A 72,089-nucleotide genomic window follows, 5' to 3' on the forward strand; every position below is an offset into this window, starting at 1 on the left:
TGGTGCAAGTGATCACTGCTGTTTAAGATTCTGCACAGATTATTACAGCAATTGTGAAGCTCTCCACAGACCTGCGACGACCTACGCATGCTATCTACGCATGCTATCTACGCATGCTATCTACGCATGCTATCTACGCATGCTATCTACGCATGCTATCTACGCATGCTATCTACGCTTGCTATCTACGCATGCTATCTACGCATGCTATCTACGCATGCTATCTACGCATGCTATCTACGCATGCTATCTACGCATGCTATCTACGCATGCTATCTTGAACATGCTATCTACGCATGCTATCTACGCATGCTATCTACGCATGCTATCTTGAACATGCTATCTACGCATGCTATCTTGAACATGCTATCTACGCATGCTATCTATGCATGCTATCTACGCATGCTATCTACGCATGCTATCTACGCATGCTATCTTGAACATGCTATCTACGCATGCTATCTACGCATGCTATCTTGAACATGCTATCTACGCATGCTATCTTGAACATGCTATCTACGCATGCTATCTACGCATGCTATCTTGAACATGCTATCTACGCATGCTATCTTGAACATGCTATCTACGCATGCTATCTACGCATGCTATCTTGAACATGCTATCTACGCATGCTATCTTGAACATGCTATCTACGCATGCTATCTACGCATGCTATCTTGAACATGCTATCTACGCATGCTATCTACGCATGCTATCTTGAACATGCTATCTACGCATGCTATCTTGAACATGCTATCTACGCATGCTATCTTGAACATGCTATCTACGCATGCTATCTACGCATGCTATCTTGAACATGCTATCTACGCATGCTATCTACGCATGCTATCTACGCATGCTATCTTGAACATGCTATCTACGCATGCTATCTTGAACATGCTATCTACGCATGCTATCTACGCATGCTATCTTGAACATGCTATCTACGCATGCTATCTTGAACATGCTATCTACGCATGCTATCTTGAACATGCTATCTACGCATGCTATCTACGCATGCTATCTTGAACATGCTATCTACGCATGCTATCTTGAACATGCACGCTTTCTATGATTACATAAGAAGAAATGTATGGTTACAGTAACAACAAAATGTGGTCATGGGTGTGTTAGGGTTAGGGCTAACCTTAACCCTAACCCTTTTTAATTTGTTTGTAAGAGCCTTCATTTTAGGCTATTTACTGTATTACAAAATTAATATTGAATAGTTTGGTTAACAACGCAACCAAATATCAACATTTAAGTAGATTTATGTTCTGCTTGGACACTTCCATCTGTGCCACTGACTTAGTCTGGCTTTAATTTCAGTTTGTCTCCAAATGTTTGATCCATATGTTGGATTCACATCTCCATCTCAACCAATAACCAAAATCAAAGAATCCAACTTTAAATGCACTTTAACTAAAGTTTGATTTAATTTACTCCTATTCTTTAACTTTCCCTGATTGATGATACCGTATGAGTGATCGAGTATGGTTACATTTAGTTTGCTATGTTAAACATACCCTTAGGAATGACTTTGATAGACACAGTGAATCTATGTATATTTCTCAACAATCCTTCTCACGATAGCACGTTGGTAAACGTCAGTGACAAATATCCTAGCAAGCTAAGCAGGTTTGGGCTTGATTAATACCCTGGATGTGAGACCAAAGAGCTGTTATAGATAGATTCATTTATCAGTAGGAGTTGCTGCCCAGTCTATGGTTTTCTGACACTGTATATAACTTTGAAGATATGACCGTTTTAAAGGTACAAATGCAACATATTTTACAAGGTTTGTCTGTTGAAATTTGGTTCCCGTGATGGCATAGTCCTGTTGAAATTTCACCCTAAAAACAGTTTGACTTATTTCAAATTCAGTGAATTTTACACATAGATTCCACGTCACAATACATTGACAAATTCCATTTAAACAACGTTGATTCGACCAGTTCGTGCCCAGTCTGCCCTCAATGTGTCCCATTCAGATGATCGCTCACATGCACACTCACATGCACAGAAGAGTCCCACCTCAGGCAAACAGGGTATTATAAATCAATCCGTTCTTCAGGGAAAAGGAATCTAGAGAGAGATAAGAGGATCACCTTGAGAGGATCCCCAGAGCACAGCACTGCATTCACACAATGGAACAAACACACACACCCATTACACCCTTGCACCCCCTATCCACACACACAGCGATCCAAGCTTCTGAGAGCTTTCAAAAAAGTGTCTAAAAATACATTTTTCCCACATGCACTGTGCCATATAAAATATTTATAGTGACTCCCAGTCCTTTAGCTCTGGTATTAATGCAGCAAGACTTGGAGAGGTGTGTGTGTGTGTGTGTGTGGTTGGCTCTTCTTCTTCTAGTAAAACTTGGAAATTCTCCATTTCCCACATCCCCACGAGGATAAAACAACAACATTTTAAGCTCAGGGGTGAGGTTAAGGGTTACAATTAAGTCCCTATTATGTGTATTGCATTGTGTACATGTAGAATGTGTATTATTAATGGAATATATATTTAGTATATAGAGGAAGAAGCATGATTTATTGAACAGGTCTGTGAACATGTAGAGCGCTGTGGTGTTATAGATTATGGATGGGGCCTTGGGCCACCTCGGCTATCCTGGACCAGTCTTAACAACACATCCTATCTCTCTTCAATGGTTTAGTAGTCCTATCGTACTCACATGAATGTACTGTACATTCCATTCATTTTTAACGGCCTACGCCAATTTCTCGCTCACAAAAGAACACAGGCACATTTTGTTATGTGTAGTGGGTGCAGAAAGTCACCACTCCCTTTCAAAATGTTCACCTTTTGTTGCCTTACATCCTGAAATGAAAACACATCAAATCAGACTATTTCCAGATGTATTTACACACAATATCCAAGTGAACATAAAATTCTAAAAAACTCAAATGTATTAAAATGAAACCGTAAAATACCCTATTTGGATAAGTGAACCCCCCAACCACAAGTCTCTTTGAATACGTCTCTACTGACTTTGCCCACCTAGACTGTGCAATAGTGGCCCATTTCTTCCTTGCAGAATTGCTCAAGCTCAGTCAAATTGCATGGTGATCGCTCATGGACTGCAGTCTTCAAGTCATTCCACATGTTCTCGTGGGATTTAGGTTGGGGCTCTTACTAGGCCTCTCAAGGACATTCACCTTCTTGTCCTTCAGCCACTGTACGGTTGCTTTGGCGGTGTGCTTTGGATTATTGTTATGTTGAAACGTGAACCATCTTCCCATTTTCAACTTCCTGGCAGAGGGCTGGTGTTCTTTACTGTAGGCATGGTGTTCTTTACAGTAGACATGGTAGACATGGTGTTCAGTAGACATGGTGTTCTTTACTGTAGACATAGTGTGCTTTACTGTAGGCATGGTGTTCTTTACTGTAGTCATGGCGTTCTTTACTGTAGACATGGTGTTCTTTACTGTAGGCATGGTGTTCTTTACTGTAGGCATAGTGTGCTTTACTGTAGGTATGGTGTTCTTTACAGTAGGCATGGCGTTCTTTACTGTAGACATAGTGTGCTTTACTGTAGGCATGGTGTTCTTTACTGTAGTCATGGCGTTCTTTACTGTAGACATGGTGTTCTTTACTGTAGGCATGGTGTTCTTTACTGTAGGCATAGTGTGCTTTACTGTAGGTATGGTGTTCTTTACAGTAGGCATGGTGTGCTTTACTGTAGGCATGGTGTTCTTTAATGAAGGCATGGTGTTCTTTACTGTAGGCATGGTGTTCTTTACTGTAAGCATGGTGTTCTTTACTGTAGGCATGGTGTTCTTTACTGTAGGCATGGTGTTCTTTACTGTAGGCATGGCGTGCTTTACTGTAGACATGGTGTTCTTTACTGTAGGTGTGGTGTGCTGTACTGTAGGCATGGTGTTCTTTAATGAAGGCATGGTGTTCTTTACTGTAGGCATGGTGTTCTTTACAGTAGACATGGTGTTCTTTACTGTAGGCATGGTGTTCTTTACTGTAGGCATGGTGTTCTTTACTGTAGGCGTGGTGTTCTTTACTGTAAGCATGGTGTTCTTTACTGTAGGCATGGCGTGCTTTACTGTAGGCATGGTGTTCTTTACAGTAGACATGGTGTTCTTTACTGTAGACATGGTGTTCTTTTCTGTAGGCATGGTGTTCTTTACAGTAGACATGGTGTTCTTTACTGTAGGCATGGTGTTCTTTACAGTAGACATGGTGTTCTTTACTGTAGACATGGTGTTCTTTACTGTAGGCATGGTGTTCTTTACTGTAGACATGGTGTTCTTTACTGTAGGCATGGTGTTCTTTACAGTAGACATGGTGTTCTTTACTGTAGACATGGTGTTCTTTACTGTAGACATGGTGTTCTTTACTGTAGGCATGGTGTTCTTTACAGTAGACATGGTGTTCTTTACTGTAGACACGGTGTTCTTTACTGTAGGCATGGTGTTCTTTACAGTAGACATGGTGTTCTTTACTGTAGACATGGTGTTCTTTACTGTAGGCATGGTGTTCTTTACTGTAGGCATGGTGTTCTTTACTGTAAGCATGGTGTTCTTTACTGTAGGCATGGCGTGCTTTACTGTAGGCATGGTGTTCTTTACTGTAGACATGGTGTTCTTTACTGTAGGCATGGTGTTCTTTACTGTAGGCATGGTGTTCTTTACTGTAAGTATGGTGTTCTTTACTGTAGGCATGGCGTGCTTTACTGTAGGCATGGTGTTCTTTACAGTAGACATGGTGTTCTTTACAGTAGACATGGTGTTCTTTACAGTAGACATGGTGTTCTTTACTGTAGGCATGGTGTTCTTTTCTGTAGGCATGGTGTTCTTTACTTTAGGCATGGTGTTCTTTACTGTAGGCATGGTGTTCTTTACTGTAGGCATGGTGTTCTTTACAGTAGACATGGTGTTCTTTACAGTAGACATGGTGTTCTTTACTGTAGGCATGGTGTTCTTTACAGTAGACATGGTGTTCTTTACAGTAGACATGGTGTTCTTTACAGTAGACATGGTGTTATTTACTGTAGGCATGGTGTTCTTTACTGTAGGCATGGTGTTCTTTACTGTAAGCATGGTGTTCTTTACTGTAGACATGGTGTTCTTTACTGTAGGCATGGTGTTCTTTACTGTAGGCATGGTGTTCTTTACTGTAGGCATGGTGTTCTTTACTGTAAGCATGGTGTTCTTTACTGTAGGCATGGTGTTCTTTACTGTAAGCATGGTGTTCTTTACAGTAGACATGGTGTTCTTTACTGTAGGCATGGTGTTCTTTACTGTAGGCATGGTGTTCTTTACAGTAGACATGGTGTTCTTTACAGTAGACATGGTGTTCTTTACTGTAGGCATGGTGTTCTTTACAGTAGACATGGTGTTCTTTACAGTAGACATGGTGTTCTTTACTGTAGACATGGTGTTCTTTACTGTAGACATTGTGTTATTTTCTGTAGGCATGGTGTTCTTTACTGTAGACATGGTGTTCTTTACAGTAGACATGGTGTTCTTTACTGTAGGCATGGTGTTCTTTACAGTAGACATGGTGTTCTTTACTGTAGACATGGTGTTCTTTACTGTAGACATTGTGTTCTTTTCTGTAGGCATGGTGTTCTTTACAGTATACATGGTGTTCTTTACTGTAGGCATGGTGTTCTTTACAGTAGACATGGTGTTCTTTACTGTAGACATGGTGTTCTTTACTGTAGACATGGTGTTCTTTACTGTAGGCATGGTGTTCTTTACAGTAGACATGGTGTTCTTTACTGTAGACATGGTGTTCTTTACTGTAGACATTGTGTTCTTTTCTGTAGGCATGGTGTTCTTCACTGTAGTCATGGTGTTCTTTACTGTAGGCATGGTGTTCTTTACTGTAGTCATGGTGTTCTTTACTGTAGGCATGGTGTTCTTTTCTGTAGGCATGGTGTTCTTTACTGTAGGCATGGTGTTCTTTACTGTAGGCATGGTGTTCTTTACTGTAGGCATGGCGTGCTTTACTGTAGTCATGGTGTTCTTTACAGTAGACATGGTGTTCTTTTCTGTAGGCATGGTGTTCTTTACTGTAGGCATGGTGTTCTTTACTGTAGTCATGGTGTTCTTTACTGTAGGCATGGTGTTCTTTACTGTAGGCATGGTGTTCTTTACTGTAGTCATGGTGTTCTTTACTGTAGGCATGGTGTTCTTTACTGTAGGCATGGTGTTCTTTACAGTAGACATGGTGTTCTTTTCTGTAGGCATGGTGTTCTTTACTGTAGTCATGGTGTTCTTTACTGTAGACATGGTGTTCTTTACTGTAGACATCTTGTTCTTTTCTGTAGGCATGGTGTTCTTTACTGTAGGCATGGTGTTCTTTTCTGTAGACATTGTGTTCTTTTCTGTAGGCATGGTGTTCTTTACAGTAGACATGGTGTTCTTTTGGTGGAAAGATGTATTGGGTTTTTGACATATCGTTTTGCAATCAGGCCAAAATGTTAAATTTTGGTCTTATCTGACCACAGCACCTTTTGCCACTTGGCCTTGGAATCTACAATGTGCTTTTTGGCAAAGCTCAAATGAGACTTGAATTGGCTTCTTTTGAGGAGTGTTTTTTTTCTTACCACCCTCCCATAGAGAGCAGATTTGTGGAGCACTTGTGATATTGTAGTCACATGCACACATTGACCAGTCTTTGCCATTAAGGCAAACCTTCAAACTCGCCGTTGGCTTGTTGGTAGCCTCTCTGATCAGTTTCCTCCTTGCCTGGTCATCCAGTTTGGAGGGACAGTCTGATCTGTACAGGGTCTGGGTGGTGCCATACGCTTCCACTTCTTAATAATGGTCTTAACTGTGCTCCGAGGGACAAAGCATTTGAAATGTTTTTATTTCCATCCCCCGACTTGTGCCTTTCCACAACTTTATCTCGTAGATCTTGTGAAAGTACCTTTCCGCCCATAGTGGATTCTTTGCTTTCAATTGCACTACTAAGCAGTGGAGTCTTCTATCAACAACTGCTTTTATTCTGAACTAGTCAAAGTCACTACAATTGATCACAGTTTGAAGCCAATTAGCTTGATTTGTGATCTGGAAGGTGGTTGGTTATACCTTAGCAAGCTTGCAATTGCAATTCTACTGTTACTGTTTTACTTTTAATGAATTGTCAGAATTCTTTCGATTTTTTTCCCACTTCAGTATTGTGGGTTACTGTGTGTAAATAAATTCGGAAAAAGTCTACATTTGTGTTTTCATTTCAGGCTGTAAGGCAACAAAAGATTCATGTTTTGAAAGGGGGGGTGACTTTCTATACCCACTGTAAGTGGTTGATCTAAACAATCATTTACTGGTATCCATGTATCTTTTTATCATGTTTCATGTCATTCATCCATTGTATTAATTTATAATTCATGAAATGTGTACAGTAATTCCAGAATGAATTGAATTCTCTGTGTATTTTAGCTATAGTCATATAGTGTGAAGTCTACATGAGATGTACTGAGAGCGAGAGAGAGATGTTCTTCACAAAGGAACCGATGCAATTCCAGAGCACTGAAATATTCTATTCAAAGGACATGTAATAGGTGACTTGCCCAAGTGGCTTGACTTTATGACTTTATGTTATTAAATTAATCAATATATAAATACAATCAATCGACTACCTCCCCTCAGCTGAGCCAATCCAACCCGGCACAGCTGGCTGTAAAGGACTCATCAGCAGTCTCCAGGAAACAGCAAAGTCACTCAGCTACTCACATCTAATACACACAGATAATGCTATTCTGATGGAGTACGGGATGCCTTTCCCTCTCTCTGGCTCTGTGTGTCTCTATCTCGCACTAATTTTCTCTCAATCGTTGTTTCTCTCTTTCTCTCTCTCTCTCTGTTTGTATAGTTGCTTTCTATGTGTTTCTTGTGGGGCTTGTTCCTTGTCAATGACATTTGAGTGCCTCGGTGTGCGTCATGGTGTGTGTGTGTATTTTCTCCTATTGTGAGAGAGCCACAGCCCAAAAAGAGAGTGAGAGCATGGCAGACAGTAGGGTAGAATAATATAATAATATCACAATCATTAAAGTCTTGCTTTGTTTGCATTGTTGTGTCCTCTTTAGTGAGCACAGTATGTTGTCATACAGAGAGATAAGTCATATAAGATATATATATATATATATGTATATATATATATAGTACCAGTCAAAAGTTTGGACACACATTCTCATTCAAGGTTTTTTCTTTATATTTGCCATTTTCTACATTGTAGAATAATAGTGAAGACATCACAACTATGAAATAACACATATGGAATCATGTAGTCACCAAAGAAGTCTTTAAACAAATCAAAATATATTTGAGATTCTTCAAAGTAGCAGCCACCTTTTGCCTTGATGAGAGCTTTGCACATGCTTGGCATTCTCTCAACCAGCTTCATGAGGTAGTCACCAGGAATGCATTTCAATGAACAGGTGTGCCTTGTTTAAAAGTTAATTTGTGGAATTTCTTTCCTTCTTAATGAGTTTGAGCCTATCAGTTGGGTTGTGACAAGGTAGGGTGGTATACAGAAGATAGCCCTATTTGGTAGAAGACCAAGTCCATATTATGTAAAGAAAAGCTCAAATAAGCAAAGACGACAGTCCATCATTACTTTAACACATACAGAAAATGTCAATACAGAAAATGTCAAAAACTCTCAAAGTTTCTTCAAGTGCAGTCGCAAAAACCATCAAGCGCTATGATGAAACTGGCTCTCGTGAGGACCGCCACAGGAAAGGAAGAACCAGTGTTACCTCTGCTGCAGAGGATAAGTTCATTAGAGTTACCAGCCTCAGAAATTGTAGCCTAAATAAACGCTTCATAGAGTTCAAGTAACAGACACATCTCAACATCAACTGTTCAGAGGAGACTGTGTGAATCAGGCCTTCATGGTCGAATTGCTGCAAAGAAACCACCAGTAAACAACACCAACAAGAAGAAGAGACTTGCTTGAAAAAACACAAGCAATGAACATTAGACCTGTGGAAATCTGTCCTTCAGTCTGATGAGTCCAAATTGAGATGTTTGGTTCCAACCGCCAAGTCTTTGTGAGACACAGAGTAGGCGAACCATGGAGGAGGACGTGTGATGGTGTGGGGGTGCTCTGCTGGTGACACTGTCTGGGGTTTCTTTGGAATTCAAGGCACACTTAACCAGCATGGCTACCACAGCATTCTGCAGCGATTTGACATCCCTTCTGGTTTGGGCTTAGTGGGACTATAATTTGATTTTCAACAGGACAATGACCCAACACACCTCCAGGCTGTGTAAGGGCTATTTGACCAAGAAGGAGAGTGATGGAGTGCTGCATCAGATGACCTTGCCTCCACAATCCCCTGACCTCAACCCAATTGAGATGGTTTGGGATGAGTTGGACCGCAGAGTGTAGGAAAAGCAGCCAACAAGTGCTCAGCATACTGTAAGTGGGAACTCTTTCAAGACTGTTGGAAAATCATTCCAGGTGAAGCTGGTTGAGAGAATGCCTAGAGTGCGCAAAACTGTCATCAAGGCAAAGGGTGGCTACTTTGAAGAATCTCAAATATAAAATACATTTGAATTTGGTTAAAACTTTTTGGGTTACTATATGATTCCATATGTGTTATTTCATAGTTTTGATGTCTTCACTATTATTCTACAATGTAGAAAATAGTAAAAATAAAGAAACCCCCTTAAGTAGTTGTGTCCAAACTATTGACTGGTACTGTATATAATTAAGTGGTGATAGAAAGACAAAAACAAGTGTGCTCAGGGATCAATTAACACTATATCAGTTAGACCTTGACGTGCTGAACTCTGCGTAACCCACAAATGAGTCTCACACACACATAAAGGCAGTCCAACACCAGCAGTACTTAAGATATAGTCATCCATTCCAGATAGTCATCCATAAAAATGATGTATTAGTGCAGTACGAAGCTATTACTCATCCACTCTGTCCAAACTATCTCCCTGTGCTGCACCTCGTTCTCCTCTCCCTCCTGTTCTCAACCTCCCTAACTCAACACCCTCTCAGTCCACTGGGTCAGCTATAGACCTGAGCCACTTCACTGGTTGTGTATGTATTCTGAAGTTTACCTTACAAGGCATGCCCAAGGGCCATAGATAGAGAACCATTGAAAAACTGCAATATTTCCTTGATAGCCTTTTGTCTTTTTACTAAATGTTTTACCCCAAATTAGTGGTTCCTTCTTGTCTTTTCTGGGTCCAGGTAATTGACAGTACTTCTATGTGTTGTGTTGTAGAGGGTGGTGAATCGGTGGGGATATAAACACCACTCTGTCACATCTATTTCCCCCTCAATAGTGAGATGATGAAGTGGTATTAATGGCTACAGTGTTTGAGTGACTGTAGAGACATAGCATGCGCATGCACACACACACTCGTATGCGTACACACACTCGCACGCATACACACACACACACACACACACACACACACACACACACACACACACACACACACACACACACACACACACACACACACACACACAGAGGATGAAAGCAAGGGCAGACAGTAACGTGAACAGAATAATGTGCCCACTCAAGTAGAGGACAAGTAGAGATCATAAAGAACGTTCTGTTCTCTTCTGATATCACTTGAACCAGACCTGATAACACTTCAGACTGGAGCTAGCTAATGGAATCTGAGACAATGGAGAAAGATACTGTGTTTTCATATGAAACTGGAGCACAACAGAAGCCAAGAGATAACACAGAAAATGTATGTAGCACTAAGTAACAGTTGACTTCTTAAGGAAGAACCTTTCACTCTGAAAAACAGGTGAAAACATTTCAAAATAGTAAGTCAATGCTTAATAAATGCGTAGTATTGCTCGGTAAAGAGACCCTAACATTGGAAACAGTTTGCTGTGCCTCAGTTAACCACTATTAATTCAATGTACTCAAACTACTCCAGAATACCTCTAACTCTGTGGTTAGGGGAAGAAAAAACTAAGATCTTGGACATTGAACAGATAGATGTCTCACAACTCTAGTTTGGTCATGATGACATGAAAAACAGCAAAGATCTTGGATAGAGAAGAGATAAATAGATAAATGTTTGTGTATCATGTGAGGGAATGCAAACAAAACCAGGTCCATTCGTCAGTTTCAATAAGCCGTAACTTTTATTGCACATTCCTGTTTGGTCTTGCAACGACCTTTCACCTTTTTAACCATTGACCTCGGTCTGGACTAGACACTTCAGTCGGGAGTCGGGTGAAGTTGCTCATAGAAACTGATCTAGGAACATATTTGCACATTCCACTCTAATGGTTAGGGTTTAGGCAGGGTAAGCTGATCCTAGATCTGTGCCTAAGGCCAACTTCTACCCAAGCAGTAACGCAGTCCGGAACCAGAGAAAGAAGGATGGACATTGGTGATATCACAGAGGAGAGTAGGAAATACATGTGAGAGCCAAGAGTTGACTGATCCTTCAGTTCCATTGAGCTCCATAGAATTCTGCTCCTTGTGACAGATTACTTCCTGGAGAATGTTGGGGCTTTATGACATCATTATCTAGTCCTTCTTAATCTGGTTCCTTGAAAGTCTCCCACAAAATATACACCTGAACACCCTTCTGACACAGATACACATCATCATTCTTAGTTCGGATTTATTTTTCTCTTTTTCTGTGACAATACCTGCGACATGCTTCAAAATCTTCATTTTGGCAAACCACAAATAAATTAAAACACAAACATTCAGAGAACACAACGTGACAGTATTTTTTAGGGTAGTCGGAAAGAAAAATATACATACAGAAAACAGAAATCAAGAGAACAAGAGAAGAGAAGCATTTTACTGTTCGTTTTTTACCCCGACTTCGTTTTTTTCGTTGCTTTTCTTGAAAAAAAGATAGCTAGCTACCAATCACTTACCACATGCAGATATAATACAGAATCGATTCACTCAGTTAGTGTCTGCAAACTACCGATCTAAACTATATCACAAAATGATACTTTTTAAACCAGCAAACACCCAATTTGGAGATATTTCATCTTCTATTAATTGTTCACTTTACAGTAGATTTCTCCTCTCATCGTAACGCCCAGTGAAACACCCACAGCCAACCCTGACTTCACTGCCCACAAAAGAAGAGAGAAGACCATCATCAGCATTGACTTATGCCTCATCCCAAATGGCACCCTATTCCCTACATAGGGCTCTAGTCAAAAGTAGTGCACTAGATGGGTATTACAGTATGGAACCATTTTGAAACCTACCCTTTCCCATGATTAGATACCAGATGGTGATTTCTTTAACTTTCTCCAAGGGAGCATCACAGACACAGCAACCCCTCTCACACACATGTCATCCCCGCTGATGAGGAACATACTGTATAAGAACATGCTGTATGAACATTGCCTTACACACAATGTAAAGCAAAAAATTAGATGTGCGGAGCTCTGGGAAGTGAGAGTGACAGAATGTCAGAGCAGAGTTGGATGTGTGTGTGTGTGTGTGTGTGTGTGTGTGTGTGTGTGTGTGTGTGTGTGTGTGTGAGTGAGTGAGTGAGCAGAGCAGGACATATGATGGCATCACTCTCACTAGTTATTCATCTGACAACTCTGTCTCTCTGTTCAAATTTCACCGCAATAAGCAGCTATCTCTCTGTAGTGCTCATTCACAGCCACACATATAATGCACGGCATAGGAGGGACTTGGAGTCTAGAGAGAGAGAGTGTGTGTGTGTGTGTGTGTGTAATTGTTATGAAACTCACACACACACACACACGCTTCTCTTCAGCCATTTTGGATTCCAGCTGACATTTTGAGAAGCCGTCGGGAGACATCAAAGCTTGCCACGCACCCTTCTCTCTTCCTCTTCCTCCCGTGTTCCCTCTCTTCCTCCCTCTAATCCAGACATCAATCAGGAGCTCACTGAGACACGCTCATCTCTCAGAGGACACTTGTTTATTATTCCACCACTCCATCCTCACCAGGGCTCTGCTTTGTCCATCCTCATTTAGGGGTATCGTGTGTGTGTGTGTATGAATATCAGCGCTAAATGTTAAGGAGTGTGTATGTGATGTGCCAATGCAAAATAGCCACTCTGAAGTGTGTGGTGTACAATCCCATGGGGAACTAGTAGAGATGATAATTTCCTCTGGTCAGGACATCATCATCATTACCCCTGTAACAACATCTCCATACAGTAATAATGTACTAATACCATTACTGGCATACTGACGGTAAAGAGATCAGCACAGTACAGTTACCATCACATAGGAACACAATGAAAAGCCATGTTGAGACACACACATGCATGAAAGCACACACACCCTTCATGTGCCTGGTTATTAGCTAGACCATCTGGTATCTAAATCATGGGAATTATAGCTGCTGGTCTTCTCCTACACATGATAATATGACGAGAGAGAGAGAGTGAGAGGTGAGAGAGATTAAGAGAGAGCTAGAAAGAGTAGAGAGAGGGGAGAGAGAGAGAGCGCTGTAGTTGACTGCCATTCTCTTCATCGTACAGAGTCTATGGGTATAAAACAAGTGATGTTTTTTCTCCATTAGAAATCAATAACCATGTATGCAACACAGTGAGGTCTAAATTTAGCCACAAAGAGGGAGAGAATGAGAGAGAGGAGAACAAACGATAGAGAGATAGAGAGCACAGCTCTACATACATTACAATCTTCATGTTGCATTGAACTGTGAAAAACAGCACAGTCAAAAGGAAAAGAAAGGAACAGAGAGAAAAAGAAGAGAAAAGGAAGGGGTGAATGCGTGAGCTGCCGTCCTGCACTGCCAGTCTATTAAACATCAACAGGCTGGTTTGTAGGTAAAGGATCAAGCAGGCAGAGGGGATGGAACGTTTGACTTCAGTTCAGTGCAGTGTGGTGCCAGCTTGGAGAGAAGGATGAGAGGAGAAGAGGAGAGGAGGGAAGGTGAGCAGGGAAGGTGGGGTAAAGGTTGGAGAGGAGAATACATCGCCCTCTTCGCAGTAGTCTTTCACAGTCTTTACCCGTAGATCCACACACAGTCTGTCTGAATGTCCCTCAGTGTGTGTGGGTGTGTGTGTGTCGGAAACCCAATCCATGGCCCGCTGTGACACACACTCCACTGACACACCCTCCACTGACAGACACACCTCACTCTGAACCCTCTATTCAGCCGAAGGGAGAGAAAGAGAAAGTGAAGGAGGGAGGGAACCAGGGACAGAGGAGTGCAGCGCTGGAGGGATGTGGAGAAATGACGACTTGATGATGGCAATGATCGGCAAAGTGAAGAAGTAGACCTCGATGACGAGCGTTCGTTTGTTCATTTTTCTGAAGAGTTTCAGTGAGGTGATTGAAACAACAAAAACTAAAAACAAAACAACTGGAGCGGTGGAGCTGTAGTGTCAAGAAGGAGGAGGAGTTGAATTAGCGTGGTGCGTCGTGGTTAGCATGGCTAGCTAGCGTCATGGCCAACCTCTTTCCTCAGCCGTCAGACACAGGGGGGGAGACCCAGCCGTACTTCTCGTGGGTCTTCACCAGACTCTTAAAGGTGGCCTCTGCCTCTTTGCGGCTAAAAGCCTTCTTGGACTTCCCTGCTTTCCTGCAGATACGCCCCTACGGAGAGAGGGAGAGACATGATTAGTACAGTATTTACATAATTCATTGCCTCAACCAATCACTGATACTATAGAGAAAGAGAGATAGATAATAAGTATATTACATCTGCATTCAACACCTCAAGTATTTTCACCCAACCACCATCTTCCATCTGGGTAATAAAAGAGCAACAACTGTATTTTCCTCGCACACAAAGGCTAATAATATATGTGGGAGAGAAGAAAAAGAAAAGAGAGAGTGTAGGCGGTGCATGTGACACTAAAGCTCATCGATCTCTTAGCAACAGTGGCTCAGTCTTCTCTAAAGAGCATTGTGTGGGTGGGAGTAAAAAATAACACAACATAAAGTCCCTGACTTTATCTTAAAAATTTGAATATTTAGCCTCAGTGGCACAATAAGGGGCATACTAAAGCTAATATAAGATGCACGGCTGATTCTGCCTTTGGAGGCATCGTGTATTGTTTTAAATTACATCATCTAATTTATGATTCACCTCTGGAGCATAACTTGTCGGAGAGTCAACTCACACACCCACGTACACACACGCATGGAGAAAAAGAGAGAGAGAGAGAGAAGTGCTGAGAAAACACAGGCCAGAATGGCTCCTTGCCACCACAATGGTAAATCAGTTTCCATTGGTCACACTTAAACCACATTAAAAAGTAATGTATTAAACGAGCGGCTCCTGTGTCTAGACGTCATTTTGCGTCATAGGAATCAAGAAATCTCCTTATGGCTCTGGTGAAAAGTAGTGCACGATGCTGACTCTGTCTGCATCTGAAATGGCACCCTATTCCTTATATTGTTCATTACCTAAGGATGTCATTTCTGGTCAGAAGTGTTGCACTTCATGTAGAACTTGAGATTGTTTCAGATACAGACATTTTTGTGTCAAATGAAGGGCTTGTGTGTCTGGTCGGCCATTTTGTGTCTTGCGGATGCTGGGGGTGAGTAGGATGAGATCATAATGCTGAGTGGTCAGGTGATTAGCAACACAGTTTCCATGTCTGACTGAGCTGGTTAATGAGACTAAGTGACTCAGACAGATTAGAACAGGAACATAATAAGAACAGGAGGATCATCAGCTCAGTACTAAGGCTGTGTCTCAAAAGTTAGAGTGGTAGGCCCACTATAGGGAGTATCTCAATTGCATGCGTCTTCTCTCTCCTCTCTCTTCGCCTCTTTCTCAAAACCCATTGAAGGAGAAGGTCAGAGGGGAGGGACCTCTGACTTTCTCATCCAATGTTTTTTTTTGAGAGGAGAGAGGACGCAATGAGTATGCAATTGAGAGTCTCCCATAGACTATTGATATGCTCACTCAAGACACTGTGTCAGAAGTAATGGCCACCCTTTTCTCTCAGAACAACTAGAATGACTGGAAAAGTGAAAGAAATGTTTGGTATTTTACCAGGCAGAGGAATCCAGAAAAGACTTCAGTCGTCGAGACAGACACAACCTTCTTATGAATAAATCATCAAGTTCCTGAAACCTAGGACCCCTTCCTGAGAGGTGAAAGGTCAACTGCTTGCCTACCCATTCGTTAACTTGGTATAATCCTGTCCATGTCTGAATAATATTATATTATGTGCCAGTTGCCGCTGTTACAACCACGGATTTCTATATACATAGATGACTGACAGGGAGACTGGCCAGTGGATTAACACACACCCATTATTAGACCAATTACAATACACACACACATACACGCACGTATGCACAGCAGAAACTCTAAAATCTAATAAATGATGACCAATTAACCAATTAAATTTTAACCAATTTCCTGAATTGTCTTGCACTGATTGAATTAAACTGGATATCACAGCCATTTAAGAGCTAGGACTTATTTCCCCTAATCCACCTTGCCTGGAAGAGAGCAATGTAGAGACTGACTACCATGTGGTTTACATTGCATCAATCAACAATATCACTCCATCGGTCAGCACACTCCATTAACGGGCAACGATTATTTCCGTCCCTCTAGCCACCACAGCGGTTATTTCCTTCCCCTTAGCTGTGTGACGATTATTTCCGTCCCCTGTCTGACCTGTGCACTGGGTATTAACTTCCCCCTTGCCAGGGTGCCTATGTTTGCCAGGGGACAGGCTGCAGTGGTGGTGTGTGGGGACAGACTAGGGACTGAAATAACTCATTCCTGCCTTAGGGCATGTCCAGGCAGACGCTTAACGAGACAGAAATAACAGCGAGAGAGATAGAGAGAGAGGGGAGCAGGAAAGAGATGGAGAGAGAGAGAGAGAGAGAGAGAGAGACGAGAGAGAGACAGAGAGGTCAAAAGAGAGCACTCATGAGCTCAGTGAGGTAAATGGGCAGCCTTTCTAAAAGCTCTTTGATTTGAGAATTAAAAAGAGGAAATTGAGCTTTAATTAACTCTCTAATGTTAGGAGGGAGGGAGTCAGAGAGAGGACAGGTGTGTGTGTGTGTGTGTTTGTGTGTGTGCGTACGTGCGTGCGGATGTCTTGGTGAAGTTGTATTTGCATCCAGAGTGTGTTGAAGCTGTACACTGCAGTAGTCTGTCATTGTTTATCTAGTTCACTTAAGCCTTCCCTCCCTCGCTTGCTCACGTCCAGTGGGACACACACTTGTTCGTTGTGTGAAGTGAAGTGGTTGATGGGTAATCTTGTGAACGGAGATCAGTCAATGGGCCAGGCGGCGCTCCGCTCAGTGCCCCAGTGCATCTTGGGAAGAGGATTTGAACCTGGGATGATTGCATAACACCTGGCTACATGTGCCAGAGAACAGGATCAAGATGAATAAACATGCTATGGGACTGGAGAGGTGTACATATTATCAACACAACAACATATCACTGAAGACTTGTTGTTGACTGTGGAGATGAATGTGCAATATGCAAACAGATATACTGGAATTGCAATATGACGTGATGTGATGTCAACACATGTGTGTGTAGCTTGTGCAACATGCAAATATACAGTACCAGTGAAAAGTTTGCACACCTACTCATTCAAGGGTCTTTCTTTATTTTTACTATTTTCTACATTGTAGAATAATAGTGAAGACATCACAACTATGAAATAACACATATGGAATCATGTAGTAACCAAGAAAGTGTTAAATAAATCAAAATGTATTTTTTATTTGCGATTTCTCAATGTAGTCACCCTTTGCCTTGACGACAGCTTTGCAGTCTTGGCATTCTCTCAACCAGCTTCATGAGGTAGTCACCAGGAATGCATTTCAATTAACAATTGTTAAAAGTTCATTTGTAGAATTTTTTTCCTTCTTAACGCGTTTGAGCCAATCAGTTGTGTTTTGACAAATTAGGGGTGGAATACAGAAGATAGCCCTATTTGGTAAAAGACTAAGTTCATATTATGGCAAGAACAGCTCAAATAAGCAAAGAGAAACGACAGTCCATCGTTACTTTAAGACAAGAAGGTGTCACACCCTGACCATAGTTTGCTTTACATGTTCTATGTTTTGTTTGGTCAGGGTGTGATCTGAGTGGGCATTCTATGTTGGATGTCTTGTTTGTCTGTTTCTGTGTTTGGGCCTGATATGGTTCTCAATCAGAGGCAGGTGTTAGTCATTCTCTCTGATTGGGAGCCATATTTAGGTAGCCTGTTTTGTGTTGGGTTTTGTGGGTGATTGTTCCTGTCTTTGTGTTTGTTACACCAGATAGGGCTGTTTTCATTTTTTCACGGTTCTTGTTTTTGTATATTGTTCTATTGTCATCTTTATTAAAGATGTATCAAAATAACCACGCAGCGTTTTGGTCCGCCTCTCCTTCAACAGAAGAAAGCCGTGACAGAAGGTCAGTCAATGTGGAACATTTCAAGAACTTTTAAAGTTTCTTCAAGTGCAGTCGCAAAAACCATCAAGCGCAATGATGAAAATGGCTCTCATGAGGACCGACACATGAAAGGAAGACCCAGAGTTTATTAGAGTTACCTTCCTCAGAAATTGAGGCCCAAATAAATGCTTCACAGAGTTCAAGTAACAAACACATCTCAACATCAACTGTTCAGAGAATAATGTGTGAATCAGACCTACATGGTCGAATTGCTGCAAAGAAACCACTACTAAAGGACACCAATAAGAAGAGACATTAGTCTGGTGGAAATCTGTCCTTTGATCTGATGAGTCCAAATTTGAGATTTTTTGTTCCAACCACCGTGTCTTTGTGAGACGCAGAGTAGGTGAATGGATGATCTCCGCATGTGTGGTTTCCACCGTGAAACATGGAGGAGGAGGTGTGATGATGTGGGAGTGCTTTGCTGGTGACACTGTCAGTGATTTATTTAGAATTCAAGGCACACTTAACCAGCATGGCTACCACAGCATTCTGCATCGATACGCCATCCCATCTGGTTTGCGCTTAGTGAACTATCATTTGTTTTCAACCCAACACACCTTCAGGAGAGTGATGGAGTGCTGCATCAGATGACCTGGCCTCCACAATCACCCAACCTCAACCCAATTGAGATGCTTTAGGATGAGTTGGAAAGCAGAGTGAAGGAAAAGCAGCCAACAAGTGCTCAGCATATGTGGGAACTCCTTCAAGACTGTTGGAAAACCATTCCAGGTGAAGCTGGTTGAGAGAATGCCAAGAGTGTACAAAGCTGCCATGAAGGCAAAGGGTTGCTATTTCATCTATTTTGATGTATTTAACACTTTTATGGTTACTACATGATTCCATATTTGTTATTTCATAATGTTGATGTATTCACTTTATTCTACAATGTAGAAAATAGTAAAAATAAAGAAAAATCCTTGAATGAGTAGGTTTGACTGGTACTGTATTTATAAAGGGTTTTTAATAGGTTTATAAGTAGTTTACACCTATTATAGTTCATTTTCTGTAGTTGTGCAACATACAAATAAATGTATAGAGGGTATGGGTTTATAAACTGTTTATAGACTTTTACTAATTGTAGAAAGGTAAAACATTTCAGAGTAAATTTGGTCTTAATTCAATAATGGTCCTCTCTGGATGTGGTTATGCTCATGGTCATGACCACTGACCCAAATAGCTGTGATAACATGTATGATAACACTGATAATCAGACAAGGCCAAACCGCTCCTAAAGACCATGCAGTACTTGAATTGGAGTGGTGCACCTCACATTTTCTACTGCTTGAGTACCGCTTATAGAATAATCACTTGGATATTAACTCTGGTACTGTAAAATTAAAGAACCAGCACTTTTTTCATTCAACTTCAATCTAGTCTAGTACACAGCAATGGGGAAACCATAGGAATCTATTGTCTTTCTATTCAGTAATTATATCATCCTCCCATGCAGGAGATAGTTATTATTGGATGTGATTATTTCTCTCTCAAGCAGATCCACCACAGGGAACCACAGAGTAGCATTACTAGTAGCATTCAAGTAGGAATTACTGTGTTAGTTTCACGTTTGGTATGTGGCAAACCAATCACATGGGAAATCAGGAGACACATTCAAACGCACAAGCAAAGACGCATGTGCACGCTCACACTTGCATAATTAATCAATATTGTTTTCATTAGCAAACTGGAGGAGGAAGGCACTGGGATGTAATTAGTGTACACTGACTGCAGAGCTGCTCTCGCTCTCTTTCTTTCTCTCTCTCACACGCTCTGTCTCCCTTTTAATATCACCCCATCAGAGTGTAATCACAGATAAGATGGAAAAAACGAACTGCTAATCAAGATGCGTGTGTGTGTGTGTGTGTATGTGTGTGTGTAGGCTACTGTGTTTGTGCATGTGATTGATTGAGCAGCATTTAACTGCATTCTGAAGGCAAAAAAGTCCCCCTTGAAGCAGAATAATGATCACCAATTCCCCAGGAGAGCATTTCCAGTAGCAGCCATGATAGTTGAGTCTCCTTCACAGGCCTAAGGCCTCAGGCGGTGGGCCTGCTGCTCACAATGCATCATTAGGGACAAATATATTAAGTAAAATTAAATATTTGAGATGATGTGACCAACACCAATCTAGATTATTGATGTCTTTGCTATGGATCTCTTTGGGTGTTCTTCTTTACATTGCCCATGCATTTACGGTTGTGACCACATCATATGTGTCAATGTAACTATATAATTTGAAATGATACTACACTGAGTGTACAAAACAATAAGAACACTGGCTCTTTCCATGACATAGACTGACCAGGTGAATCCAGGTGAAAGCTATGATCCCTTCTTGATGTCACTTGTAAATCCACTTCAATCAGTGTAGATTAAGGGGGGGTTAAAGATTTGTTTGTTTGTTGATGAGACATGGATTGTGTATGTGTGCCATTCTGAGGGTGGTAGTAGGTGTCAGGTGCAATGTTTTAAGTTTGTCAAGAACTGCAATGCTGCTGGGTTTTTCACGCTCAAGGACATCCAGCCAACTTGACACAACTGTGGGAAGCATTGGAGTCAACATGGGCCAGCATCCCTGTGGAACGCTTTCGACACCTTGTAGAATACATGCCCTGACGAATTGAGGCTGTTCTGAGGGCAAAGGGGGTGCAACTCAATATTAGGAAGGTGTTCTTAAGGTTTTGTACACACAGAGCAAGGGATAAACGCCAATGTTCTGTAAATTACCTTGTAAATAATAGACGACGCAGAGTTCATTTTCCAAGGTAATGTACAGAACGGAGGCGTTTATCCCGCTTATACCACAGTTGCCAAAGAAAACAATGCTAAAGCACACATATACCTGTAAAAATAACATGTTTTCGGGTATATTTTCATTTTGATAATGAATTCATACTTCCTCCTCTTTCCACTTTGTTCTATCACCAGTTGTTAATTATTTTTGTTATTTCTCTATGTACATCGTTCGTTTTTTATGTTCCGTTGCCAGCCAACGGTTGCTTCCTAACTAGCCAACTCTGCTAACACAGTAACGTCAACCTGAGCCAGAATAACAGCAAAGTAGCAGCATTCACGTTTGTTTAGCAACATCTGTTTTGTAGCAACATCTATTTGGATACATCTGACCATAACAATGCCTGGTTTTGAACATTTGCTACCTCGTCAGGACACTGTTCATTACAGTAGTCGAGGAGATCGCATTGCAAATGAAACACTTAGCAGAAGCTAGCTAAAGTAGAAGCTAGCTAAAGTAGAAGCTAGCTCAAGTGAAATAGTTTGATGCTAGCAAATCTGCCAATATAACAACCAAATTCAACAGTATCAGTGTCTGAAAACAGCTGGTTAAACTAGAAACATGTAGGACGATTTGACAGCATAGCACCACATGCGACATGACTGCAACATTATTGAAGGACAAGAGCAATTAATGTGCATCACGTTTCGTCGTCAGAAGATGCTGCCAGTGTTGCCAACAATTTTCCAAGGAAAGTAGTTGTTGGTTGCTGAATTTGTCGCCAGTTGACGCCAATTTATGCTGTCCCTCTGTCTTTCATGTTTTCTATTTATGTCACGACTTCCACCGAAGTCGGCTCCTCTCCTTGTTCGGGCGGCGTTCGGCGGTCGACGTCTCCGGCCTTCTATCCATCGCCGCTCCATTTTTCATTTGTTTTGTCTTGTTCCCCGCACACCTGGTTTACATTCCCTAATCACATTGTGTATATATATTCCTCTGTTCCCCCCATGTCATTGTGTGGTATTGTTTTTCTAAGTCCTGTCATCTCCCTTTGCCCGGTCTCCCTACGTCCCTACAGACTGCGGAGGCCTTGTTGACACAAGTCTTAACGGCACTACGGGTGCCTGAGGATATAGTGTCTGATCGGGGTCCCCAGTTCACGTTGAGGGTCTGGAAGGCGTTCATGGAACGTCTGGGGGTCTCGGTCAGCCTTAGCTCAGGTTTTCACCCCGAGAGTAACGGGCAGGTGGAGAGAGTAAACCAGGATGTGGGTAGGTTTCTGAGGTCCTATTGCCAGGACCGGCTGGGGGAGAGGACAGCGTTTGTGCCCTGGGTGGAGATGGCCCAGAACTCACTCCGCCACTCCTCCACTAACCAGTGTGTATTGGGGTATCAGCTGGTTCTGGCTCCTGGTTCTGGCTCCTTGGCATCAGAGTCAGACCGAGGCTCATGCGGTGGACGACTGGTTCCGGCGCGCGGAGGAGACATGGGTCGCTGCTCATGTCCACGTGCTGCGCCAGAAAGTGGGCACAGACCGTCACCGCAGTGAGGCCCCGGTGCAACCGGGTCCGGCTCTCGACCCGAAACCTGCCCCTCCGCCTGCCCTGCCGGAAGCTGGGCCCGCGGTTTGTGGGTCCATTCTAAGTCCTGAGGAGACTGAACGAGGTATGTTACAGGTTACAGCTTCCCCCCGATTACCGTATTAACCCCTCGTTCCATGTGTCTCTCCTCAGGCCGGTGGTGGCTGGTCCGATCCAGAAGTCTGAGGTGCGGGAGGTTCCTCCGCCCCCTCTGGACATCGAGGGGGCCCTGGCGTACTCTGTGTGTTCCATCCTGGATTCGAGGTGTCGGGAGAGGGGCCTACAGTACCTCGTGGAGTGGGAGGGGTACGGTCCGGAGGAGAGGTGCTGGGTTCCGGTGGCGGATGTGCTGGACACCGAACTGCTGTGGGAGAACCACCGTCTCCGGCAAATCGCCCTGCACCTCGCCCTACGGGTCGTCCCCGAGGCCGTGTTTTGTGTTACGTGTTTTATGTGGCGCGCCAGGCTGGTTTTCCATGTTCTGTGTTTATTTTCACGAAGTATGTTTATTTGGTAAACTATAGCTTTTGTGACTGTTTTCGCGCTTTGCACTTTTGCAAGCGGCACAGCTGAGCACAGCTGAGCTCAGCCGAGCAGGCACACACACCAACAAGAAAGTCACTAAATCAAACAAAAGTTGCTGTTTTTTCCCTCATTTTCCTCCAATTTCAGTTTGTGTGGTTGTTGGTTTAGCTTTTTGTTACTTTCTAGCAAGTGCGGTCTCAATGCAGTAATTTATATTGACATCATGATTAGGTGTCTCTTTACATCCCGATATCGGATGCATGACTTGACCTTCGCCTCTCCCGAGCCCGTTGGGGAGTTGCAGTGATAAGACAAGATTATAATTACCAATTGGATATCGTAAAATTGGGGCAAAAAAGGGGTCAAAATTACTATAAAAATAAAAAGCAACAACACTTTTGTCACATGATCCATTCGAAGGTTCGGGATTCCGACCCGGTTGTCATGTCAACACAGCTGTCAGTGCTGAGCAGCACAACCCATGATCATGATTGACAGATCAAGACACTTTTATACAGGAGATGTATAAAAATTATTGTACATGGTTTAGCAGTCAATAAATGTAATTGCTAAGTGAATCAATTTCAACTGACCAGTTTCCACTGAAATTGTCCACCATTAACTATGATAGCTAGTTTATTTCATTGCTTGCCTAGTTAGCTCATTGCAAGCTAGCGAGCTGAGATGTGTTTGCAATGTCATTTTGGCTACCTAGCTAAATTATACAGGCTGCAGTTATTTTATATGCTTGCTGTTACAATAACCAAACGGTTGGATAAACAAATACTTTGTGAAACCACAATGTAATGCAGCAGATGACATGGTGTGAGTTTAGAATTCTCAAACAAGCAGCTTCAATTTGATTGGCTGCTGCATGCAATTTTAATCGGGTTTGAGTTGCTTCATGTAACAGCAAAGTTGCTTGATGATGTCACTTGCAACCTTCAACTGCAACTAAAAAGTAAAAGTAAAAAATAAACCCCTCTTATGTCGCTGGAGGGGAGGGGGGGGGGTCCTTGATATTTTTACATAAGTTCCTCTTGTCATGCACAAATGCACCTGTTAAGAAACTACCCGTGAGAACTGTTAGAGCTCCCTGGATCGATTATGAATTAAATAATTGTATGGTTCAAAGAATTTATGCAAAAAGGTGGCTAACAAGTCAGGCTGCTCAGCTGATTGGTTGACCTACTGTCAATTGAGAAGAGTTGTGACTAAAATGAACCACAAAAAAATAATAAATTATATTACCAAACAAGATAAATTACGAAATTAAACTCCCATGCTCACCTATTCCATATCTCGCCATTTATCAAATGATATGGAGTGACCTTGTCATTCTATGTTAGACATTTATTTTCCCCACTAACGGTGAGGATTTCTGGAGGTGATAAAGAATGATGCATTCCGATGAGGAGGTAGGAGGATGAATATACATCTCACACAGAGTAGAGAACATTCAGAGCACAGCTGCGAAATGGCGGCTGTATCACAGCTAAAGATTAATCACGTCTAAAATGTGTAGATAGATTTCTGCTTCTCTCTCCTTCGCTCTCTCTCTCTCTCTGAAACGGGGGAGAGAAATAGGTCTCCCAATATGAGATATGTATCACAATAAAACAACATTCCGATTCAACACAGTTTGGCAGATATGAACACGGGTAAGCTACTACATTGACAGCTTTTACGCAGTACGGTTACACTAAACATTGCGCATGACGCATGAGTGTCAAGTGTCAACATTCAACACCAAGACTTTACCGTCCACTGCGTCTCGTGTTTCAAAACAACACGCACAAGGGACTGGGGGATAGAGACCCATGCATTAATAAAACAAATAGATCCTCACCTGTCCTTTTACAAGACTTGCGGCAAATTGCCTCATCACGGCTTCCACTGTGTAGGCGCTGGACCATCCGCGGGGGGTTAACAGCTCCATACATATCGCTCCGCCATCCAGCACGTACCCGTTTTCCAACCGGGGGGTGAGCACCCGCATGAAAGGCGGAGAGAAGGGGAAATTGTCGGGGAAAGAGACATTCAGCAGTATGAACTCGGTGTTCGTTTCTTTCATGTCCTGCCACAGCGCCGAGTCTTTGTCTACCTGGTGGAGCTTGACGTTCCAGTCAAATAGGTTGTCGTCGACCAGCTCGACCGTTATAAAGTTGTCTCCCAACCGCCGGATCTCCTGGAGTTCCTTCATGAGTCTTCTCGTCCGGACTTGGGTGCAGTGCTGCCGGTGAGGGGCTAGTGGTGGTATCGAGGCACTGGTCGCTGATTTCCCAACCCCGATCCCACCTCCTCCTCCTCCGCCTCCCATCTGCTGTTTCTCCTTGGTGTCCTTGGCCTGTTGCTTATCCTTTACGGACGGTTTGTCCTTGCTGCTGTGCTGATCCAGCTTCTTCGCTTTTATCTCGGGGGTGCTGAGGAGGTTGTTGGTCTCGTTGGTGGTCTGAGAGTGCTGCTTGGCGTTGTTCTTGGTGTTCCCCTTGGTCCCCTTTAGCGAGCCCTGGTGATGCTTGGGGTCCTCTGTGTCCCGGTCGTGAAGACGAATCAGACCGATTTTACGCAGTAGAGTGGCCATTATGTCTCCGCCGAGCGCAGGGCGATCGAGATTCACGATTCTCCCTTTATAGCCAACCACTGATGTTAGACGGTGAAACCGTAAAAAAAAACCTCTGCACCGCAATCCCTCAGCTATACTGCAGCCTCTGGACAGACGCTTGCACGTAGCCTATTCCTTCTTCAGTGCATCATTCTGACGAGGTCCGACTGAAAAAACACACACACCATTAATAAACCGATGAACTGCTGTCTATTCGTTTTGCAGTTTAATGAATCTGCCACTGAAGATAAAATAATCATATTCAATAGTAGCGTAGTGTGTTGTGGCAATTGACTGCATTCCTAGTGGCGATCAATGGCTGCTGAATATCGCTGCTATTATCCAATAAACTACATAGGGTACAGAATAGATAGCTGCTTTGAAATATGCATTTACACTGTTATTACTCTTATAAACGGTTATAATTCACACATAGCACACCACCTCTATTTTAATATACACATCGATTTACCATTTATAATTCCGTTCGGAAAAATTAAACCCCCAATGTCCTCGTGTAACCTATGCGACGAAAAGGCGAGTCTTCAGCTGCATTGACGGCAGCTATTACAGTGGAGAGAGAGGGATATTAAACGGTTACCATCCAACAAAGCGAGCTAAAGCCTTTGATGTAACTGCAGCTGCCGCGACACTGTCTCTAATGTTACTGAGGACGAACCAACCCCGCTAATCCTTGGCGAGGACTCACACAATCCTCGTTAGCTCGCCGCGCTCACACACACACAAATAGCAGCGGAAAGGGACGACCGGCCAGACGTGGGTTGGCTTCCGCTGCTCTACCTGGTTTGAATGGTTAATGATGTGGAGAGAGGGGGCTAGATGTGGACGAAAGAGGAGAAAGTGAAAGTGGGCTGGGCTTTTCAGCCAATGTCATCCTATCATAGCCGATACGTAAGAGCTTTTCCCACTCCCGTAATATAGGCCTATATGCCTCAGGGCTGGGGCCAATTCCATTTAAATTCCAGTCAATTCAGAAAGCAGGGTGATGTCAGCATTAGTGGGACATCAGGTGTAGTGGTACATTTTCGATAGATTGTACTGAACTATGGTAATTTTGCAACCCATGCACAACCAAAGTTATTTGGTTTCTCCTGAATGTGTTCTGTGTATGAACAAATAGCTGTGGGTTAGTGTGACGTCATTGTAGTGTGTGTGGTCAGGTTTCCTAGATGGGGTGACCCATTAAAACTCATGAAACACCCACCAGTGGCTTGCGAAAGTATTCACCCTGCTTGGCATTTTTTTGCCTTACAACCTGGAATTAAAATTGATTTTTTTTTTTGGGGGTGGGGGGTTATATCATTTGATTTACACAACATGCCTATCACTTTGAAGATACAAAATATATTTTTATTGTGAAACAAGCAAGAAATAAGACCAAAAAAACAAAAACTTGAGCGTGCATAACTATTCACTCCCCCAAAGTCAATACTTTGTAGAGCCACCTTTTGCAGCAATTTCAGCTGCAAGTTTCTTGGGGTATGTCTCTGTAAACTTGGCACGTCTAGTCACTGGGATTTTTGCCCATTCTTCAAGGCAAAACTGCTCCAGCTCCTTCAAGTTGGATGGGTCCTGCTGGTGTACAGCAATCTTTAAGTCATACCACATATTCTCAATTGGATTGAGGTCTGGGCTTTGACTAGGCCATTGCAAGACATTTAAATGTTTCCCCTTAAACCACTTAAGGGTTGCTTTAGCAGTATGCTTAGGGTCATTGTCCTGCTGGAAGGTGAACCTCCGCCCTAGTCTCAAATCTCTGGAAGACTTTCCCTCAAGAATTTCCCTGTATTTAGCGCCCTCCATCATTCCTTCAATTGTGACCAGTTTCCCAGTCCCTGCAGATGAAAAACATCCCCACAGCATGATACTGCCACCACCATGCTGGGATGGTGTTCTTGGGGTGATGATGAGAGGTGTTGGGTTTGCTCCAGACATAGTGTTTTCTTTGATGGCCAAAAAGCTAAATTTTAGTCTCATGTGACCAGAGTACCTTCTTCCATATGTTTGGGGAGTCTCCCACATGCCCTTTGGCGAAAACCGAACGTGTTTGCTTATTTTTTTCTTTAAGCAATGGCTTTTTTTCTGGCCACTCTTCCATAAAGCCCAGCTCTGTGGTGTGTATGGCTTGAAGTGGTCCTATGGACAAATACTCCAATCTCCGCTTTGGAGCTTTGCAGCTCATTCAGGGTTATCTTTGGTCTCCTTGTTGCTTCTCTGATTAATGCCCTCCTTGCCTGGTCCATGAGTTTTGGTGGGCTACCCTCTCATGGAAGGTTTGTTGTGGTGCCATATTCATAAAAAAATATATATAATGGATTTAATGGTGCTCCGTGGAATGTTCAATGTTTCTGAAATGTATCTTTTTAACCCAACCCTGATCTGTACTACTCCACAACTTTGTCCCTGGCCTGTTTGGAGAGCTCCTTGGTCTTCATGGTGCCGCTTGCTTGGTGGTGCCCCTTGCTTAGTGGTGTTGCAGACTCTTGGGCCTTTCAGAACAGGTGTATATATACTGAACTCATGTGACAGATCATGTGACCCTTAGATTGCACACAGGTGGACTTTATTTAACTAATTATGTGACTTCTGAAGGTAATTGGTTGCACCAGAACGTATTTAAGGGCTTCATAGCAAATGGGGTGAATACATATGCACGCACCACTTTTGTATTTTTTTTATTATTTTTTAAAACAGGTTATTTTTTTCACTTTACTCCACCAATTTGGACTATTTTGTGTATGTCCATTACATAAAATCAATTTAAATTACAGGTTGTAATGCAAAATTGGAAAAACGCCAAGAGGGATGAATACTTTTGCAAGGCACTTTATGAAACCTTGTGCTAGATTGACAGGGCTGTGATTCTTTCAATTATAATTCAACAATCTAGCTTTTTGTGTTAATTTAGTAGTTATTTGTAGTGTTTAAACATATATACAGAATAAAAATATAAACGCAAAATGTAAAGTCTTGTTTCATGAGCTGAAATAAAAGATCCAGTGGTCTTTTATGATCCAGACACAAAGAAAATAAAAGGCCACTCTAAGATGTGCAGTTTTGTCACACAACACAATGCCACAGACGTCTCAAGTTTTGAGGGAGCGTGCAATTGGCTTGCTGACTGCAGGAATGTCCACCAGAGTTGTTGCCAGAGAGTTGAATGTTCATTACTCTACCATAAATCTCCACATCCGAATTCTTCACCTGAGGAATCGTCTGATACCAGCCACCCAGACAGCTGACGACACTGAGGAGTATTTCTGTCTAATAAATCCCTTTTGTGGGAAAAAAACTTATTCCGATTGTTTGGGCCTGGCTCCCCAGTGGCTAGGCCTTGGTTCCCAAGTGGGTGGACCTATGCCCAGTCATGTGAAATCCATAGATTAGGGCCGAATTTCCTTATGAACTGTAACTTAGTAAAATTGTTGAAATTGTTGCATGTTGTGTTTATATTTTTGCTCAGTATATAATAACCATTCATGTAAAAAGTTATCAGATTTTATGAAATTAGATTTTTAGTGCTGTTCCACTTCCCCTGAATTGTGTGTGAATAGTGGGACCTTTTCAGCTACAAAACAAACCTTTAATAAATGTAAATGTATTTCCCTTCATTAGATATTCTTTAAAAACACTGAAATATGTTGTTTTAGTTGTTCATAACATCTCTGAATCGATTTTAGATGCTATATAGTAAATAGTAGAGGTGTTTCAGGATCAAGTAAAAGCTGTACAGACTCCCTTAGTTAGATTTTCACCAAGATCTTGGAATGTCTTCAAATACATTTTCTAATGGCATGGAGAGGTTTGTTTTAAACGGTTATTGTCACAAAATTGTAAAAACAGAGTGCGTTATCTACAAGCTTCTACAAAGTCTTATTGATGAGTTCATGACAAGTGTGAGGTCAAGTGGAACACTAATGTATTTCCAATGAGAAAAATAGTGTCCCAGTTCATTGACTAAAGTGTCCCACTAACTGAAAGCCATGCTTTAGCAAACGTATGGGTCTGATGTTCTTTTAGTGGTTGTAGCATCCACTGAATAATACATTTTCAAGTTGTTTGATCATAAACATTTAGATAAGACCTTAATTGAAATTAGCATCACTAGAGTAGGGGTAAACTGATTTTGATTGTCTTCATAGCTATCTACCAAAAAGTGTCCCACTCATGCATACTTCACCCTAAACCAAATTCCAATTCCAAAACTGAAATAACTGGTCCTCTAAATTATTTTGTAGCTTATTCATGTTTATGTTCTATCCTAACAGGACAAGAGAGGTGGGGATATATTTAGTGTAGCCTATAACCTAATGTTAAGGCTATTATATTACAAAGTGGCTTCAAACAGGCTGTCTTAAGTAGCCTACAAAGTATTTTACTCTATTTTATATTTTGTATATTTTAATGTTTCACTGCACTGCTTTTATTAATTGAAAACATTTACATAACATTGTCCACCAAACTATACATATATGCAGGCAAATTCACTGCATTACACATGCATGGTGAGGATGATACATTTTAAAATCAATGTTATTTGCAACAATGTTTCGACATTTCAGAACACGACGCTTTGCGGTAATCTTGAGCTGCAGACGGCAGTCTGTCGCTACGGCAACTACACATTCGCCAATGATTGGCTCTCACCCTTCCGGAAAGCAGTATGCCATGGGAGTGTTTGTCACTAGTTACCACAGCCACAAAGTAAAATGGTTGTTATCGTAAAAATTTATGAAAACAAAAATGTGCTTTTTGCTATTCATTTAAGGTTAGACTTGAGGTTATCAGTGTGGGTAATGTTGGGGTTAAGGTTTGTTTTAAAATCAGATTTTAAGAAGATACATTTTAGAAATAGGCGGGGTTTAGCCTTAATGATCCCCTTGTGGCTGTGGTAACTAGTGACGACCCCATGGGGGTCTGGGAAGTGATTAGCATTGTGATGAATTGACAAAAGGCTTTGTCTGAGGTTTTATATTTTCACAAATATTTTATGTTTATGAGAAATGAACACATAACGTTTTGTTGGCGACATGGCTGAGAAATTTGATAACCTCGAGGAGCATCTCGAGAAGTTCGTTGAAAATATTCGACAGATGGGAATTATCGTTAGCGACTTTCAACCTAGCAGTCAAACAGGACTCAACCAAAAACTGTAAGTGATGCCAAAAAAACTGTAAGGGATGCCAGTTAGCTAGCTAGGTGTTTCTAGTATTACTAGCCATCATAGCTAGCCACTTAAATATGTTACTATTAACTCCCCAAGTTATCAATACACGAGTTGTTTACAAAAGTAAAATTATGGTTAACCAATGCTAACTAGCCTCCACATAGTTAAGTTAGTTAGCTACGTTGATAGCTAGTTAGTACAGTCAATGTCATAGACCAGGGATAGGCAACTCCAGTCCTCGGGGGCCGGAGTGGTGTCACACTTTATAAAAAAGCGGTAGATCATAATTAGTTGATTTAAATGGAGTCAGGCGTGTTAGTTGGGACTGGGGAAAAAGTGACACCAGGCCCCCGAGGACTAAAGTTGCACATCGCGGTCATAGACACACAAAAGGGTATAAAATACTGCACATATTCTTTTCTTTTACGTTTATTTAACTAGACAAGTCAGTTAAGAACAAATTATTATTTACAATGACTGCCTACCAAAAGGCAAAAGGTCTCCTGTAGGGACAGGGACTGGGATTAAAAACTCATCACGAGAGACACCACAACACTACATAAAGAGAGACCTAAGACAACAGCGTGATAGCAACACATGACGACAACATAGTAGCAGCAACATAACATGACAGCAGCAGAAAACATGGTACAAACATTATTGGGCACAGACAACAGCACAAAGGGCAAGAAGGTAGAAACAACAATACATAACGCAAAGCAGCCACAACTGTCAGTAAGAGTGTCCATGATTGAGTCTTTGAATGAAGAGCGAAAACTGTCCAGTTTGAGTGTTTGTTGCAGCAGGTTCCAGTCGCTAGCTGCAGTCAACTGAAAAGCAGAGCGACCCAGAGATATGTGTGTGCTTTGGGGACCTTTAACAGAATGTGGTTGTCAGAACAGGTGGAGGATGAGGGCTGCAGTAGGTATCTCCTTGCATACAGAGATGACCAGTTTACAGACCAGGTTAAACGCTGACAGTCATGTTGAGTAAGTTAGTTGAATGGTAGTTGCGTTTGATGATTTTGCCTGCTAGTTGTTGAAACGTCTCTACTCCTGTGCATTTCAGAAACTACATGATCACGGGACTGCAGGACATTGAGAAATGTCGCCAGCAGCTACATGAGATTAACGTTCCTCTCGAGGCTTTTGAGTGAGTAGATGTTCCAACTTAAACATACACTTTCCATGTCTAGATCTCTAGTTTACTTTTGAAAGCCTGGGGAAGTTCTCAGGAAGATGATGGAAACTAGTGACACATTGCCACTAGGGTTGGATGATTTTACCACCGAGCACACAGCAGGGCGACATGCCAATTGGCCTATTCCCTTTTCCCCATAGCCTAAATGTTCAATACATATAAGGTAGTTAGAATAGTAGCATAAGGCAAGAGGACAATGTAGATTGTACAAAGAGAGGAGAGATCCAAAGCAGTGCAAATTGTCAGACCGTGCCTACTGTGGTTTTTCCCCTCTCCAATGTCTGATGATCATGGGCCTTTTACAGTGGACACCCAGTCGTCTGGCTTATTGTTTTAAAATCGAAATTTCCCTTTTTCTCCCCAATCCCCATTCGATTTGAATATGACTTGTTGGCCTAGGCATAACCTACTCTTTCATGATCAACCATCAAATTAATCTATAGGCCTAACAGAGTTCCAACTCAGACAGTTGTTTGAAAATAGCCTAAATAAAAACATAGTATAGTTATGAGAGAGAGAACAAATAATTGCAAGATAGACTAATCGAATAGGAAGTATAAACACACATGGTACGCTTCTGCGTTACTTGACAAAAGTATTGGCAAAGTAAATTGTTCCGTCAGAAAATCCCTCCTTGCAAACCAAACAGCCAATAATATATGCCAACACACAGGCTACTGTCAATAAGTTGCAGTAAATGTTACTTTGACAAGTTAAAATGCTGAACTAATATTTGTAATATTGTCAGTGGTTATTAATGTCCCGCACAACAGGCAATCGGTCATATGCTCCCGCAGCAGCACTTTCAAAAAGCGCAACCAAAAAATGAATTAATGATGAGTCGGTGTCTGAGTTGTCTCAAACATTATTTTCAATAACTTTTGAATTGTGCCTTCATGTAAAAGATAAATAAATGATTATTTAGCACAAAATCAAATTTTATTAGTCACACACATGTTTAGCAGATGTTATTGCAGGTGTAGCGAAGTGCTTGTGTCTTTAGCTCCAACAGTGCAGTAATATCTAACAATTTCACAACAATACACACATCTAAGTAAAGGAATGGAATTAAGAATCTATAAATATATGGTCGAGCAATGTCAGAGCTGCATAGACTAAGATACATTAGAATAGAATACAGTATGAGATGAGTAATGTAAAATATGTAAACATTATTAAAGTGACTAGTGTTCTATTTATTAAAGTGGCCAGTGATTAAGTCTATGTATATAGGCAGCAGCCTCTAATGTGTTACTGTTGGCTATTTAACAGTCTGATGGCCTTGAGAGGGAAGCAGTTTTTCAGTCTTCCAGTCCCAGTTTTGATGCACCTGTACTGACCCCCGCCTTCTGGATGATAGTGGGGTGAACGGGCAGTGGCTCGGGTGGTTCCTGTACACATCTGTTGCTTAAGAGGTCCTGGAGGGTGGGTAGTTTGCCCCCAGGGATGCGTTGGGCAGACCTCACCACTCTCTAGAGAGCCCTGTGGTTGTGAGCGGTGCAGTTGCTGTACCAGGCGATGATACAGCCCGGCAGGATGCTCTCAATTATGCATCAAATAAAGGTGGAAAAAAAAACAACAACAAAAAAATTAAATTGAATCTTTTCACAAATAGTTTCATATTTAAACATTTAAATTGCACAACAATTCCATGTGAATCTGACAACTCGAATGTGTAGATTTTCCAAGATACAGTTTGTCGTCCTATCATCAGTAATAATGTTTCAGACGCCAACTGATCTGGCATCAAATTCATTTAGTACCAACGCATATTTTCAGCTGGTTGGATTAGCGAAATATGGTTCCATTCCCATCTTTTGATGTCACCAGACTCTCTCAATGTTAACCAAGGGATTTTCAATAGTCACATCGGTAGAGTAGAGAGAGGAAAAAGGGGAAAGGTATTTATGGGGGGTCATAAACCTCCCCCACTCAGGCCAACTTCATGACACAACTAAGTTAGGAAGGACGCCTGTATCTTTGTAGTAACTGAGTGTATTTATAGACCATTGAAATTGTCATCTAGTAACTTCACCATGCTCAGATATATTCAATATCTGCTTTTTAAGATGTTTATCTATCTATCAATAGGTGCCCTTTGCGAGTCATTGGAAAACCTCCCTGGTCTTTGTGGTTGGATCAGTGTTTGAAATTCAGTGCTCAATTGAGATGCCTTACACATAATTGTAAGTGAGGGGTACAGAGATGAGGAAGTCATTAAAAAAAACCTGTTAAACACTATTATTGCACACAGAGTGAGTCCATGCAATTTATTATGTGGCTTGTTAAGCAAATGTTTACTCCTGAACTCATTAGGCTTGCCATAACAAAGGGGTTGAATACTTGACTCAATACATTTCAGCTTTTGATTTGTTATTAGTTTGTAAACGTTTCCAAAAACACAATTCCACTTTGACATTATGGGGTATTGTGTGTAGGCCAGTGACACAAAATCTCAATTGTAATCAATTTTGAATGTGGAAAAAGTCAAGGGGTATGAATACTTTCTGAAAGCTGTTAAATAGCCTAAACAAAATAAGTATGAAAATAACCTACATTTGTAAAAACAAAAGTCTTTCAAGGTTTGACAGAATATTTTAGCGTATCCTGCATTGCCTTTGTTAAGTATTCAGACCTCTTGAATTTTGTTACATTACAGCCTCATTCTAAAATTGATTAAATCATTTTTTCCCTCATACATGTACACACACTACCCCATAATGACGAAGCAAAAACTGTTTTTTTAGATTTGTTTTGCTAATATAGCTATATCTCAAATGCAATTACATTTACCCAGGTATTCAGACTAGAGGTCGACCGATTAATCGGAACGGTATTTTTTGGCGCCGATTTGCCGACTTCATTTTTAAATGTATTATTATTATTATTTTTTACATTTATTTTTTTACGCCTTTTATTTAATCTTTATTTAACTAGGCAAGTCAGTTAAGAACACATTCTTATTTTCAATGACGGCTTAGGAACAGTGGGTTAACTGCCTTGTTTAGGGGCAGAACGACAGATTTTCACCTTGTCAGCTCGGGGGATCCAATTTTGCAACCTTAACTAGTCCAACGCAATAACGACCTGCCTCTTTCTCGTTGCACTCCACAAGGAGGCTGCCTGTTATGCGAATGCAGTAAGCCAAGGTAAGTTGCTAGCTAACATTAAACTTATCTTATAAAAAACAATCAATCATAATCACTAGTTAACTACACATGGTTGATGATATTACTAGATATTATCTAGCGTGTCCTAAATTGCATATAATCTGACTGAGCATACAAGTATCTGACTGAGCGGTGGTAGGCAGAAGCAGGCGCATAAACATTCATTCAAACAGCACTTTTGTGCGTTTTGCCAGCAGCTCTTTGTTGTGCGTCAAGCTTTGCGCTGTTTATGACTTCAAGCCTATCAACTCCCGAGATGAGGCTCGTGTAACCGAAGTGAAATGGCTAGCTAGTTAGCGCGCGCTAATTGTCGATGTGTTCCTGGTTCGAGCCCAGGGAGGAGCGAGGAGAGGGACGGAAGCTATACTGTTACACTGGCAATACTAAAGTGCCTATAAGAACATCCAATAGTCTAAGGTTAATGAAATACAAATGGTATAGAGGGAAATAGTCATATAATTTCTACAATAACTACAATCTAAAACTTCTTACCTGGGAATATTGAAGACTCATGTTAAAAGGAACCACCAGCTTTCATATGTTCTCATGTTCTGAGCAAGGAACGTTAGCTTTCTTACATGGCACATATTTTACATGGAACATATTGCACTTTTACTTTCTTCTCCAACATTTTGTTTTTGCATTATTTAAACCAAATTGAACATGTTTCATTATTTATTTGAGGCTAAATGATTTTATTGATGTAATATATTAAGTTAAAATAAGTGTTCATTCAGTATTGTTGTAATTGTCATTATTACAAATAAATCAATTTAAAAAAATCGTCCGATTTAATCGGTATCGGCTTTTATGGTCCTCCAATAATCGGTATCGGCGTTGAAAAATCATAATCGGTCGACCTCTAATTCAGACCCAGTACTTTGTTGAAGCAGCATCAAGTCTTCTTGGGTATGATGCTTCAAGCTTGGCTGGATGGGGAGTGTTGCTGCACAGCTATTTTCAGTTCTCTTCATTGAAGTTTGATGGGGTTCAAGTCTGGGCTCTGGCTGGGCCACTCGAGGAAATTTAGAGACTTGTCCCGAAGCCACTCCTGCGTTGTCTTGGCTGTGTGCTTAGGGTCGTTGTCCTGATGGAAGGTGAACCTTCGCCCCAGTCTGAGGTGCTGAGCTCTCTGGAGCAGGTTTTCATCAATGATCTGTACTTTGTTCCATTCATCTTTCCCTAGAACCTGACTAGTCTCCCAGGCCCTGCTGCTGAAAAACATCCCTATAGCATGATGCTGCCACCACCATGCTTCACCGTAGGGACGTTGCCAGGTTTCCTCCAGACATGGCGCTTGGCCTTAAGTCTTTGGGCTGAAATCTTGTTTTCATCAGCCCAGATTATCTTGTTTCTCATGATCTGAGAGTCTTTAGGTAAACTCCAAGCGGGCTGCCATGTGCCTTTTACTGAGGAGTGGCTACCTTCTGGCCGCACTACCATAAAGGACTGATTGGTGCAGTGCTGCAGAGAAGGTTGTCCTTCTAAATGTTTCTTCCATCTCCACAGTGGAACTCTAGAGCTCTGTCATAGTGACCATCAGGTTCTTGGTCACCTCCCTTACCAAAGCCCTTGTCACGTGATTGTTCAGTTTGGCCCGGAGGCCAGCTCTAGGATGAGTCTTGGAGGTTCCAAACTTCTTTGATTTAAGAATGATTGAGGTCACTGTGTTCTTGGGGATCTTCAGAAATGTTTTGGTACCCTTCCCCAGATCTGTGCCTCGACACAGTCTTGTCTCGGAGCTTTACAGACAATTCCTTCGACCTCATGGCTTGGTTTTTGCTCTGACATGCACTGTCAACTGTTTTTATTTGTACTATTTTCTACATTGTAGAATAATAGTGAAGACATCTAAACTATGAAATAATACATATGGAAGGAATCCTGTAGTAACCAAAAAAGTGTTAAACAAGTTAATTTGTGGAATTTCTTTCCTTCATCAGGTGTTTGAGTCAATCAGTTGTGTTGTGACAAGGTATGGGGGGCTATACAGAAGATAGCCTATTTTGTAAAATACCAAGGCCTATTTTGTAAAATACCAAGTCCATATTTTGTAAAGAAAAGCTCAAATAAGCAAAGAGAAACAACAGTCCATTACTTTAAGACATACAGAAAATGTCAAGAACTTTGAAAGTTTCTTCAAGTGCAGTCGCAAAAACCATCAAGCGCTATGATGAAACTGGCTCTCACGAATGGAAGACCCAGGGTTACCTCTGCAGCAGAGGATACGTTCATTAGAGTTTACCAGCCTCAGAAATTGCAGCCCAAATAAATTCTTCACTGAGTTCAAGTAACAGACACATCTCAACATCAACTGTTCAGAGGAGACTGCATAAATCAGACCTTCATGGTCCAATTATCCAATTGAAACCACTACTAAAGGACACCAAAAAGAAGAAGATACTTGCTTTGGCCAAGAAACATGAGCAATGGACATGGTCTGGAGTCTAAATTTTAGATTTTCGGGTTCCAACCACCTTTGTGAGATGTGGTGTGGGTGAACGGATGATCTCCTCGTGTAGTTCCCACCGTGAAGCATGGATGAGGAGGTGTGATGGTGTGGGGTGCTTTACTGATGACACTGTCTGGGATTTTTTTAGAGTTCAAGGCACACTTAACCAGCATAACTACCACAGCATTCTGCAGCGATACGCCATCACAGCTGGTTTGGGCTTAGTGGGACTATCATTTGTTTTTCAACAGGACAATGACCCAACACCCCTCCAGGCTGTGTAAGGGCTATTTGACCAAGAAGGAGAGTGATGGAGTGCTGCATCAGATGGCCTAGCCTCCACAATCCCCCAAACCTCAACCAAATTAAGATGGTTTGGGTTGAGTCGGACTGCAGACTGAAGGAAAAGCAGCCAACAAGTGCTCAGCATATGTGGGAACTCCAAGACTGTTGGAAAGGCATTCCAGGTGAAGCTGGTTGAGAGAATTCCAAGAGTGTGCAAAGCTGTCATCAAGGCAAAGGGTGGATATTTGAAGAATCTCAAATATATTTAGATTTGTTTAACACCTTTTTTGGTCACTACATGATCCCATATGTGTTATTTCATAGTTTTGGTGCCTTCACTATTATTCTACAATGTAGAAAATAGTAAAAAGAAAAAAAAACTTAAATGAGTAGGTGTTCTTAAACTTTTGAACGGTAGTGTAGACAGTTATGGGCTTTTCCAAATCATGTCCAATCAATTTAATTTTCCACAGGTGGACTCCAATCCAGTTGTAGAAACATCTCAATTCAATTGAACCAGGATGAACCTGAGCTTAATTCCAAGTCATAGCAAAGGGGCTGAATACTTAAGTAAATTAGGTATTTCTGTGTTTTTTTATTTTATTTTTATCTGTTTTTGCTTTGTCATTATGGGCTTATGTGTGTAACGTAAACTCACCCCATTCCGTACAAATGTGCGCAACGTGATATTCAAACGAGGCAGCAAAGAAAACTAATGGGACTGTAGCGACTGTGTTGACTTCATAATCTGGGGTGTGAACTACGTTTCTATTCAAGCGTTGATCGACATGGTAATGGCTCTAAAGTATTGGAGAAGTTGAAAAAACTGACCCTCCGTTACATCATGTAGTGTAACGTACAGCACACATAAAGCAATTTTTTTCTGTCTTACAATCTCTCTCCACCAGGTGTAGCACTTCTCTCGTCCTTTAAAAACAAGAAATGGACAGTGACGGGGTTAATCATTTTTTGCGTCATGACTGCATGGGATCATCATTCTCAAAGCCGCTGTTTACTACTAAGATCACTTTAGCATTTTAGAGGCAATAAGTTGGACAGATCGAGTAAAAAACAGCAGTTTTCCCACACGACATCTGCCCTTCTCATTATCGCGCATTAGTTTCGCTTAGAAGGCCAGCATCCCGGAGTCACCTCTTCACTGTTGACATTGAGATTGGTGTTTTGCGGGTGCTATTAAATGAGTATGGTGTGTAGATATATAAAAAAATGTAACTCTAATGTTAGAACAAGGCTATAAAGTAACAATGTGGGAAGAGGGGTCTGAATACTTTCCTAAGGCACTGTATAATATTTGTTTTTAAAAGTTAAGCTAATATACAGTGAGGGAAAAATGTATTTGATCCCCAGTGGATTTTGTATGTTTGCCCACTGACAAAGAAATGATCAGTCTATAATTTTGTGCGAGACAGAATAACAACAACAAAAAACACAAAAAAAACGCATATCAAAAATGTTATAAATTGATTTGCATTTTAATTTCATTTTTGACATGCGTTGTCCCTCCTCCACCTTCCAGCTGAAACAAGCAGAGCGTCGGAAGCAAATCTCCATTGAAGTTTTAACCAGGTAGGTCAGTTGAGAACAAGTTCTCATTTACAACTGCAACCTGGCCAAGATAACGCAAAGAAGTGTGACAAAAACAACAACAGAGTTACACATAAACAAACGTACAGTCAATAACACAATAGAAAAATAAATGTACAGTGTGTACAAATGTAGAGAGGTAGGGCAATAAATAGGCCATAGAGATGAAAATAATTAAAATAAAAGCATTAACAGTGATAGATGTGCAGATGATGATGTGCAAGTAGAGATACTGGGGTGCAAAAGCGCAAGAGGGTAAGTAAATATATGGGGATGAGGTAGTCGGGTGCGCTATTTACAGATGGGCTGTGTACAGGTACAGTGATCGGTAAGCTGCTCTGACAGCTGATTATTAAAGTTAGGGAGGGAGATATAGGACTCCAGTTTCAGAGATTTTTGCATTTCGTTCCAGTCATTGGCAGCAGAGAACTGTAAGGAAAGGTGACCAAAGGAAGTGTTGGCTTTGGGGATGACCAGTGCAATATACCTGCTGGAGCGCGTGCTACGGGGTGGTGTTGCTATGGTGACCAGTGAGCTGAGATAAGGTGGGGCTTTACCTAGCAAGGACTTATAGATTACCTGGAGCCAGTGCTTTTGGCGACGGATATGTAGTGAGAGCCAGCCAACGAGAACATACAGGTCGCAGTGGTGGGTTGAATATGGAGCTTTGGTGATAAAACGGATGGCACTGTGATAGACTGCATCCAGTTTGCTGAGTAGAGTATTTTGTAAAATGACATCGCCGAAGTCCAGGTTCGGTAGGATAGTCAGTTTTACGAGGGTATGTTTGGCAGCATGAGTGAAGGAGGCATTGTTGTGAAATAGGAAGCCGATTCTAGATTTAATTTTGGGTTGGAGATGCATAATGTGAGTCTGGAAAGAGAGTTTACAGTCTAACCAGACACCTAGGTATTTGTAGTTGTCCAAATATTCTAGGTCAGAACCGTCCAGAGTAGTGATGCTAGTTGGGCGGGAGGGTGCGGGCAGCAATCGGTTGAAGAGCATGCACTTAGTTTTACTAGCATTTAGAAGCAGTTGGAGGCCATGGAAGGAGTGTTGTATGGCGTTTTGAAGCTCGTTTGGAGGTTTGTTAGCACAGTCCAAAAAAGTGCCAGATTTATACAGAATGGTGTCGTCTGCGTAGAGTTGGATCAGAGAATCACCAGCAGCAAGAGCAATATCATTGATATATACAGAGAAAAGAGTCGGCCCGAGAATTGAACCCTGTGGCATCGCCATAGAGACTGCCAGAAGTCCGGACAACAGGCCCTCCGATTTGACACACTGAACTCACTCTGAGAAGTAGTTGATGAACCGGGCGAGGCAGTCATTTGAGAAGCCAAGGCTATTGAGTCTGCCGATAAGAATGCAGTGATTGACAGAGTCGAGAGCCTTGGCCAGGTCGATGAAGACTGCTGCTGCACAGTATGTCTTTTATCGATGGCCGTTATATCGTTTAGGACCTTGAGCGTGGCTGAGGTGCACCCATGACCAGCTCGGAAACCAGATTGCATAGTGGAGAAGGTACGGTGGGATTCTAAGTGGTCTGTGATCGGTTTATTTACTTGGCTTTCGAGGATTTTAGCAAGGCAGGGCAGGATGGACTGTCTATAACAGTTTGGGTCTAGAGTGTCTCCCCTTTTGAAGAGGGGGATGACCGCGGCAGCTTTCCAATCTTTGTGGATCTCAGACGATACGAAAAATAGGTTGAATAGGCTAGTAATAGGGGTTGCAACAATTTTGGCAGATAATTTTAGAGCGGTTACAGATTGTCTAGCCCAGCTGATTTGTAGGGATCCAGATTTTGCAGTTCTTTCAGAACATCAACTGTCTGGTTTTGGGTAAAGGAGAAGCAGGGGGGGTTGAGTTGCTGCAGGGGGTGCTGAGATGTTGGCTGGGGTAGGGGCAGCCAGATGGAAAACATGGCCAGCCTTGGTAAAATGCTTATTGAAATTATCGTAGATTTATCGGTGGTGACAATGTTTCCTATCCTCAGTGCAGTGGGCACCTGGGAGGAGGTGCTCTTATTCTCCATGGACTTTACAGTGTCCCAAAACATTTTGGAATTAGTGCTACAGGAAGCAAATTTCTGTTTGAAAAATCTAGCCTTAGCTTTCCTAACTGACTGAGTATATTGGTCCCTGACTTCCCCTGAAAAGTTGCATATCGCGGGGGCTTTTCGATGTTAATGCAGAAAGCCTCAGGATGTTTTTGTGATGGTCAAGGGCAGTCAAGTCTGGGGTGAACCAAGGGCTATATCTGTTCTTCGTTCTACATTTTTTGAACGGGGCATGCTTATTTAAGATGGCGAGGAAAGCACTTTTGAAGAGCAACCAGGCATCCTCTACTGACGGGATGAGGTCAATATCCTTCCAGGATACCCAGGCCAGGTCAATTAGAAAGGCCTGCTCGCTGAAGTGTTTTATGGAGCGTTTGACAGTGATGAGGGGTGGTCGTTTGACTGCGCATCCATTACTTATGCAGGCAACGAGGCAGTGATCGCTGAGATCCTGGTTGAATACAGCGGAGGTGTATTTAGAGGGCAAGTTGGTCAGGATGATATCTAAGAGTGGGCCCATGGTTACGGATTTGGGGTTGTACCTGGTAGGTACATTGATACTTTGTGTGAGATTGAGGGCATCTAGCTTAGATTGTAGTACGGCCGGGGTCTTAAGCATGTCCCAGTTTAGGTCACCTAGCAGTACGAACTCTGAAGATAGATGCAGGGCGATGAATTCACATATGGTGCCCTGTGCACAGCTGGGGGATGAAGGCGGTCTATAACAAGCGGAATTGGTGAGAGACTTGTTTCCAGAAAGGTGGATTTTTAAAAGTTTAAGCTCGATTTGTTTGGGCACACACCTGGATAGTATGACAGAATTCTGCAGACGATCTCTGCAGTAGATTGCAACTCCGCCCCCTTTGGCAGTTCTATCTTGTCGGAAAATGTTATAGTTAGGGATGGAGATTTCAGGATTTTTGAAGGCCTTCCTAAGCCAGGATTCAAACACGGCTAGGACATCTAGGTTGGCGGAGTGTGCTAAAGTGGTGAATAAAACAAACTTAGGGAGGAGGCTTCTAATGTTAACATGCATGAAACCAATGCTTTTACGGTTACAGAAGTCAACAAATGAGAGTGCCTGGGGAATGGGAGTGCTGTTGGGGGCTGCAGTTCCTGGGTTCACTTCTACATCACCAGAGGAACAGAGGAGGAGTAGGAGTAGGATAAGGGTACGGCTAAAGCCTAAAATAACTGGTCGTCTAGTTACTTCGGAACAGAGTTAAAGGAGCAGCTTTCTGGGCGCAGTAGAATAGATTCAAGGCATAATGTACAGACAAGGGAATGGTAGGATGTGAGTAAGTAATCCTAGGCATTGAGTGATGAGGGGTTTTGTCTCCTAGAGGCACCATTTTAAGCCAGGTGGGGTAGAGGTCGACCGATTATGATTTTTTTTAAAACACCGATACAGATTATTGGAGGGTCAAAAATAACCGATATTTAGTCTCAAATAAATAATGAAACATGTTCAATTTGGTTTAAATAATGCAAAACTGTGTTGGAGAAGAAAGTAAAAGTGCAATATGTGCCATGTAAAAAAGGTTAAATTCCTTGCTCAGAACATGAGAACATATGAAAGCTGGTGGTTCCTTTTAACATGACTCTTCAATATTCCCAGTTAAGAAATTTTAGGTTGTAGTTATTATAGGACTATTTCTCTCTAAACCATTTCTATTTCATGTACCTTTGACTGTTGGATGTTCTTATAGGCACTATAGTATTGCCAGCCTAATCTCGGGAGATGATAGGCTTGAAGATAAACAAAGCTGTGCTTCAAGCATTGCGAAGAGCTGCTGGCAAATGCAGGAAAGTGCTGTTTGAATGAATGCTTATGTAGCACTGTGATTTTGTTCCTCTAGATTATGCACCAAGTTGCACACAAGGACCAATTCAAATAGGCCAGGTCAAGAGGGGATGATAATAATTCAGTGTGTTTTTAAAAAATGTAATTACAGCTGCATAGCTAATGTTATATTTTGGTGAACAAACACTTTTTCATATCAATATTGTACATACACGTGATTGTAAAAGTTTTCTATATTTTGGTTTGGCCCATTGCGGGTTATCTGTATTTCCGTACCCCCTTATTGTTATTTTTTGCCTGACCTTTGGTATGTTGTCTTTGGCTCTGAAATTGTTCAATATAAAACCGTTGTAATGTTACACAATGTGCTGTTATGCAACCATAAGTTTGTTACAATGTGGACAATAAAAAGATTTGTGGTAACAAGTTTCACAAAGCTCGATAGCTAGGGTACCTTGTTAGTACTTGGGACAGTGTTTGAGTGAGTGTCCATGTGCTTGTGTAGGTGCCTGAGAGCTGGGCTAAAATATTCTATGTTGTTTCTTTCTCGTGTAGGTATGTCTTTTATTTTGTCCGAATTATGTTCTATATCATTTTACTTGTGTAGTGTGCTGTTGTGCACAATGTGTGCACCCAGCACCTGTTATTTCCTTTTGATGCTCTCTTTTGCCTGACCTTTGGCTAGCAAGGTGCCTGAGAGCTAGGACCGCGCCAAGGGCAAATCAAAATAATTCAACCAGCAGACCTTCAGTTGTGGCAGCGTCCTAATTAAAAGTACACAACGCAGAACGAACCACGCTACACTTACGAGCTTGCTGCTGCCTACCACCGCTCAGTCAGACTTCTCTATCAAATATCAAATCATAGACTTAATTCTAATATAATGAACCCTTAGAAATACAAGCCTTAGGTCATTCATATGGTAAATTCCGGAAACTATCATTTTGAATAACATAACCTTTATTCTTTCAGTCAAATACGGAACCGTTCCGTATTTTATTGAACGGGTGGCATCCCTAAGTCTAAATATTGCTCTGACATTGCACAACCTTCAATGTTATGTCATAATTATGTACAATTCTGGCAAATTAATTACGGCCTTTGTTAGGAAGAAATGGTTCACACAGTTCGCATTGAGCCAGTCGGCCCAAAATGCTGCATATATACCCTGACTCTGCTTACCATGAACGCAAGCAAAGTGACACAAATTCCCTAGTTAATATTGCCTGCTAACATTACTTTTTTTAAACTAATTATGCAGGTTTAAAAAAATATATACTTGTGTATTGATTTTAAGAAAGGCAGTTATAACCAAGTTATGGTTATAACTTGTGACATTGATGCTACGAATGTGTTTTTTTTACAAATGCGCTTTTGTTAAATCATCACCCGTTTGGCTATGTATTCTGTGATTCGATGATAAATTCACAGGCACCACATTGATTATGTGCAACGCAGGACAAGCTAGTTAAACTAACTATATCATCAACCATGTGCAGTTAACTAGTGAAAATGTTAAGATTTGATAATTTTTTACAAGATAAGTTGAATGCTAGCTAGCAACTTACCTTGGCTCCTTGCTGCACTCGCGTAACAGGTGGTCAGCCTGCCACGCAGTCTCCTCTTGGATTGCAATGTAATCGGCCATAATCGGCGTCCAAAAATACAGATTATGAGAACTTGAAATTGGACCTAATTAATTGGCCTTGCCGATTTTAATCGGTAGACCTCTAGTGTGAGGGGTGGAACTAGCTAAGGCATATTGAGCAGGGCTGGAGGCTCTACAGTGAAATAAGACAACAATTACTAACCAAAACAGCAATAGACCAGGCTTATTAGGGAAAGGCATACATTTTGACTATCCGGATAGTCCAAAAAATATATTATTTTAATAGTGAAGTCCATTTCAAATGCCCATCTCTAGCTCTCATTCAAATGCAAAATCCAATAGTTAAGTTCTCCAGACTTCTAATAGTCAAGTCAACAAGATTAGTTTTCGGAGGATGGCCATGCTAGACTATGGTGAGCATAACGGAAGGACAGTCACCCATGTACCAGCACTTTCTCTCCCTCAGATCTCCACTTGGTCACAGACCCTCAGCCTAACTCAACTGATGTAATGTTTTGTCTTGTGTTGTCAGATACATAGACCAGGGGCGTAACCCCCAGCTGTACACTAAGGAGTGTCTGGAAAGGGCCCTGGCCAAGAACGAGCAGGTCAAAGGAAAGATTGACACCATGACGGTAAGTGGCAGTAGATTCAAGCCTAATAACGGCCTAGAAATTGAAGATCAGTACTTTGAGGAAATTACTTGATGACAAATAGTCTTGGTTACACTTTTAGTCAAAGCCTTCTGGTACAATGCATTAGGGTGTGATTGTAAGGTAGCCTAGTGGTTAGAGTGTTTGGCCAGTAACCAAAAGGTTGCTGGAATAAATAGCTGACAAGGTAAAAATCTGTTGTTCTGCCCCTGAACATGGCAGTTAACCCACTGTTCCCCGGTAGGCCGTCATTGTAAATAACAATTTGTTCTTAACTGGCTTGTCTAGTTAAATAAAATAAACATATTTTTTAAATAATGCATTCTAAGATATGTCCTAAGCATATACAGTATAACCCCATTATACTGTCTTATTACCATCAGAACCATAAAGATCCAGACTAAATAACAGTAAATCATCTACAGCTTCAATCTCTGACCCCTCTGTTCTGTCTTTGGTTGCAGAAATTCAAGAGCCTGCTGATCTCTGAGCTGGGGAAGGTGTTTCCAGAGGAGATGACCAAGTACAAGGCTATCCACGGAGATGACCCCCCCTCATAGTGACCCTTGACCTTTAATCCCCCTGACCCTTAACCCCCTGCTTAAAGCCACAGTGGGGTCTCACCCAGCAGGATCAATGAGTCAACCTGATGACATGTATTAATATTCAGGGAATATTCATGAAAAAAGTGGGTTGTTGACTTTGAGAAATAGATTGAGAGCGTGGTAGAGGTAGTTGGAGGAGCAATTCTTTGTTTCTGATGTGGGAAGAGTAATGTGGCAAGGATGCTTTTATGAATGGGTTCAAAAAAATCATAAAAGGAGCTAGAGCTGAGGATTTGATAGGAAGAACTGTCAGCCAGGAACATATAGCCTTTTTCGAGTTTCTTTTAGTTGTATTGGAAATATGACATTTTCTAAATCTGATATCTGGCAAACTGTTTCCTCATGCTGTGTTGAGATCCCACCTACAAGATGTACATCATGTTTATACTCAAACAGAACCTTTTTTGTAAAGACTTAAACATCATTGTACAACACTGCAGACCTGGACTGTGACTCCGTTTTGTATCAAGCTCCGGTATCAAAAGGGGTCTTATTCATGAGCATGAAACTAGCCCAGAGGTTTGCAACCCTCCAATTTGTTTTGGTTTTATCTTGTTAGTTTTAGTTGTTTGTTTTGCAAATAAATGGGCTTGTGATTGAAAGATTAGTCTGGTATTTACTGCCATGCTAGCGCCTTGTAGATCACAATTCACGAACAGAGACTTACAATTAAAGTTCAATGTAAAGGCCTCAATGTCACATTATATTCTTTCATCCAAGGGTCAAATCACCAAGGACATTACATTGTAAGAGGTTGTGTTCAGTGGGTATTAAAGAAGGAAAAGGGATATTTTTTTCTTTTTAACCAACAGAATTTGTCAAATGGAAATGCTTTTTAATTTCTCTTTTCCATTTGGAAACATTCTCTCCCTACAGTATGTGGTCAGATCAGGCCATCACCATGGTGAAGGGAGCACGCGAGCGCATACTTTCTGTGGGGTTGTTCTGAGACAAATGCTCCAGAAGCGTGGAGCCTTCAGAACCAGGGAGCCGTCATCCGAGTAGGTCGTGGCCCAGCATGCCGCCTCCTGCTGGGGAAGAGAGACAGGGACACTCCCCCTGAGCCTGAAGACCAACTCCCTGGGGTGGGGGGGAGCAGGATGTTCCCTATTATTATGTACAGTGAAGCAGCCTGGTCACCAGATTATAAATAAGAAGACAACGGGATAGAATGGAGACTTTATTGTTGACTACAAGACCTTAAGACAAAACACTGCAAACAATAGGAAAGATTGAACATGCATACTGTAGCTTCAAGATGTTTGCATCCGATTAAACAAAGCAAAGCATACATTATTTTGAAATACTTTGCACCAAAAAAGGACGTAATATGTTTGACCTTAAACACCTTACCCCAGTTGGACACTGAGCAAAAATATAAATGCAACAATGTCAGATTTGACTGAGTTACAGTAAATATAAGGAAATCAGTCAATTGAAATACTTTCATTGGGCCCTAATCTATGGATAAAGCATGACTGAGAATACAGATATGCATCTGTTGCTCACAGATACAGTACCTTGAAAAAAATGGTAGGGGCGTGGATCAGAAAACCAGTCAGTGTCTGGTGTGTCCACCATTTGCCTCAAGTAACACGACACATCTCCTTCACAAAGAGTTGTCCCACTCCTCTTCAATGGCTGTGCAAAGTTGCTGATTATTGGCAGGAACTGGAACACGCTATCTCACATGTCGATCCAGAGCATCCCAAACATGCTCAATGGCTGACATGTCTGGTGAGTATGCAGGCCATGGAAAAAACGGATGTTTTCAGCTTCTAGGAATTGTGCACTGCCAACAATTGTGTGCCTTGCGACATGGTACATTATCATGCTGAAACATGAGGTGATGGCGGGGGATGAATTGCACAACAATGGGCCTCTGGATCTCGCCACGGTATCTTTGTGCATTCAAATTGCCTTCAATAAAATGGAATTGTGTTCCTTATCTGTAGCTTATGCCCACCCATACCATAACCCCACTGCCACCATCAGCAAACCGCTTGCCCACACACTGCTTTACACACGGTCTGTGGTTGTGAGGTCGGTTGGAGACACTGCCAAATTCTCTTTAAAACGAAGTGGCTTATGGTAGAGAAATTAGCATTGAATTCTCTGGCAACAGCTCTGTCGGACATTCCTGCAGTCAGAATGCCAATTGCATGCTCCCTCAACTTGAGACATCTGTGGCATTGTTGTGTGACAGAACTACACATTTTAGAGTTGCCTTTTATTGTCCCCCTCATGCTATTTAATCAACTTTTTTATAGGCCACACCTGTTAGGCGGATGGATTATCTTGGCAAAAGAGAAATGCTCACTAACAGGGAGAGAAACACATTTGTGGACAAAATTTGAGACACTTTTGGGTGTATGGAAAGTGACTGGGATCTTGTATTTCAGCTCATGACCTACACACGGGCCCAACACTTTACATGTTGCATTTTTATTTTTGTTCAGTGTAGATGCCTGGTTGCTTAGTAATTGGCACGTTAGTGACAGAGACCTCAGTGCTCTCTTCAGCGACGCACAGACATGACAATGCAATCTGTCCTTAGGGGAACAGGTGGTGTCATATGTGCGGGGGCATCTTTGTTTCATTATCTTCCTCTTATCTTTCTCCTTATCTTCCTCCCCTACCTCGCTTTGTCCTATACTTGTTATAGGCCGTCAGCATTTCAGTGTTTTTTTTTTAAATCACCTGCAATGACACATCATAGGTCAAGCGTAAACCTTTCAGTCCCCAGCAACACAGGGCAAGGCAGAGCGGAGGGATTTTAATCTAAATGTCCTTGTATGTTTTTCTTCAGTTTATTCATGTTCACTTTTTATTCCATTTGAGTACATAGTTGAAAATTGCCGTGACATTGCTGAATAAAATCAAATCAAATGTTATTTGTCACATGCGCCGAATACAACAGGTACCTTACAGTGAAATGCTTACTTACAAGCCCTTATTAACCAACAATGCAGTTTGAAAAATAAAAAATAAATAAAAAATACCTACAAAGAATAAGAAATCAAAGTATAATAATTAAAGAGCAGCAGTAAAATAACAATATTGAGACTATATACGAGGGGTACAAGTACAGAGTCGGTGTGCGGGGGCACCGGTTAGTCGAGGTAATATGTACATGTAGGTAGAGTTGTTAAAGTGACTATGCATAGATGATAACAGAGGAGCAGCAGTGTAAAAGGGGGATGGGGGGGCAAAGCAAATAGTCTGGGTAGCCATTTGATTAGAAGTTCAGGAGTCTTTTGGCTTGGGGGTAGAAGCTGTTTAGGAGCCTCTTGGACCTAGACTTGGCCTTCCAGTACTGCTTGCCGTGCGGTAGCAGAGAGAAGAGTCTATGACTAGGGTGGCTGGAGTCTTTGAAAATTTTTAGGGCCTTGTGCTGACACCGCCTGGTATAGAGGTCCTGGATGTAAGGAACTTGGCCCCAGTGATGTACTGGGTGGTTGGTGCTGGCTTTGTGCGTGTGTGAATTACTTGTTTGAGGTAACAGTTTTTCTTCCTCTGTTTCACTCCTCGTGTGCACGCAGGCTAGTCACCCCCGAATCACACATTCTCGACCGTTACCTAGGTTACCTACCTCCTCTCTTTTATGATGGCCACATTCCTTTTTCTTTTTCTCTCTGTCTTCAGCATTCCCCTAGGAGTGAGACAGAAAGAGAGCGGGAATGTGGGGATTCTTGATTGAAATAGTCTTTCTGCTAGAGGTGGATCCTCTTGCTCTTTGTTATTTGCAGTTCCTGGCCTTGAGTAGCTTTTATAACACTGAATGCGATCTAGTTCAATGAGAGTACTGGAAATAATAATGGTTGTTCCTAACAGTTCCATTTATTAGATAAAGTATAAACTGTTCCTATTGTAAACTATAGATGGCAAATGTAGGAAGTAGTGTTAAGTAATTAAAGCAACCTAATTCAAAATCTTCTCTCCTCTTTCTGTTTTTGTTACAGCCTGAACTCAAAATGGGTTGAATAGTTTTTTGTTCTCACCCATGTACACATAATACCACATAATGAAAGTAAAAATATGTTTTTAGAAAATCTTGCTAATGAAACACAAACATTTACATAAGTATTACATAAGTACACCCCTGAGTCAATATTTAGTAGAAGCACCTTTGGCAGCGATTACAGCTGTGCAGTGTATGTGAGTGGAGTTGAGCTGTAGGATATCCAGCTCATTACTCATGGAGCTGTGTATCTGGTGCTCCATGTCCTTTCCAACCGCTGGGGGAAAGGGGAAAAAACTGCTGCTCCAAATTCACTCCATTCACAATTGAACCAAAACCCATCTATGGTTGTGACTACCTGGACCTACTATTTGGTTTTGAAGTATTGAAACCAAACCATATGATTTGAATGACAAGTATTTGAAAAAACATGAAAAGGTGAATGTAAGAACCACTCACAATTTCAAATAGGCTACATGCTATATTAAACAGCATCTAAACACTCTAAATAGGTCAGGAGCCAGACAGGGAGCCTAAGAAGGAACGGAAATGAATTATTTAGGCTATATTATTTCAATTATTTCAAGGCTAAATCCTACAAAGAAATACATTGTGAAGCATTTGCTAGTGCGGCACACTAGGATGGTAGGGAGTCAGGGACATTAAGCGCCCAGCATTGAAACAACATTTCATTGTATTAAATCATTATATTCTATCAACTGCACATATAGGATGTGACTTACTTAGAATTAAATACAAATTGCCTTAGACTCAGTCTACAGTAGCTTTGAATTCATTTTCAGAAACATCAGTTTGGCCAAAGTCTGTGGCTTCAGGCATATGCCATGGTGCCTGGAGAGGCAAGCAGCGAAGAATATCCTCTCTGCGCTTGCAGAGGCTGGATGCTAAACACCCTTTTGGCTGTTCTTGCCAGGCTGGGATGCAGAGTTATTATTTATTTATTTATATATATGTGTGTACAGTACCAGTCAGAAGTTTGGACACATTCAAGGGTTTTTGTTTATTTTTTATAATTTTTTACATTGTAGAATAATAGTGAAGACATCAACATAATGGACATATGGAATCATGTACCCAAAAAGTGTTAAACAAATCAAAAATATATTTTAGGTTCTTCAAAGTAGCCACCCTTTTCCTTTTTTTATTTTATCTTTATTTAACTAGGCAAGTCAGTTAAAAACAAATTCTTATTTTCAATGATGGCCTAGGAACAGTGGGTTAACTGCCTGTTCAGGAGCAGAATGACAGATTTGTACCTTGTCAGCTCAGGGAGTTTTGGTTACTAGTCCAACTCTCTAACCACTAGGCTACCCTGCCACCCCAGTGACAGCTTTGCAAATTCTTGGCATTCTCTCAACCAGCTTCACCTGGAATACTTTCCAACAGTCTTGAAGGAATTCCCACATATGCTGAGCACTTGTTGGCTGCTTTTCTTTGAGTCTGCGGTCCAACTCATCCTAAACCATCTCAATTGTGTTGAGGTCGGGTGATCTGATGCAGCACTCTATCATTCTACTTCTTGGTCAAATAGCCCTTACACAGCCTGGAAGTGTGTTGGGTCATTGCCCTGTTGAAAAACAAATGATAGTCCAACTAAGTGCAAACCAGATAGTATGGTGTACGCTGCAGAATGCTGTGGTAGCCATGCTGATTAAGTGTGCCTTGAATTCGAAATAAATCATACACAGTGTCACCAGCAAAGCACCCCCACACCATGACACCTCCTCCATGCTTCAGGGTGGGAACCACACATGCGGAGATCATCCGTTCACCTACTCTGCGTCTCACAAAGACATGGTGGTTGTAACCAACAATCTCAAATTTGGACTCATCAGACCAAAGGACAGATTTCCACCGGTCTAATGTCCATTGCTCATGTTTTTTGGTCCATGCAAGTCTCTTCTTCTTATTGGTGTCCTTTAGTAGTGGTTTCTTTGCAGCAATTGGACCATGATGGCCTGATTTACACAGTCTCCTCTGAACAGTTTGAGACGTGTCTGTTACTTGAACTCGGTGAAGCATTTATTTGGGCTGCAATTTCTGGTTACTCTAATGAACTTATCCTCTTCAGCAGAAGAGTCTTCCTTTCTTGTGTCGGTCGTCATGAGAGCCAGTTTCATCATAGTGCTTGATGGTTTTGTGACTGCACTTGAAGAAACTTTCAAAGTTCTTGCCATTTTCCGGATTGACTGACCTTCATGTCTGAAAGTACTGATGGACTCTAATTTCTCTTTTCTTATTTGAGCTGTTCTTGCCATAATATGGACTTGGTCTTTTACCAAATAGGGCTATCTTCTGTATATCACTCCAACCTGGACACAACTGATTGGCTCAAACGAATCCCGAAGGAAAGAAATTCCACAAATTAACATTTAAGAAGGCACACCTGTTAAGTGAAATGCATTCCAGCTGGTTGAGAGAATGACAATTTTAAAAAACAATTTTTAGGGGGTAGATCAGCCTTAATAGTGCAGATAGATTGTAGCTTCCATCAAGGTAATTGTTTGCATCACTTGCAATCGCCCATATATTTTGGGACATATATATACACAATATACATACACACATACATGCATATTTATACATTTTTTTAATATATATTTTTCCCTTTATTACCCTCCAACCCTACCACCCCTCCCCAATTGGAGCAAACTAGTGAACAACAACACTTAGGCCTGCATTTCCAGCTTATACATACTATATACATTTTATGGACACAGTCTATTTTTACAATAGTTTATTTAGCTTGTTTTCACTCCTGTCCTTCCTCTACCCTCAACCTCTTTGCCATATCTTTCAAACTGTGCTCTTTCACAAAAGTTCTTAACCTCTATACGTTTTACCCTCTATACGTTTTACCCTCTAAACATTTTACCCTCTATACGTTTTACCCTCTATACGTTTTACCCTCTATACGTTTTACCCTATATACGTTTTACCCTCTATACGTTTTACCCTATATACGTTTTACCCTATATACGTTTTACCCTCTATACGTTTTACCCTATATACGTTTTACCCTCTATACGTTTTACCCTATATACGTTTTACGGACACAGTATGTTTTACATTAGTTATCTTGTTGTTATTAGTATACTGTGTGTGTGTTAATACAATGCCCCCTTCCCTCACACACACACAAGTGACAGCCATCACCTCCTCAATAAGGGCCAGAAGGCAGTCACAAGCCAGGCCACCTCTTCCTTCTGTCACTCCTGTTACTATGGTAACACCCCTCCCCCTCTCCGGTCCTTGGCTAGATGGAGAGACAATAGCCTGTGCTGTGTGTGTGTGTTAATGCATATTCAGGGAGAAGGCAGTAGGTGTCTGTTGCCCAGCTGTGGTGTGTATTTGTTATTCATATTAGAGCCCTAGAGGACAATGGAGGCAGCCAATATAATCAGCTTGGATGAGACCGACAAACACACACACTGCTACTAATTCCCCCAGCCTTAAAACAGAACTTTGTCAGGTCACCTGAGAGGCAGTGAGGATCTCTAGGATCTCTTTACCTGTTCAGTAAACTGTATTAGAGACCGATAGGATGACAGTTACCTATTACCTCTGTAGGTCCATTTACACACAGGTTGTTAACATTAATCACCAAGGAAAAGGACATTACTACCCGGGGGGGATTGAGAGAAAGGAGATGAGAGAGATGGGAAAGAGAGGGGGGTTGAGAGAGAAAGGAGATTGGAAGGAAAGAGAGTGGGTTTAAGAGAGGGGGAGATGGAAGAGGGAAAGAGAGGGGGTTTAAGAGAGGGGGAGATGGAAGAGGGAAAGCGAGGGGGATTGAGAGAGACAGAGAGAAAGGAGGAGAGAGCTACTATACCCAGGGGTGTAGCATTGTCCAGTGAGGAGGATGGGTCACTAAATGCTAAATTAAACCTGTAAATTACCAGTTAGCTGTCGTTTGCACACCCAGACTCCACTGATAACCCACATTACTTTCAAACTAAGCAATACTGTGTAGGAGAAAGTGACTGACTGCACCTTTACTGTTATAAATGGGATTAATACATGGAATAATTAGATTTTTATTTCAGGATTGTGCCTGCTTTCATTATTTCTAACAATTTTATTTTTCTCTCCTACACTCTTCTCCTCTCTCTCATCCCCATCCCTCACGCCTCCCTCTCTCCACCCTGCCCAAGGGTCCCCGTTTAATCTACAATCAGACAGATTTGCTGAGGAGCAGTTGGTGCAGGGTGAATCAGAGGAGAGAGGGAGGAGGGGAGTGACAGACAGACAGACAGACAGACGGACACAGAGGGAGAGGTTGTAAAATGGGAGAGAGATGCGGGGGAGAGAGAAAGAGAATGTATAAAAGAATCCTTTAATTTCCCTCTGGTTTAATTATCTACTTTTGTAGACAGCTCTGCTCTCTCCCTATTAAGTGTGTGTGTGTGTGTGTGTGTGTGTGTGTGTGTGTGTGTAAGCGTGTTTGTTTGTGGGTGTGGGTGTTAGAGCGCTGGTCCCCGTCTTAGCATTAAGTGTGAGTTAATAATACTGAATGGTCTGCGTTTACAGAACCTATCATTGCAATCCCACCATACACACACTACTGGATGAATGGAGAGGATAGATCACTTTCATGCTGCTCCAGAATATGCTATTACCATCATTTTGATGATGTATATGTAATCATCTATCTGTAATAATGTCTGGGGAAACGTGGTAGGTATGCATAAAACAACTCTAGGTTGGTTCCATGAACTTAAACAATGGCTGTGAATGATACCAACAATGATTCTCAAATTCTACTTGTTATTTTGTCTCTGACTTTCTGGCTCAGGCTGTTTTTGCCTGTGTGTGTGTGTGTGTGTGTGTGTGTGGAATACTCTTTGTTTGAACATGTGTTTTGCGTGATGTTAATCAGATAAGTACTGTAGCCTCTCTACTTTTATGGTGTCCATTTTAGGACCGCTATATACATCGAAGTAAATTGACAGAAATGTGCCTTCCAGCGCAGAAGAAATGCCAGATTGCGCAGACGCAAGATATTGAACTTCACTGAGTTCGTCCCATTAGTTTGCACGACATAGATCAACGTTTTATCTGTTATCGAATCAACATTGTATCAGTTCCTTTTCAATGCAAAGAACCAACACCAATCTTAATTTGCAAAATTGAGTCAGTGATTTTGTTGTAGGCAGAACCAGACCGGAACGGAGTACAATTATATTGGCAGGGTAGCCCACGCGCGATTTTCAGATCAGAGGGTAGAGCCGCGCGTGTGCACATTTGTTGATATTATTTGTGAGTCAGGGAGTTATTAGACCATGTTCTGAGTATATGTCAGCAATGGGGAAGGAGTTACTACTTCATACAAGAGCAGAAAACGTGTAGTCTACATTTAAAGTTGTCTTTGAAAAGCCAGTCAGGTAAAAAGCTCAATTAACGGGGCAGAGTTGTATTTTGAGACAGGCTTGAGTATAAGCTAATAGGCAGAGGGGTAGGCTACATTGTCTTAGAAATAATAATACATTTGATTTTGTAAAGTGGTTTCTTGCATCATACAACACAAAACAAGGCAATTTATTGTCACCTATTTGCCCATGGTGTTACAGACCAAGTAAAACATAGTTAATGTCAAGACTTTCATAATGTAAAAACGTTTTTAAAGTCTCATGCAAAGTAGGCTTGCATTGAACACCACATATAGGTTACTGTAGGCTATATCATAGAAATCAAAAGCTATTTCCAAGTGAAAATGTTATGGGATTTGCTCCAATGGTTTTGTTGGTAGACCTACATTATGCTCAAATAGCCACAATAGCCTATTGGCTACTGTCTAAAACTGTAAGGATACAGCCTCAGTGCTCACTGTAAACGCGTGCCGGAAGTTGCACAAAATTCTCACAATGTTCAAGTTTCCACACACAAGACCTACAATTTGCTCAGTGCACCAAATAAAGGAACATTGGTTGTCAGATGGGCACCATACTCCTTCCATTCCACAAAACCACATCACGCCTGTAACCATGAAATGCTTTGAAAGGCTGGTCATGGCTCACATCAACATCATTATCCCAGAAACCCTAGAGCAGGGGTGTCAAAGTCAAATGGACGGAGGGCCAAATAAAAAAATCAGCTACAAGACGAGGGCCGGACTGTTCGAATGTTCATTGAAAAATTTTTAAATGACGCATATAGTCTAGTGAACCTAATTGAACCTACTGAAAACCTAACAAATATATTACAATATGATCAGATAAATAAAGCAATATTTTCTTATGGCTCTGTCAGTAATCTTTAATTTTCAACAGACACAAAAGACAAATTTCCTTTATATAAATATCCCCATAACATGAACATTAAATGAAAGAAACCGGTATTCAAGGCACCATCAGTAGACTATATTTTCTATTTTAGCAAAAGTGGGCTAAATTTACTTCAAAGAAAAAACAATAATAGCAATTTTCTATCATCCACTCAACTGAAATATTTTTAAAATATAATTGGATTGAAATACAAAAAAATAAAGTGCAAAAATCTATTAATCAAAAACAACACTTTGTTTAAGGAGAAGTAACATGCAGTGAAAACAAATATTAAATTTTTACTTTTAAACTTGAACTGAGTAAAAACTCTAAATATGTGATTGCACAGTAATGTTCACTTGTTTGAGGTTGAGGGTGATACTTGGTGGTGTCCCATCTTTTCCACAAGTTCATCAATGTTCGGGGTAAGGCTCTGAGCTGAAGAAATCCTCAGAATTGAGTGGAGGTGTTCAGCAGTAAGTCGACTTCTGTGTGATGTTTTGTTCAGGTTCATCAAAGAAAACAGTTGTTCACACAGGTATGTGCTGCCAAACATAGACAACGTTTGAGCAGCCTGGATGCGCAGCTGGGGCATTGTGCCGGGGAGGAAACGGGCGAACTCCGCAGCACCCACTGCCGCATATTTTGCCCTCAGTGCATCATTGCATTGGAGGTCAATCAACTCCATTTGGAGGTTTGGTGGTGAGCTTTCCACGTCAACAGCAAATGGGTTACCGAGCAGTTCCAACCTGCTTTTTTGTGCTTCAAAGTCAGCAAATCGGCGTCGAAAGTCAGCGGCAAGCATACCTATTTTATCAGCCAACTGTGTGCTCGGGAACGCACTGGTAGAGAGCTTCTCTTTCATGGTCTGGCAGCTGGGAAAGTGGCTCAAATTTTCTTTCCGCATCTGCGTCTCCCACAGAGTCAGTTTGGTTTTAAATGCCTTCACTGTACTGTACATATCAGAGATGACACGATCCCGACCCTGCAGCTGCAAGTTTATTGCATTCAGATGACTCGTAATGTCACACAGAAAAGCCATTTCACACAGAAACATTTCGTCTCGGAGTTGTGTTGTGTCTTTCCCTTTGCTGTCCAAGAACAGACAAATCTCCTCACGAAGCTCGAAACATCTTTGAAGCACCTTTCCCTGGCTTAGCCATCGCACCTCTGTGTGATAAGGCAAATCACCATGCTCCGTTTCTAACTCCGTCAGAAATGCCTTGAACTGGCGGTGATTCAAACCTTTGGCTCTGATAAAGTTAACTGTGCGCGTGATGATGCTCATTACATGCTCCATTTTCAAGGCTTTACCGCACAACGCTTCCTGGTGTATGATACAATGATAAGCTGTCAGCTCACCTGTCGCGTTTTCCTCTTGCATCTTTTCCCGTATCTTCGCCACCGGTCCGCTCCTGTGTCCACACATCGCAGGTGCTCCGTCGGTTGTCAAACCCACGAGTTTTTCCCAAGGCAGCTCCATCTCATTTACACATCTTGACACCTCTTCATACAAATCATGCCCCGTAGTTGTGCCATGCATAGGACGTAAAGCCCAAAACTCCTCTGTCACGCTTAGGTTGGAGTCCACTCCACGGATGAAAATTGACAACTGGGCAATGTCAGAAATGTCGGTGCTCTCATCCACAGCCAAGGAATATGCAATAAAATCTTTTCCCTTTTTCACAAGCTGCTCTTTTAGATTGATGGACAACTGGTCTACTCTCTCGGCAATGGTGTTTCTGCTCAGACTCACATTTAAAAAGAGTTGCCTTTTTTCTGGGCAAACTTCGTCACAAACTTTAATCATGCAGTTTTTGATGAAATCCCCCTCCGTAAATGGCCGGGCTGATTTAGCGATCTCTTCTGCCAAAATAAAACTGGCCTTGACAGCAGCCTGGCCTTTGAGGCCTCGTTTTAATTCCTCTGCCTTTTGTAGCCTTTGTTCCATGTCCATATTCTTGTTTTTGTCCGCGTGTTTCGTTTCATAATGTCGTCTCAGATTATACTCTTTCAGTACCGCCACACTTTCTCCACACAGAAGACACACAGGTTTTCCAGCTACCTTCGTGAACATATACTCCGACTCCCACCTTGTTTGAAACCCCCGGTTCTCAGTATCCACCTTCCGTTTTGCCATTTTTGATGGGTATCTGAAAGTTAATTTTACTGTGATGCTGACGACTGCTGTGCCAATAAATATTGAAATGAAGCAGCCTACTGCTCGGTGCGTCACCTTTGCATTGTGGGAAATGTAGTATTGGTGCGTGTAAAAGATCTGCGGGCTGCCGGCTTGCTGCGGGCCGGTTCTAATAATAAATCAAGATCATCCCAGGGGCCGTAAAAAACCTTCTTGCGGGCCGGATGTGGCCCGCGGGCCTTGACTCTGACATATGTGCCCTAGACCCACTCCAATTTGCATACCGCACCAACAGATCCACAGATGATGCAGTCTCAATTGCACTCCACACTGCCCTTCCCCACCTGGACAAAATTAACACCTATGTGAGAATGCTGTTCATTGACTACAGCTCAGCGTTCAGCACCATAGTGCCCTCAAAGCTCATCACTAAGCTAAGGACCCTGGGACTAAACACCTCCCTCTGCAACTAGAACCTGGACTTCCTGACAGGCCGCCCCCAGGTGGTAAGGGTAGGTAACAACACATGCGCCACGCTGATCCTCAACATGGGGACCCCTCAGGGGTGCGTGCTCAGTCCACTCCTGTACTCCCTGTTCACTCATGACTGCACGGCCAGGCACGACTCCAACACCATCGTTAAGTTTGCTGATGACACAGCAGTGGTGGCCTGATCACCGACAATGACAAGACAGCCTATAGGGAGGAGGTCAGAGATCTGACCGTGTGGTACCAGGACAACAACCTCTCCCTAAACGTCATCAAGACAAAGGAGATGATTGTGGACTACAGGAAAAGGAGGACCGAGCACGCCCCGCCCCCATTCTCATCAACAGGGCTGCAGTGGAGCAGGTTGGGAGCTTCAGGTTCCTTGGCGTCCACATCACCAACAAACTAACATGGTCCAAGCACACCAAGACAGTTGTGAAGAGGGCACAACAAAACGTATTCACCCCAGGAGATTGAAAAGATTTGGCATGGGTCCTCAGATCCTCAAAAGGTTTTACAGCTGCACCATCGAGAGCATCCTGACGAGTTGCATTACTGCCTGGTACGGCAACTTCTCGGCCTCCGATCGCAAGACACCACAGAGGGTAGTACAGCCCAGTACATCACTGGGGCCAAGCTTCCTGCCATCCAGGACCTCTGTACCAGGGGGTGTCAGAGGAAGATTCAAATTGTCAAAGTGCCAAGTGTGCCAAGTCTAGGTCCTAGTCTAGGTCCTAGAGGCTTCTAAACAGCTTCAGCTTCCCCAAGTCATAAGACTCCTGAACAGCTAATTACATGGCTACCCAGACCATTTGCATTGCCACCCCCCCTCCCCACGCTGCTGCTACTCTGTTACTATCTATGCATAGACACTTTAACAACCCTACCTACATTTACATATTCCCTCAATTACCTCGACACCAGTGCCCCTGCACATTGACTCTGTACCGGTACCCCCTGTATATAGCCCCGCTATTGTTATTTACTGCTGCTCTTTAATTATTAGTTATTCTTATCTTTTACTTTAAAAAAAATATTTTCTTAAAACTGCGTTGTTGGTTAAGGGCTTGTAAGTAAGCATTTCACTGCAAGGTCTACACCGTTTGTATTCGGTGCATGTGACAAATAACATTTGATTTGAGATTCTTATGACTTTATGCCTAGCGGTGGAAGCTGCTGAGGGGATGACGGCTCATAATAATGGCTGGAATGGAGTCAAGGGAATGGTATCAACCACATGGAAAACCCCATCATTGAGTTGTTTGATACCATTCGATTGACTCCATTCATCTGTTATTATGAGCTGTCCTTCCCTCATCAGCCTCCACTGATGCCTATGTGTGGGTCCTTTTGGGAAAAAAGGCCTCTGCTTTGCTCTGTAGGTGACCTCCCCATGAACAGAAGGGGTGAATAGAGGGGCGTCCCAAATGGTTTAATAAAATGTTACATTGTCTCAGTAGTAATTCCTCTATAGTCAGCTGTTAGCCCCGCCTACTATTGTCCTCAGCGAAAACATAAACACACATACACACAGCGCGCCACCTCACAAAACTGCCCACCACGCCCAGGCTTTGTCTGGCCATGTGGCACCTGCTGCTGTGCTCATATGTGGCCCTTGGTAGGGACATCACACACACACAAGGGAGACGGCAACACATAGGCACATGCATGCACATTTCGCCGAGAGCCAAACTTTTCCCCAGGCCAGGAGAACGGCAGACAGGACAGAGAGAGAGAGAGAGAGAGAGAGAAATTGAGAGAGCCCACTGCTGTCTGGGGTGTGTGCTAGCAATAAGGTTGGGGTTGGATGTAGGCCACTAAGAGTGCGAGGTAGGTCGAGGGTCATGCAAGTGTTCAGGGATGTCACACACCTCGCCATCGGCTGTTAGAGACCAGGGATGGTGGGGGTTGGGCCATGTGGGGTGTGTATGGGTCGTGTCGGGCTGTGTGTGTGTGAGGGGCGGTTTACCCCCTGGTGTAATGGGGCTGTGATGGCCATATTGTTTCGGGCTCATGCTGTGCTCTGGCCCTGGCAGCAGATGTGGTGGTACACACAACATCATTAATCACTGTCTACTGTGTGTGGTTATCTGTGGGTGTCCATGTGTGGTTCCAGTTGTATCTTTGTAAGCAGGTTTAGGTTATTGCAGTGTGTGTGTGTGAGAGAGATCTGTCCCTGTGCCCCTAGGGACTGAAGGGGTGTAACAGGGAACAGCAGTCTAATTTAAATCATAGCTATGGGGCCGTTGTGAGCCCACCCTTATAAAAGACACGCACATACACACTCATAAAAGGCACAGGAGGATCATTTCTAGTCTGAGGCTCTCCTCCTCTCTCTTCCTCTCTCCTCCTCTCCCACCTCCTCCCCCAGTCATTATCTCTGCAGTAGCCATTCACTAAGCAGGGGTCACCGACACGCCTTCAGGCACTAATAGCACACGTATCTGTGCTAGTTTACACCACCAAGCCTTCATAAAGGCTTACATGTGTGGCAGACATGGGGACACTTGACAAAAGGCAAAACGCACATCAACAATTGTGCACTGGTGCTCAGAAAATGTCAAAACACATGAGGAAAAAAGTTGAGAAATGATTTGCCGTTGGGGAACATAGGATGGAAATACAGTTGAAGTGATTTGTCGTTGGGGAACATAGGATGGAAATACAGTTGAAGGGATTTGTCGTTGGGGAACATAGGATGGAAATACAGTTGAAGGGATTTGTCGTTGGGGAACAGGATGGAAATACAGTTGAAGTGATTTGCCGTTGGGGAACATAGGATGGAAATACAGTTGAAGTGATTTGCCGTTGGGGAACAGGATGGAAATACAGTTGAAGTGATTTGCCGTTGGGGAACAGGATGGAAATACAGTTGAAGTGATTTGCCGTTGGGGAACAGGATGGAAATACAGTTGAAGTGATTTGCCGTTGGGGAACAGGATGGAAATACAGTTGAAGTGATTTGCCGTTGGGGAACAGGATGGAAATACAGTTGAAGTGATTTGCCGTTGGGGAACAGGATTTGTTTAGTTTTCTTCTCGTGGTAGAACATAGGGAAAGTTGAGAAATGATTTGCCGTTGGGGAACATAGGATGGAAATTCAGTTGAGAAGTGATTTGCCGTTGGGGAACATAGGATGGAAATTCAGTTGAGAAGTGATTTGCCGTTGGGGAACATAGGATGGAAATTCAGTTGAGAAGTGATTTGCCGTTGGGGAACATAGGATGGAAATTCAGTTGAGAAGTGATTTGCCGTTGGGGAACATAGGATGGAAATTCAGTTGAGAAGTGATTTGCCGTTGGGGAACATAGGATGGAAATTCAGTTGAGAAGTGATTTGCCGTTGGGGAACATAGGATGGAAATTCAGTTGAGAAGTGATTTGCCGTTGGGGAACATAGGATGGAAATTCAGTTGAGAAGTGATTTGCCGTTGGGGAACATAGGATGGAAATTCAGTTGAGAAGTGATTTGCCGTTGGGGAACATAGGATGGAAATTCAGTTGAGAAGTGATTTGCCGTTGGGGAACATAGGATGGAAATTCAGTTGAGAAGTGATTTGCCGTTGGGGAACATAGGATGGAAATTCAGTTGAGAAGTGATTTGCCGTTGGGGAACATAGGATGGAAATTCAGTTGAGAAGTGATTTGCCGTTGGGGAACATAGGATGGAAATTCAGTTGAGAAGTGATTTGCCGTTGGGGAACATAGGATGGAAATTCAGTTGAGAAGTGATTTGCCGTTGGGGAACATAGGATGGAAATTCAGTTGAGAAGTGATTTGCCGTTGGGGAACATAGGATGGAAATTCAGTTGAGAAGTGATTTGCCGTTGGGGAACATAGGATGGAAATTCAGTTGAGAAGTGATTTGCCGTTGGGGAACATAGGATGGAAATTCAGTTGAGAAGTGATTTGCCGTTGGGGAACATAGGATGGAAATACAGTTGAAGTGATTTGCCGTTGGGGAACATAGGATGGAAATACAGTTGAAGTGATTTGCCGTTGGGGAACATAGGATGGAAATACAGTTGAAGTGATTTGCCGTTGGGGAACAGGATGGAAATACAGTTGAAGTGATTTGCCGTTGGGGAACAGGATGGAAATACAGTTGAAGTGATTTGCCGTTGGGGAACAGGATGGAAATACAGTTGAAGTGATTTGCCGTTGGGGAACATAGGATGGAAATACAGTTGAAGTGATTTGCCGTTGGGGAACAGGATGGAAATACAGTTGAAGTGATTTGCCGTTGGGGAACAGGATGGAAATACAGTTGAAGTGATTTGCCGTTGGGGAACAGGATGGAAATACAGTTGAAGTGATTTGCCGTTGGGGAACAGGATGGAAATACAGTTGAAGTGATTTGCCGTTGGGGAACATAGGATGGAAATACAGTTGAAGTGATTTGCCGTTGGGGAACAGGATGGAAATACAGTTGAAGTGATTTGCCGTTGGGGAACATAGGATGGAAATACAGTTGGAACGTTTTATTATTATTCTATTTTGGCAATTTTGTTGAGATACTATAAACTACCATCTAGTCACTGCAATGCCCACTCATGATTCCAACCCAAGCTTTTGTATACAGTGGGCTGTATACTGTAGTTGTGATATATACACAAATCCATTTTTATAGAAGAGGATGAAAAAGGTGTCCACAGGCTTGACGTCAAACCCACATGTCTTATTGGCCTACATGTACTTCTATTCTCCCAGAGACACCTCTCTCTCTCCTCCCCTTTTAGTACGCCTATCTCCACCCCCCACCCTCTCTCCTCCCCTTTTTAGTACGCCTATCTCCACCCCTCTCTCTCTTCTCCCCTTTTAGTACGCCTATCTCCACCCCCCTCTCTCTTCTCCCCTTTTAGTACGCCTATCTCCACCCCCCCCTCTCTCCTCCCCTTTTAGTACGCCTATCTTCACCCCCCCCTCTCTCCTCCCCTTTTTAGTACGCCTATCTCCCCCCCCTCTCTCTCCTCCCCTTTTAGTACGCCAATCTCCACCCCCCTCTCTCTTCTCCCCTTTTTAGTATGCCTATCTCCACCCCCCCTCTCTCTTCTCCCCTTTTAGTACGCCAATCTCCACCCCCCCTCTCTCTTCTCCCCTTTTTAGTATGCCTATCTCCACCCCCCCTCTCTCTTCTCCCCTTTTAGTACGCCAATCTCCACCCCCCCTCTCTTCTCCCCTTTTAGTACGCCAATCTCCACCCCCCCTCTCTCTTCTCCCCTTTTTAGTACGCCTATCTCCACCCCCCCTCTCTCCTCCCCTTTTTAGTACGCCTATCTCCACCCCCCCTCTCTCTTCTCCCCTTTTAGTACGCCTATCTCCACCCCCCCTCACTCTTCTCCCCTTTTAGTACGCCTATCTCCACCCCCCCCCCCTCTCTCTCCTCCCCTTTTAGTACGCCTATCTCCACCCCCCCCCCCCCCTCTCTCCTCCCCTTTTTAGTACGCCTATTTCTTTCTCTTCCTCTCTCTCTCTTCCTATCTCTTTTCCATGTCTGTTTAAATCCTATGGTCAGTGGTATTACTATGTATGACGATGATGGTGATATTTGCCCAGGTCTGTGTAATGAGTATTGATTTAGTTATACTACCAGATCTCATTACAATACTGTTGATTCTGGGCTTTACAGATGAGATATACTAAGCACCGTACACTGTAGTGTATGCAGTGTGTGTTCGTCTGACCATCTGTCTGTCTAATTGTATTCTTACCAAGGGCACCATCGCTACAATACTGTCATTCACACTGACCTCAGACTGAAGAGGTGTGTTTGGAAATAGCCTCCTGTTGTCAGCTTTGTCCCTTGTTTTAGCTAGGACACACACACACACACACACACACACACAGATCTAATGGAGGAGCGTAGGGAGAGAGAAATGCTTGTGTCAGCATGTCACATAACAGATTTGACCGTCTTGTCCAAAAGAGCATAGAGCCAAACCATCTCACACACACCCACACACAACCCCGCCTGTGAACCATCTTCAAGGTCGTGCCGACAACTGCTGCCACACACACACACACACACACGATAAACATAAGTCGCTCACTGTTTATGTTTGTGTGTGTGTATAATCTGGTATCTTTAGCCCTTATCATGCTGTGTTGTAAGGGTGATGAGCTTAATAGCTAGTCCAGGCTAGCAGGCGGGTCAGTCTGCAGAGGCATGGGGAATAATATACGATTATATAACTTAAGACCAGAGCAGATAGTTTATCACGTCGCAACACAGACTAAAACAAGCCAGTGACAAGCCAGTAATTATTCATTTATTTTTTTCATATCTGAGATCTGCACGCTGAACTAGAATCTTTGCTGAAGTCTCTGTGACGTCAATGAATGTGTGTGTGTGTGTGTCCATATATGTGCATGTCCGTGCATGTGTGTTTCTGTGTGCGTGTGTGTTTCTGTGTGAGTGTGTGTGTTTCTGTGTGTGTGTGCACGTGTACTTTTGTGTGAGGCTGTGTATTATTGAATCAGTGGAGAGAGCAAAAACACCTGTTCAAGGATATGATGGATGCAGAACCCTATTCTCTCTGACAAGCCTAAACTAGGCCTCGATCCATCCATACCTGCCTGTACCACTTTCTACCAGGCACAAAGGAGGAATGCAAGAGTTGTTTAGAGAGAGAGAGAGTTAGAGAGAGAGAATGTATATGCAGTTTATATATAGATATAGATCTTTGTGAGTGTTGTTATTCCCTTGTCGATGAAGTTACATCATATAAACTACTCAAGGGGAAATGTATAATTGTTGCTGAGGCCAGTTGTTATTCCCAAGTGTACCTACTATCTAGGATGGGGTGACAAGGGGGGTAGTTCTAAGTGCAGCGAAGCCGGACAATTTTAGATTGCCGTAAAAGTGCTGACTTTCCTACACAGTCAGCACTTTGTGTGTTCTGTGGAGACGTGCTGAAATTAAGAGAGGGATAGTAAAAAAACAACTATAAAAAGAGAGAGGGAGGGAAGGGAGAAAAGAGGGTGAGCAGGTACAGCTGTACTATTCCCCTTAGTGCAGAACTCCTCTAACTCAGCAGAACCTGAACATACTGTACCTCTAGGTAGATTTATATTTGGCTTACGCAATGGTATAGGTTAACATAATCAGTCTCGTTCGTTTTTTCATCCACCCCTCCATTTATCCCTTTCACTCTACTCTTCCTCCATCACACCCCTCTCCCCTCATTTCCCATATCGCTCCACCCCTCCATCCTCCAATCCGCCCCTTCTTCCCACCCTCCCTCTCCCTCTCTTTGATCCTCTCTATGCCTGGACAGACAAACAGATCTCAGTAAGAGGAGAGAGGCTGATGACAGACATATCTCAGTAAGAGGAGAGAGGCTGATGACAGACAGACCTCAGTAAGAAGAGGGAGGCTGATGACTGACAGATCTCAGTAAGAAGAGGGAGGCTGATGACTGACAGATCTCAGTAAGAAGAGGCAAGCTGATGACTGACAGATCTCAGTAAGAAGAGGGAGGCTGATGACTGACAGATCTCAGTAAGAAGAGGCAAGCTGATGACTGACAGATCTCAGTAAGAAGAGGGAGGCTGATGACAGACAGATCTCAGTAAGAAGAGGGAGGCTGATGACAAAGATCTCAGTAGGATGGGGGAGGCTGATGACAGACAGATCTCAGTAAGAAGAGGGAGGCTGATGACAGACATCTCAGTAAGAAGAGGGAGGCTGATGACTGACAGATTTCAGTAAGAAGAGGGAGGCTGATGACAGACAGATCTCAGTAAGAAGAGGGAGGCTGATGACTGACAGATCTCAGTAAGAAGAGGGAGGCTGATGACAGACATATCTCAGTAGGATGGGGGAGGCTGATGACAGACATCTCAGTAAGAAGAGGGAGACTGATGACAGAAAGATCTTATTAAGAACGGGGAGGCTGATGACAAAGATCTCAATAAGAAGAGGGAGGCTGATGACAGAAAGATCTTATTAAGAACGGGGAGGCTGATGACAGACAGAACTCATTAAGAAGAGGGAGGCTGATGACTGACAGATCTCAGTAAGAGGAGGGAGGCTGATGACAGACAGATCTCAGTAAGAAGAGGGAGGCTGATGAGAGCTCAGTAGGAAGAGGGAGGCTGATGACAGAAAGATCTCATTAAGAAGGGGGTGGCTGATGACAGACAGATTTCAGTAAGAAGAGGGAAGCTGATGACAGAAAGATCTCATTAAGAAGGGGGAGGCTGATGACAGACAGATCTCAGTAAGAAGAGGGAGGCTGATGACAGAAAGATCTCATTAAGAAGGGGGAGGCTGATGACAGACAGACCTCAGTAAGAAGAGGGAGGCTGATGACAGACAGATCTCCCAAGCCTGTCCGGGGTTTCAATGGGTTCCAGTATAGGGTTGGGATACATTCCATTTAAACTAATTCAGTTAATTTGCTCAACCTTGGTTGAGGTGAATTCCATTTCAACTAATTCAGTTCAACTCCTCAACCTGGGTTGGGGTCAATTCTCTATCAATTAATTCAGTCCATTTCGATTCATTCATCTCCACCTTCGATTGATGGTACCAAAGAGCTGTACAATAAGCTGCTTCACAGGCCTGTCACTCAGGTCCCATCCATCCCTGTAGGTTGTGTTTTGCCTTCACCTTTCTGTTAGGACAGCCTGAATAATTATCTTTGCTGTGAAATGGAACACGCTCATACAGTACCAGTCAAAAGTTTGGACACACCTACTCATTCAAGGGATTTTCTTAATTGTTTTTACTATTATCTACATTGTAGAATAATAGTGAAGATATCAAAACTATGAAATAACACATATGGAATCATGTAGTAACCAAAACAGTGTTAAAAAAATCTAAATATATTTTAGATTCTCAAAGATTCTCAAAGTAGCCACCCTTTGCCTTGATGACAGCTTTGCACACTCTTGGTATTCTCTCATCCAGCTTCACCTGGAATGCTTTTCCAACAGTCTTGAAGGAGTTCCCACATATGCTGAGCACTTGTTGGCTGCTTTTCCTTCACTCTGTGGTCCAACTCATCCCAAACCATCTGAATTTGGTTGGAAAACGTTGGGTGATTGTCGAGGCCAGGTTATCTGATGCAGCATTCCATCACTCTCCTTCTTGGTCAAATAGCCCTTATACAGTTGTCCTGATGAGAAAATGAGTCCTACTAAGCGTAAACCAGATGCGTATCGCTGCAGAATGCTGTGGTAGTCATGCTGGTTAAGTGTGCCTTGAATTCTAAGTAAATCCCAGACAGTGTCACCAGCAAAGCACCATCACACCTCCTCCATGCTTCACAGTGGGCACCACACATGCAGAGATCATCTGTTCACCTACTCTGCGTCTCCTAAAGACATGACGGTTGAAACCAAAAATCTCAAATTTGGACTCATCAAACCAAAGGACAGATTTCCACCGGTCTAATGTCCATTAATCGTGTTTCTTGGCCCAAGCAAGTCTCTTCTTCTTGTTGGTGTCCTTTAGCAGTGGTTTCTTTGCAGCAATTCGCCCATGAAGGCCTGATTCACGCAGTCTCCTCTGAACAGTTGATGTTGAGATGTGTCTGTTACTTGAACTCTGAAGCATTTATTTGGGCTCCAGTCTGAGGTGCAGTTAACTATAATGAACTTATCCTCTGCAGCAGAGGTAACTCTGGGTCTTCCTTTCCTGTGGCGGTCCTCACGAGAGCCAGTTTCATCATAGTGCTTCATGGTTTATGTGACTGCACTAGAAGAAACATTCAAAGTTCTTGAAATGTTCCACTTTGACTGACCTTCATGTCTTTAAGTAATGATGGACTGTAGTTTATCTTTGCTTATTTGAGCTGTTCTTGTCATAATATGGACTTGGTCTTTTACCAAACGGTGGCTACTTTGAAGAATCTCAAATATAAAATATATTTAAATGTGTTTGACACTTTTTGGTTACTACATGATTCCATATGTCTTATTTCATAGTTTTGATGTCTTCACTATTATTATACAATGTAGAAAATAGTAAAAATAAAGAATGAGTAGGTGAATGAGTAGGTGTGTCCAAACCTTTGACTGATACTGTACACATGCATGGAAGCAAGCACACTCGCATGGTTAAGTGCACACACACACTTGCAGGCAGGCACACACATTCACACTCACATGCACGCTTAAAACGCTTGCACACACATTTGCAGGCGCACACACGCACCCACACACACACAGAAGCCCATACAGGGATTTCCTTCAGATGGCTTCCTTTTTCATTCTTCACCCTGTGGAGGTTCCTGGAGCCATTGAAAAGAGCGGATACGTGGGAAGAACAAAGTGATGTGCGTGTGTCACCATAACAAGTGTCCTCCTTCATCCCCTCATGTAATATGTAACTGAAGGTTGAGGAGGAACCTTTCTTCTTTGAAAATCAATTCAGACGATGAGTCACTTGTTGCCTAACCCTCTGGGTCGGTTCTCTTCAACTAATGTTGTCAGGGCAACAATCTACTATAGTTGTTACATTCAAATAGTTACAATCCTGCTTCTCCACATCCACCATTTGTAAAAGTGAGTCAATTTCAGAATTACACTTTGATGTTAATAATACTCTTATTTGTTTCATAGCAACGTCCCAAAGCCCTAAAACGTCACCAACATCAAACAATCTGTACAATGTTAGCTAGAACCCTCCCAACACAGCCTGTACAAAGATACGGGCTGAGTCATACATGCAGTGGTACACCCATGGATGTGTTGACGTCTAAAGCTGTCACACGGGCACACAACCCATCCTGATGTCATATTGTTGTCTTTACGTTCTATTCTAACCTCAGAAGACCAACAACAGAAGAAAACAATTCTCTTGAATGGGGTAGAGATCACTGGCAGTGAACATAGAGGAGCCCGGTCAGACCTAGGAACTATAGAGCTCTGTCATAGTGACCATCTGGTTCTTGGTCAGCTCCCTGACCAATGCCCTTCTCCCCCGATTGCTCAGTTTGGCCGGGTGGCCAGCTCTAGGAAGAGTCTTGTTGGTTTCAAACTTCTTCCATTTAAGAATGATGGAGGCCACTGTGTTCTTGTGGACATTCAATTATTCAGACATTTTTTGGTACCCTTCCCCAGATCTGTGCCTAACACAAACCTGTCTCAGAGCTCTACCGACAAATCCTTTGACCTCATGGCTTGGTTTTTGCTCTGACATGCACTGTCAACTGTGGGACATTATATAGACAGGTGTGTGCCTTTCCAAATCATGTCCAATCAATTTAATTCATCACAGGTGGACTCCAAACAAGTTGTATTGGAAATGTGATGAAGGAAATAAAAGCTGAAATAAATCACTCTCTACTATTATTCTGACATTTCACGTTCTTAAAATAAAGTGGTGATCCTAACTGACCTAAGACAGGGAATTTTTTACTAGGATTTAATGTCATGAATTGTGAAAAACTGAGTTTAAATGTATTTGGCTGAGGTGTATGTAACTTCAGACTCAACTATAGGTCTATAACAGTTTGGATCTAGAGTATCTCTCCCTTTGAAGAGGGGGATGACCGCGGCAGCTTTCCAATATTTAGGGATCTTAGACAATACGAATTAGAGGTTGAACAGGCTAGTAATAGGGGTTGCAACAATTGCAGCAGATCATTTTAGAAAGAGAGGGTCCAGATTGTCTCGCCCAGCTGATTTGTAGGGGTCCAGATTTTGCTGTGGGGGGTGGAGAGCTGTTGGCAGGGATCGGGGTAGCCAGATGGAAAGCATGGCCAGGCGTAGAAAAATGCTTATTGAAATGTTCAAATATCGTGGATTTATCGGTGGTGACAGTGTTTCCTAGCCTCAGTGCAGTGGGCAGCTGGGATGAGGTGCTCTTATTCTCCATGGACTTTACAGTGTCCCAAAATTTCAGAATTTTTGGTGGCCTTCCTAAGCCAGGATTCAGACACGGCTAGGACATCAGGACTGGCGTAGTGTACTAAAGCAGTGAATAAAACAAACTTAGGGAGTAGGCTTCTAATGTTAACATGCATTAAACCAAGGCTTTTACCGTTACAGAAGTCAACAAATGATAGTGCCTGGGGAATAGGTGTGGTACTGGGGTCTACAGGGCCTGGGTTAACCTCTACATCACCAGAGGAACAGAGGAGGAGTAGGATAAGGGTATGGCTAAAGGCTATAAGAACTGGTCAGTCTAGTGCATTGGGAGCAGAGAATAAAAGGAGCAGATTTCTGTGCATGGTAGAATAGATTCAAGGCATAATGTACAGCCAAGGGTATGGATGTGAGTACGGTGGAGGTAAACCTAGGCGTTGAGTGACGATGAGAGAGGTTTTGTCTCTGGTGGGACCAGTTAAGCCAGGTGAGGTCTCTGCATGTGTGGTGGGTGGGACAAAAGAGCTATCTAAGGCAAGATGAGCGGGACTGAGGGTTCTACAGTGAAATAAAACAATAAGGACTAGCTGAGACAACAGTGACAAGGCATATTGACATTAGAGTGAGACATATTGACATTAGATAGAGGCATAAAGCAGTCACAGGTGTTGATTGGGAGAGCTTAGACAACAACCGGTAAATGGCGCTGAATGGGAATAGCGGGTCAGTTCGGTACATACAGGACCTGAGTTCAAAGCTGGGGCCGACAGATAAACAAAATGAGGTACCGTGTTATTCAAACAGTCCAGGGGGCATCAGCTGTGTAGCCGAGTGATCATAGGGTCCAAAGAACAGCAATAGGTGAGTCATGGAGCTGTTCTGTAGTCAGCACTACGCTAGGCATGTGAGAGACACGGCGCTTAGAAAGCTA

General features: G+C 42.4%; 2 protein-coding genes across 2 annotated transcripts; one reads left to right on the top strand and one right to left on the bottom strand.

Moving 5' to 3' along the window:
• Window positions 1-11,102: 11,102 nt before the first annotated feature.
• Window positions 11,103-26,698, bottom strand: ube2ql1 (ubiquitin conjugating enzyme E2 QL1). The gene is made up of 3 exons (XM_021560128.3): window positions 26,308-26,698; window positions 25,080-26,002; window positions 11,103-14,559 (listed from the first exon to the last, which is right to left on the bottom strand). The coding sequence occupies exons 2-3, from the start codon at window positions 25,812-25,814 to the stop codon at window positions 14,428-14,430; spliced, it is 867 nt and encodes a 288-aa protein (XP_021415803.1). The 5' UTR covers window positions 25,815-26,002; window positions 26,308-26,698; the 3' UTR covers window positions 11,103-14,427.
• A 4,088-nt stretch (window positions 26,699-30,786) lies between these two features.
• On the top strand, window positions 30,787-47,067 carry med10 (mediator complex subunit 10). The gene is made up of 4 exons (XM_021560129.3): window positions 30,787-31,008; window positions 32,092-32,175; window positions 45,740-45,842; window positions 46,325-47,067. Exons 1-4 carry the CDS (start codon window positions 30,887-30,889, stop codon window positions 46,418-46,420), a joined length of 405 nt encoding a protein of 134 aa, XP_021415804.1. The 5' UTR covers window positions 30,787-30,886; the 3' UTR covers window positions 46,421-47,067.
• The last annotated feature ends 25,022 nt before the right edge of the window (window positions 47,068-72,089 follow it).

This window comes from Oncorhynchus mykiss, chromosome 30 (assembly GCF_057628025.1).
Source record: "Oncorhynchus mykiss isolate SJ-2025 chromosome 30, ASM5762802v1, whole genome shotgun sequence".
NCBI lineage: Eukaryota > Metazoa > Chordata > Actinopteri > Salmoniformes > Salmonidae > Oncorhynchus > Oncorhynchus mykiss.

Bases quoted from the DNA above. Each gene is read 5' to 3' on its own strand.
- ube2ql1 (XM_021560128.3), bottom strand. From the start codon at position 25,814: ATGGCCACTCTACTGCGTAAAATCGGTCTGATTCGTCTTCACGACCGG. The intron at 14,560-25,079 runs GTGAGGATCTAT...CTCTCTCCGTAG, and splicing joins CAAGTCTTGTAAAAGGACAG to GGGCGTATCTGCAGGAAAGC.
- med10 (XM_021560129.3), top strand. From the start codon at position 30,887: ATGGCTGAGAAATTTGATAACCTCGAGGAGCATCTCGAGAAGTTCGTT. The intron at 31,009-32,091 runs GTAAGTGATGCC...TGTGCATTTCAG, and splicing joins ACAGGACTCAACCAAAAACT to AAACTACATGATCACGGGAC. The intron at 32,176-45,739 runs GTGAGTAGATGT...TTGTGTTGTCAG, and splicing joins GTTCCTCTCGAGGCTTTTGA to ATACATAGACCAGGGGCGTA.